Below are 70,112 nucleotides of genomic sequence, written 5' to 3'. Positions count from 1 at the left end.
TCACCCTCTGGTTGCTTTGGAACATTTTAGAGGTTAAAATCCCATCAGACTTTTTCACTGTGTGCAGCCACTGATACAGGCAGGAGGCTGGGAATTACCTGATGGGCTCTAGTTACAGACTACTGACACAGTAAAGGATTGATTTCATTTCATTTTGGCCATCAGAAAGTTTGGTGTCTGGTTTAAGTCATTCATCTAGACTCCAATTATAATCATATGGAGAACAGCGCATTTAGGAGAACTCATCTCAATAAACCTGAATGAAATCATAGAATCATAGGATCACAGGAGGGCTTGGGTTGGAAGAAAACATCAAGATCATTCAGTTCTAAACACCCTGCCATGGGCTGGCTGCACACTAACCAGCTCAGGCTGCCCATCACCCATCCAACCTCGCCTTCAACACCAAGGACAGGCACCCACAGCTTCTCTGGGCAGCCTGAAATGGAAGCAATGAGCCACATGTTGAAGATACTCAAACATTCATGACTGTAGAGAGAGCCAAATACTCCATACATATTGCCTGCCTGGTAAATGGCATTAAAATGCCAACAACAGACTCATCCAGCTCATTGAAAATGGTGTGAACATGGCGTACAGGATTCTTCCAGCAGCTAGTTAGATCTGCGAAGTGTAAAAACATGAAATCTCAATGCGATACCATTTTCCCTCATAACATAAACAGACACATAACTGCTTTGGGGTGCACTGTTACCAGCCTGTCAGTTGCTGTTGGTCAGTGCTAGATGCCAAAGGTCCCACTAACACAGCATGAAGCCGAAAGCTAGACGCTGGAATCAGATCTCCTGACCTTACCATCAGAAATCGAGATGTCATATTTTGCTCAGAGGTGCCTGCTTGTAGGAGGGACAGCTTCCGAGCTTTTTCTGCTCCAGGAACCAGCTCCAGCTTCAGAATTTAAACAGTAGTCAGAAATTAAACTGAGCTTTGTCACCTCCATCAAATAGAAGGAGTGGTTGGGTGGTACAGCTTTCCAAATAACTTAGAAACTGGCACAACAATCAGATGCCTACCTTTTCTTTTTGAACTTGTTAATACATAGAGCTTAATAGCATCAGAATGCCCCAAGCACTTCAGACAACAGGACAGCTGTAAACCCTTCTTTAAGGATTCCTTTGTTTAACCACTGAGTAACTGTAATTCAGTGGTGCTGGTGGGAGAAGGGAAGTCCTAATCTTCCCAGATGGTGAATAGAGTTGATGTTCACATGCAGACTGGTGCTGCAGCACAGCCAGAAACCACTCATCTGGGAAACACAGAACCAAGAAAACAATGGGAATAGCTTCATAAAATCAGGCAGCTTCACCCAAATTTCATGTCAGGTCCATTATTCTTCCTATTTTCAGGAAGAAATGTTTTCCCTTATTCTTGTAGTTTTATTTTCTTTTCCTTTCCAGCAAGCAGCTTTGTAGCTTACAAATTGTTTTCTAATCACCTCCTGGTGTGGACAAATCACACAGGTCTGACTCCATGTTTTACATAGTTAGCATTTTATATTTGTTCCACTATGGAACTGTACAGTCATAGAATGGCCTGGGTTGAAAAGGATCCCAAAGATCATCCAGTTCCAACCCCCTGCTATGTGCAGGGATGCCAACCACCAGACCAGGCTGCCCAGAGCCACATCCAGCCTGGCCTTGAATGCCTGCAGGGATGGGGCATCCACAGCCTCCTTGGGCAACCTGTTCCAGTGCGTCACCACCCTCTGAGCGAAAAACATCTTCCTAAGATCCAACCTAAACCTCCCCTGTCTCAGTTTAAAACCATTCCCCCTTGTTCTATCACTGTCCACCCTCATAAACAGCCATTCCCCCTCCTGTTTATACGCTCCAATCAAGTACTCAAAGGCCACAATGAGGTCTCCCCACAGCCTTCCATTCTCCAGGCTAAACAAGCCCAGATCCCTCCGCCTTTCCTCATAGGAGAGCTGCTCCAGCCCTCTGATCATCACAGTGGCCCTCCTCTGGACCTCCCCCAACAGCTCCACATCCTTCCCAGGCCTGGACACAGTGCTGCAAATATGGCCTCACAGGAGCTGAGCAGGAGGGGACAATCACCTCCCTCTCCTGCTGGCCACCCCTTTTTCAGTGCAGCCCAGAACACACATGGATCTATCTTTTCCATACGGATATTGCCATCTGTGTACATATATATACCACACCTACACCCCCACAATCTGCTACAACTCCATAGAATTATCAAGGTTGGAAAAGACCTGGATGATCTTATGATCTTATGATCTCAGATCTTATGATCTGGATGATCTTATAATCATCCAGTCCAACCATCACCAATACTTCCCAGTTAAATCACATCCCTCAACACAACACCCAAACTTTTTGTGAACTTCCCAGGGTCGGTGACTCTACATGAGAGAAAAGGGCACTCAGATAAGGGATTCTGCATTTGCTATTAGCAGAGGTGGGATGAGACCGAGCACTGCCCCAGCTCCTGGGATAACGCAGAAGGGCTGAGACCTTCCAGCTGCTTCCACCCAGGGTCACACAGCAAAGCCGACCCTACAGGAGTCTGCGTCATTCTTTGCATGGCATTGCTAAGAGGAAGATCCCCCCCCTACCCTTGGCTCTACACTCCAGCTGCTGTCTGCCATCTGTAAAGCCACCACAGCTCTCCTACTGGAGTTCCCATCTGCACAGTGACAGCTTGGTTTCTTCTTACTGTCAAAGCAGCCACAGCCTCAGTGCTTCTCAAATCTCCCCTTTTCAGCTGATTTCCTCTTTCTAGTGGCTGGGCAATTCCTCCCTCTCACAGTCATCCCTCTGCCCCACTCTGTGCCCACAGACCCACAGAGGGCACACAGAGCCAGCCCTGTCCCAGCTGCTGCTGCTTCACATCTGACAGTCTCAGGAGCTGAGATCCAGGCCGAGACAGCACTGCCCAGACATGGTTTGTAGGACGTTTGTGAGAGGAAATAGGGAGGTTTGTGATTAAACCTGCCCCCTAAGGAGGAAGGCAATGCTGCCTGCAGCCCCAGCAGGCATTACAAAACATCCCCATTTACAGGAGGGTTTTAAATAGCACAATTCAGGAACTACAACTGCACAAATTCCCGCATGCCCTGGAATAAGTTTGGGAATGGACAAGGTTCTACCACCTGTGCAATGCCATAGAAAGAACAACCATCCACCTGTAAACCTCCATCCTCTCCCCTGCTGCACAAAGGGAAGCTCAACAGCAGTGCACAAATGTCCCAGCAATGTCTGAGCACTGCTCTGTGCATCCCAACCTGCTCATCCCATCCACTCCTGGCTGGGCAGCAGGATTGGGGTGGCACACTGCAATGGGCACAGAGGAACATGGAAGCCCCACACATGTGAGGAAGGGGCTGGCTGTGCTCCACACTCACGTTATCAGACGTGATTTGCCCTTCTGTGGGGAGCCTCTGCTCTTTCCCAGCTCATCCTCCAGCGTCTGGGACTCCAGGATCTCATTCAGGCTGTTGTTGGCTGCGGGGCAGCTCCATGAAGAGCCGCCCCTCCACCGACCGGCACACAACAGCCGCTCCCGCGCACTGCGGCTCAGCCAATCGGAGCCGGCGGAGCTGCCGCTGCCCGATGGGACCCCCCCCCCCACATATTGACCCCCCAGACGAGGAAGAGGAGGAGGAGAGCGACGAGGAGCTGCCGCAGGAGCTGACGTTGGGGCGGGGGGGCAACGCGGGGGGGGGGTCGGCAGTGGGGGGTGGGGGAGGGGGTGGGGCAGCATTACCCCCGGACCCCGTGGACCCCGCCCCCAGCCAAAGTGCTGCTCTCCGACCCCCGCGGGCTCTTTGTGCAGCCGCTGCCCTCCAGTTATAGGACCCCCCCCCCCATATTGCGCTTTGCTCACCCCCACCTCCGGAACCCCCCCCCCACTCACCACATCGCCCCCTCCCCCCCCGAGTGGGGTTATGGGGATGGGGGTGGGGTCGACGATGTGCTGTAAGCCGTGCCGGGGTCGTGTGACAACCCCCCCCCCCCATCAAGATGAATGGGGAGCTGTCGGGGGGGGGCTCAGCCGTGGGGATAAAGCGGGGGGGTTAATGACGGGGGGGGGGCAGCTATAGGGAACGCAACGCAACTAATCTAAGCCCCCCCCCCCCACATTAACACCCCATTGTGTGTGGGGGTGGTGGGGGTGGGGCACACAATAACCCCCCCAAAGGCCAAACAGCCCCAACCCCCCCCTCAAAGCCGCTGCCTTACGCTGTGCCCCCCCTGCATTAAGGGGCCCCCCCCATCGATACAGCCCCCCCCAATCCCATCTATAGTTGAGAGCTATGCTTTTTGTAACCCCCTCCTTTTAAAGCCCCCCCCCCCAAAGTTGTGCACGTTGTGCTGCCCCCCATGAGCCCCCGACCCCCCCCCTTAAAAGATGGGGTGTGGGGGGGTGGTCTCGGACCCCCCCTCCTTTAAACGATGGGGGGGGGGGAGATTGTCACTGCCCCCCCCCCACCAAAATGGACAACCCCTTTTAAGGGATGGGGGGGGAGTGAAGGTGGTCTCGCCCCCCCCCCCATTAAAACGGACCCCCCACCCCTTTAAAGAATGGGTGGGGGTCAGTTACGGGCCCCCCCCGGTGCTGTGTGTGTATGTGGCCCCCTCCCCGTTATGCCCCCCCCCGTGTCGGAGTGTTCTGGGAAAGGATCTCTGTGTGGAGATTGCTTCCACTAGAGGTAGTTCTATAAGAGTGTTATATAGAGCTGTGCAGGGGCTGTAAATCTGTCTGCAGAGGCTGATGATCAGTTCCAAGTGTCTGCAGTCAATGCGCATGGACAGAGCCCGTCTCTGGAATTCCCAGGGAGCGTGCACCTTGGTAAGCACAAAAACCCCATTCAGTTCCCCATTCATCTTGATGGGGGGGGGGGGTTGTCACACGACCCCGGCACGGCTTACAGCACATCGTCGACCCCACCCCCACCCCCCATAACCCCACCCGGGGGGGAGGGGGCGATGTGGTGAGTGGGGGGGGGGTTCCGGAGTTGGGGGATGGGGGTGAGCAAAGCGCAATATAGGGGGGGGGGGGGTCCTATAACTGGAGGGCAGCGGCTGCACAAAGAGCCCGCGGGGGTCGGAGAGCAGCACTTTGGCTGGGGGCGGGGTCCACGGGGTCCGGGGGTAATGCTGCCCCACCCCCTCCCCCACCCCCCACTGCCGACCCCCCCCCGCGTTGCCCCCCCGCCCCAACGTCAGCTCCTGCGGCAGCTCCTCGTCGCTCTCCTCCTCCTCTTCCTCGTCTGGGGGGTCAATATGTGGGGGGGGGGGTCCCATCGGGCAGCGGCAGCTCCGCCGGCTCCGATTGGCTGAGCCGCAGTGCGCGGGAGCGGCTGTTGTGTGCCGGTCGGTGGAGGGGCGGCTCTTCATGGAGCTGCCCCGCAGCCAACAACAGCCTGAATGAGATCCTGGAGTCCCAGACGCTGGAGGATGAGCTGGGAAAGAGCAGAGGCTCCCCACAGAAGGGCAAATCACGTCTGATAACGTGAGTGTGGAGCACAGCCAGCCCCTTCCTCACATGTGTGGGGCTTCCATGTTCCTCTGTGCCCATTGCAGTGTGCCACCCCAATCCTGCTGCCCAGCCAGGAGTGGATGGGATGAGCAGGTTGGGATGCACAGAGCAGTGCTCAGACATTGCTGGGACATTTGTGCACTGCGGTTGAGCTTCCCTTTGTGCAGCAGGGGAGAGGATGGAGGTTTACAGGTGGATGGTTGTTATTTCGATGGCATTGCACAGGTGGTAGAACCTTGTCCATTCCCAAAGTTATTGCAGGGCATGCGGGAATTTGTGCAGTTGTAGTTCCTGAATTGTGCTATTTAAAACCCTCCTGTAAATGGGGATGTTTTGTAATGCCTGCTGGGGCTGCAGGCAGCATTGCCTTCCTCCTTAGGGGGCAGGTTTAATCACAAACCTCCCTATTTCCTCTCACAAACGTCCTACAAACCATGTCTGGGCAGTGCTGTCTCAGCCTGGATCTCAGCTCCTGAGACTGTCAGATGTGAAGCGGCAGCAGCTGGGACAGGGCTGGCTCTGTGTGCCCTCTGTGGGTCTGTGGGCACAGAGTGGGGCAGAGGGATGACTGTGAGAGGGAGGAATTGCCCAGCCACTAGAAAGAGGAAATCAGCTGAAAAGGGGAGATTTGAGAAGCACTGAGGCTGTGGCTGCTTTGACAGTAAGAAGAAACCAAGCTGTCACTGTGCAGATGGGAACTCCAGTAGGAGAGCTGTGGTGGCTTTACAGATGGCAGACAGCAGCTGGAGTGTAGAGCCAAGGGTAGCGGGGGGATCTTCCTCTTAGCAATGCCATGCAAAGAATGACGCAGACTCCTGTAGGGTCGGCTTTGCTGTGTGACCCTGGGTGGAAGCAGCTGGAAGGTCTCAGCCCTTCTGCGTTATCCCAGGAGCTGGGGCAGTGCTCGGTCTCATCCCACCTCTGCTAATAGCAAATGCAGAATCCCTTATCTGAGTGCCCTTTTCTCTCATGTAGAGTCACCGACCCTGGGAAGTTCACAAAAAGTTTGGGTGTTGTGTTGAGGGATGTGATTTAACTGGGAAGTATTGGTGATGGTTGGACTGGATGATTATAAGATCATCCAGATCATAAGATCTGAGATCATAAGATCATAAGATCATCCAGGTCTTTTCCAACCTTGATAATTCTATGGAGTTGTAGCAGATTGTGGGGGTGTAGGTGTGGTATATATATGTACACAGATGGCAATATCCGTATGGAAAAGATAGATCCATGTGTGTTCTGGGCTGCACTGAAAAAGGGGTGGCCAGCAGGAGAGGGAGGTGATTGTCCCCTCCTGCTCAGCTCCTGTGAGGCCATATTTGCAGCACTGTGTCCAGGCCTGGGAAGGATGTGGAGCTGTTGGGGGAGGTCCAGAGGAGGGCCACTGTGATGATCAGAGGGCTGGAGCAGCTCTCCTATGAGGAAAGGTGGAGGGATCTGGGCTTGTTTAGCCTGGAGAATGGAAGGCTGTGGGGAGACCTCATTGTGGCCTTTGAGTACTTGATTGGAGCGTATAAACAGGAGGGGGAATGGCTGTTTATGAGGGTGGACAGTGATAGAACAAGGGGGAATGGTTTTAAACTGAGACAGGGGAGGTTTAGGTTGGATCTTAGGAAGATGTTTTTCGCTCAGAGGGTGGTGACGCACTGGAACAGGTTGCCCAAGGAGGCTGTGGATGCCCCATCCCTGCAGGCATTCAAGGCCAGGCTGGATGTGGCTCTGGGCAGCCTGGTCTGGTGGTTGGCATCCCTGCACATAGCAGGGGGTTGGAACTGGATGATCTTTGGGATCCTTTTCAACCCAGGCCATTCTATGACTGTACAGTTCCATAGTGGAACAAATATAAAATGCTAACTATGTAAAACATGGAGTCAGACCTGTGTGATTTGTCCACACCAGGAGGTGATTAGAAAACAATTTGTAAGCTACAAAGCTGCTTGCTGGAAAGGAAAAGAAAATAAAACTACAAGAATAAGGGAAAACATTTCTTCCTGAAAATAGGAAGAATAATGGACCTGACATGAAATTTGGGTGAAGCTGCCTGATTTTATGAAGCTATTCCCATTGTTTTCTTGGTTCTGTGTTTCCCAGATGAGTGGTTTCTGGCTGTGCTGCAGCACCAGTCTGCATGTGAACATCAACTCTATTCACCATCTGGGAAGATTAGGACTTCCCTTCTCCCACCAGCACCACTGAATTACAGTTACTCAGTGGTTAAACAAAGGAATCCTTAAAGAAGGGTTTACAGCTGTCCTGTTGTCTGAAGTGCTTGGGGCATTCTGATGCTATTAAGCTCTATGTATTAACAAGTTCAAAAAGAAAAGGTAGGTATCTGATTGTTGTGCCAGTTTCTAAGTTATTTGGAAAGCTGTACCACCCAACCACTCCTTCTATTTGATGGAGGTGACAAAGCTCAGTTTAATTTCTGACTACTGTTTAAATTCTGAAGCTGGAGCTGGTTCCTGGAGCAGAAAAAGCTCGGAAGCTGTCCCTCCTACAAGCAGGCACCTCTGAGCAAAATATGACATCTCGATTTCTGATGGTAAGGTCAGGAGATCTGATTCCAGCGTCTAGCTTTCGGCTTCATGCTGTGTTAGTGGGACCTTTGGCATCTAGCACTGACCAACAGCAACTGACAGGCTGGTAACAGTGCACCCCAAAGCAGTTATGTGTCTGTTTATGTTATGAGGGAAAATGGTATCGCATTGAGATTTCATGTTTTTACACTTCGCAGATCTAACTAGCTGCTGGAAGAATCCTGTACGCCATGTTCACACCATTTTCAATGAGCTGGATGAGTCTGTTGTTGGCATTTTAATGCCATTTACCAGGCAGGCAATATGTATGGAGTATTTGGCTCTCTCTACAGTCATGAATGTTTGAGTATCTTCAACATGTGGCTCATTGCTTCCATTTCAGGCTGCCCAGAGAAGCTGTGGGTGCCTGTCCTTGGTGTTGAAGGCGAGGTTGGATGGGTGATGGGCAGCCTGAGCTGGTTAGTGTGCAGCCAGCCCATGACAGGGTGTTTAGAACTGAATGATCTTGATGTTTTCTTCCAACCCAAGCCCTCCTGTGATCCTATGATTCTATGATTTCATTCAGGTTTATTGAGATGAGTTCTCCTAAATGCGCTGTTCTCCATATGATTATAATTGGAGTCTAGATGAATGACTTAAACCAGACACCAAACTTTCTGATGGCCAAAATGAAATGAAATCAATCCTTTACTGTGTCAGTAGTCTGTAACTAGAGCCCATCAGGTAATTCCCAGCCTCCTGCCTGTATCAGTGGCTGCACACAGTGAAAAAGTCTGATGGGATTTTAACCTCTAAAATGTTCCAAAGCAACCAGAGGGTGAATATATTCACTATGTAAATACCTGCAGGAATAAGCTTGTCATGTATGTCCTCAGGTACCACAGTAGTTAATGGTGGGACTCAGTAGGTCATGCTGCAAGTTGAGTCTGCTGATCTTGAAGGTCTTTTCCAGCCTAAATGACCTTATGCTAATATTCCTGTATTTATTTCTGTTCAGCTCCCAGAAAACCTCCCACCCAGCCCCCAACTGACCCCGTGATGAAAAATAAAACAGAAAGCTCAGTGACGCTGGCATGGTCCCCTCCGAAGATGCACCGCCCCATTCCAATCCATGGCTACATTGTGGAATGCAAGAAACTAACTGGCTTCACGTGGGTGAGGTGCCACGAGTCTCATGTCCCCGTCCCAGAGTTCACGGTGAGCAATCTGTCTGAAGAGGCTGATGATCAGTTCCGAGTGTCTGCAGTCAATGCGCATGGACAGAGCCCGTCTCTGGAATTCCCAGGGAGCGTGCACCTTGGTAAGCACAAAAACCCCAATGGAAATGGGTCAGTGTGTGCTGAGCAGCTGTTGGTTCCCTAAAGATGCTTCCTTTGACTTTAAGGACAGTAGTGCATTAACACACCAAAGGATTTCCTTTATTCCCAGTTCTCCTATCTCCTATCAACCTCCAGATACCACTAAAGTGATACGAGTTATGTTTCTGTGACAGAGAGATGAATATCCTTATCTTTTGATATGTCACATGTGCAAGAGGCAGAACTTTCTGTAGCAGATCTTAAGCATAGAAGTGCTTCTTCCAGCACTCATGCAAAGGGAGAAGTAGAAATGTACCTATGATTTAATCTTCCATCTCTAAATGAGATACCAGACTTGCATCTAAAGAGCATTAAGACATTCATGTTGTTCTTCCTCAGACCCAGTCCTGGCTGTGAAATCCCCCCTAACAACTGGTGAAGCTGTACCTGGAGGGGATGCCATGTTTACTATTGACCTTACAACAACGTGTTGTGGCACTTGATGCCTCAATGGTAAAGTCTTACAGGAAAGCGAGACCTGCATCATCAAGAGAACCCAAACTACTCACAGCCTAATCATAAAGTAGGTCACCAAGAACGATGATGGAGCAGAAGTGAAATTTGTTGCCAAAAATGTTGATGTCAGCACCAAGATGAGAGTGAGAGGTATTTGCTTTGATCCTTCTCCTTTCCTCTTACAGTCAAGGCATAGTTACTGTGATCTGATGATTAGAAGTGGGGCTGCAGGCATTCACTGACTGTACCAAATACCTGAAATTGCATCCCATGGACTGACGTGAGTCCTGGTAGTGACCTAAACATGATAGCACTGAGTGTAGGGTAAGCCAATCTACCCAGCTGCTTGGTATCTGAACCAGATTGCTTCATGCCAGCTGATGAATGTCTGCAGTTCACAGCTACTGGCCAGTGCATTCAGTCACCATGTTTACCACTGCATCACCATAGAGCAGTATTTTCACCTCCAGGTTCAGACAGCCTTTCTGATTGCACTGGAATAGTTTAGAAGTAGGGGAGCAATCATTCCAATAATATCTCTATCAATCAGCTTTGCATGACAAAATATTACAAATAAACATTCGTTATGGGAGGACTTGTTTGTCATTGGGTGGAAACCTCTGCAGAAGCATGTTTAGAGCATTCTTAATCAGTAGAAGGAGATGTTTGGTTGATTTTTACTTAGTAAATCTGGCAAGAAGACCAAATGAAATATCTTGAATTGCTCAGCACTGACACAATGATGAGTGCAGGAACAGAAGGTGATACTTTTTCAGAGATGTTGCAGCAAACATTGACCACGTTAGCCTGATATCAATTGAAATAACGAGGCCTTTGCTCCTGACAGGTGCTGCAGTGAGATTTACCAAGAAGAGCAAAGATGTAGAAAAGATCTGCGCTCGGCTGCGTGAGGAAGCCAAACTGCAGGCTGAGCTTTCAGACACAGGTGCTACTGTGGAGTGGATGAAGGATGGGAAGGAGCTCAAGGCCAGTGGAAAATATGAGCTGCACATTGTGGGGAAGAAACACACCCTGAAAATTCACAGCGTCTCAATGGATGCTGCTGGAAGTTGTCAGTGCATCTGTGAGGGGGATAAAATGCTCTATCAGCTTTCAGTGAAAGGTATGTGACAGTCTGGGCTGTCCTCTTCCTGCCCAGGGCCAGCAGACTGCATTCACCTGACTCCCCGACAGTCCAGCTGTTGTCAGACAGCATCTGGGGTGTTTTCAGTGGCTGTTTTGACTTGAACTGGCCAATCTGCTTTGTAGAGCCATTTGATTTCTGTGTTCTGTCCTGTGATTCGTCCCTAAGATATAGAGGAAATCAAGGGAAAGATAGGAAAAAGAGCATCCCAGCCTTCCTGCTCTTCTGTCAGGGTGGCCACAAGAGATGATGTCAAGAGCTCTTTTTGTAGCAGTGATCCAAAATGTAGAAGAGACCTGTGAAGAGTCACAGGAACTAAATTGATGGAGAGCAGAGCTTCCTGCCAAGGCTTGTCAGCTAGTCTTAATTTTGCTTTTCTTCTCTCTCTTTGTCATGTTAGCATGATATTTCATACTGGCAGGTCTGTCCACAGAATTAACTGGCACAGGCTGCCCAGGGAGGTGGTGGGATCCCTGGAGGTGTTCAGGAGCTGTCGAGATGTGGCCCTGATGGATGTTATCAGGGGACATGGTGGGGTGGGTTGGGGTTGGAATCAAAGGAGGACCCCCATGTATTTCATCAGGAAGCACTACTGGTAATAAGACCTTTGGAGCAAATCCTGGTAGGGCCACGCTCAGCTGGTCCAGTCCGGAGGCTGTTTCTCCTTACTGGAGTATCTGCAGTGAAAACCAGCAGCTGCTTTTGTGTGGTTGGGCTCACATCCAGCAGTGGTGAGGGGACTACAATGATAAGAGACAGTTCCTGAAAAAATGAATGAAATTTGACTGTATGATAGGATGGAGTTAAATGTATTGACAGGATCTCAGTCATCCCAGTGTCCATCAGCTGGCTCTCGAGCTCCTAAATACAGGCATTCTGTAGAACGTTGTTGAATTTGTATTATACATGCGTGTTCTTGGAACTGCAGAACAAATGCATGCATAATCCAGACTTTGATTTTAGCAGCTCTGACTGCGCTGTCTCAACAGACCCAACTCAGTTGTGTGCGCTGTTTTGAAATGATATGTTAACAAGAAGTTGGAAAACAAGCTCAATTACCCTCAGTAAAATAGGACCGTGGACTTAGGCTTAAACTTTTGGCTAAGACAGTGGTGAGATTTTGAATCTTTGAAGTCAATTATTCCACTGTGTGTTAATAGGGGCCAGTTTTATCATCTAACTTTTGCACTCCAATTAATTTCCATAAAGGAATTCTGTTTTTCTTTTCAGTCCTAAGTGACATCTCCATCTTTTAGGCTCGATTTGTTTGCCAGGGGGTTACAGTGCAGTAATAGATACCCCCTCCATTGATTTCCTTCTAGTTTGCTTGTTCCAATTCTTTCCTCAGTTTTCCTATTTTAGACATTTTCTTGAAGCCTTGGGCTTCTTCCTTTGGCTCTGTCCCCTGTACAGTGTATGTCCTTCAACTTGTGGAGATAAGGTAATCTGGTACGTGGTTTATAAAAGCTGCCAATTTGCCAGCTTCTGAATTAGAATCTAGCAATTAGAACTAGGATTAAACGTGCACGTTTGATCTTATGATAAATGAATGCCTCATGGTCACCAATGTCTCTGCAGTTCTTTACCATCATATGTATTTTGAGTGTCCATATTTTGTTTCAGCACTGGCAGACTTCATAATCAAAGAGACAACTGGAGGAGTTATCAGGGCAGTTGCTGGAAAACAAGCTGAATTTGTTTCTGAGACCTCTGAAGCCAATGTCATGGTGAAGTGGTACAAAAATGGCAAAGAAATCACGACCAGTAAGAAATTCACAATGGAAGATAAAGGGAAACTGCATAAGCTTGTGGCTTCAGCTGTAACGAAAGACGACGAGGGAACATCTGCAAAATTGGAGATGACACTCTGATTTTTGATTGGAAAGTCTCAGGTAAGTTTGTGAGGCAAACATGGGATCACAATCCATGTAAAGCACTTCAGACTTAATTCATTTTATTTGTCCAGCCCTGTGGGTTTCCAGTATTTAGGACAAAGATTGCATAGCTCTATTGAAGCAATTCTGATCTTACTGTTGTCCCTATGCAAATCCACAGGATGAGCAAATAATGTAACTGTGTTGTGATGAATTCAAGACAGCCTTAGCTCCAACTGACGCTGGAGTCACGACTTGAGCCCTCACATCTGGGCTTCATTCTTCCAGTTCATGAATTGCCTCAGCGCTTACATCATCTTTAAACCTCTGACTGAAATGGTCCTAAGTTCTTAACATTGGAAACCTGTCTCCTCTTTAGACAAATTAAACTCCATATTTGGAGAGTTCAGTGTCTCCTGCTGTACCCGAACGATGCTGTGATCTCTGAGGTGTCTCCCTGAGGTGCTGTAAGCACAGCCATTAGCTCATAGTACAAGTAAAGCACTGTCAGGTCAAGCCTGGAGGAGTAATGCTTGTCACTGACATGTTCCTGTTCAGGGTGGAGCTGGAGGGTAAAATAACACAAGAAATTGTCATTGAAATTCAATATCTGTGAAATTCAGCTGGCTGCATTCACAGAACCTGGCATTGAGATCTGTTTTCTGGTTTATATCTTGAGCCAATTTTCCATAACCCAGTCCTCATTTATGAACTGAAGCTCTACTGAAAGCCTTTCGCTGTGTATGCTCATGCTGCAGCGCAGCGCTTGTGACCTTTAACAGCACATTCACGTTCCTCTGATCACAGGATCCTTAAGGTTGATTAAGACCCTCTAGTCTGACTGCTCACCCATCACCACCATGATGCTCACCATCAGCTAGCTAAAAACTCAGCAGAGATGATAGATCAAGCACAACACTGGATTTGGGATGGCTAGAGATTCCTAAGATATTGAAGGATTGCTTGCAGGTGGTGTTGGCTCAGGTATTCATCCTGCATCCCACCTCCTGTTCTGTTTGGTTGAGAATCATGCATTCTGCAATTTCACTTTGTAATTCAAAGACTCTGGCTTTATCTGTTGAAAAACTGATCTAAAACAAGCCAAGAAGACTCCGTTGGAACTGGTTGATGCAGAACAAAGGCATTCCCAAAGGACAAGTTGCACTGTTTGATGAACATTATTGGATGAGAGCTAAGCTAAGATTTAAAAAGTTCTGGGGCTGTCTCTGAGCATCAAATACAGAGGAAGCCTGCATGATTCCCTGAGAATGGATACCTCCTACTTTGGTGTTGGGTTAAGGGAACACTGGCAGTAACTCCTATCACAAAATGTCACATGGCTCAGACAAAAAAGCCATCAAGAGTGCTTAATTAGGAGCACCAAATGGTCGCAAGATGGTCTTAGGGCAGGGAAGTAATCTATCTATGTGACATTGATTGGTGCTATTAGTTCTTCACAGCTTGACTCTAGAGGGACTGTTCTTCTTTGGTCACCTAGTTTTAAAACAATAGATGTCTCCTGTCTATTACAATTTTTAACGAATTATTTGTTCACTGATGCCATAAATGTGCCTGGCATAGCAATTGGCCTTGTTATATTCAGTGACTGAAAGCAACAGTTGTTGCTCTAAGAAATGCAATACTAAGCTAGGTCTGCCTGTAGCTGACAGCCATCAGCTTGCTCCTCAGGCAGGTTCTGTCTGGATGGAATGAAGGGCATGAAATACTGATGTGCTCATCAAACGCTGCTTGTTAGCTTAGAGACAAGGTGTTGAATAGGTTTGTTCATGTATTGCAAACACGTTACTTAGCTGCCTTCATTTTAGCTTCAGAAGAACATGTGCAGAATACAGAATTGATTAAAAGAAATAAGAACTGTCTGCATAGAACTTACTCTTTCCTTACACAGGAGAATCAAGCACACGTTTGTATGTGAGTACCTCCAGAGGTGAAACTCAATCACCCAAATGTAACGAGCAGAGACATTACAATCAGTTCTAACTGTATCTTCATGCTGTGCTGAATAAGCCTGAGTCAGGATGTAAACCACTTTCTCTTTTTTTCTTCAGATGAAGCCATTAATTCTGTCAACAAGCCCAAAACGACTCCAGAAATATCAGTCAGTCCTTCTGAAGACCTGGAGCTGGTGTGTGAGGTGTCAGCTGCAAGCGGAGCTGTCGTATGGAAGAAAGATCAAACAGAGGTGAAGCAGGACCAGAGGACAACCATCATCTCCCAGGGGACGCACCGCAAGCTCATGGTCAAATATGTGACCCTGAAAGACCAAGGGAGCTACAGCTGTGAAACAAAAGATGACAAAGCAACATTCCAAGTGAAAGTCAGAGGTGAGAAAATGCTTGAAATCCCAGAGATAAAGGAACGCTTCATTTGGTGTGTCTTGCATTTGGAGGATCAACTGACAGCCTCTCTGGTGCAAAACATTTTGGCTATAGGACTTTCTTTGTCATCTAGTGTCATAGCAACACTTTTCTACATGTGCTTTTCCATCCAGGAATGAATTACTGCAACAAACAATAGGCAAGGAGGGTAACTTGTGCAGCTCTTGTAGTCAGCTGGTGTCTGCAGGGTTACAGTGCAAGAGCACACCAGGCATGCAAGGAGTGAGAAAAGGGGAGGTGTTTGAAGAGATCTGTTTACAAAATTTGAGTGACACAATTAGGTGGAAAATGCCACTAATCAGACTCATAAATGGCCTGGGTTGCAAAGCCCCACAGTGCTCATCCAGTTCCAACCCCCTTCTTCCTATGTGCAGGGTTGCCAAGCAGCAGCCCAGGCTGCCCAGAACCACATCCAGCCTGGCCTTGAATGCCTGCAGGGATGGAGCATCCACAGTCTCCTTGGGCAGCCTGTTCTAGAGGGCCGTTCCCTTCTGATTTTCTGGAAATGTAGAGAGACATCAGAAGAAAAAAAGATAAGGGAGGAGGTTCAGCAGTGCATGCAGGTGTTCTAAATCTCATGTCCAAATCTGCTATCAGACTGAGAAATGTTTAGCTTTGTGATATGATGTGATATGATATGATATGAAATGATATGCTTATCATTTCCCAAGGCAAAATAGAGGGGAAAGTATTTTCCTGTCTTAATGAGGCATCACGATGCTCTCTGTGAAGGGCAAGTATAGTGAAAACGGGGAACTGGAGTTAGCTCTGCAGCAGACTACAGCAAAACGGTGTGACTGTTGTGATGTCCCTGCAGAGAAAGAAGACGTGTTTACAAACAAGGACAAGGTACAATAGGAGGTGAAGGCTGTACTGACTCAAAATGCCACGCTGAGCTGCGAGGTGGCCCAGGAGAAGACAGAGGTGAAGTGGTACAAGGAGGGGAAACTGATCACCTCGAGCAAGAAGTTCAAGGTGGAGTCAGAGGGCAAACAGCGTCGGCTGGTGGTGAGCCAGGTGGAGAAGAAAGATGCAGGGGAGTACAGCTGCGAGGCTGCTGGCCAGAAACTCACCCTCAAGATTCATGTCACAGGTAGGAAACACATTTTGGTTGATATTCTTTGATTATTCCCTAGTCTGGCTGTGGAAACGTCTGTGTGAATGTGTCCTCTTGATTCTGCCATGAAACTGTTTTGGGGAGGATGAAAAGAAATGCTTACAAACGTGCAGCTAAAATGATTATTTGTTTTTAACAGTGTTTCATCCAGCTCTTCCCCTAGGACTACTTTTATAATGAGCTGTCCATGGATGTCCAACTGTGATTTGTACAATGTGCAACACTGCTCTACCAGTTGATATTTCAACAGTAGTAGTTACAGATCTCTACTGTGGCTGCACTGAGAAGGTTTGGTTGTTGGTGTCCTAAGAACTTTTAGTCAGAGGCATTGCACTTGCCTTTGTCTTGTTGAATCCCATGTTGACGACCATTCGTTCCATGTTCTGTAAATGTAATGACCAGTCATGAATCCATTGATACCTTTCTAATTGTACGTTTCTCATTAGTCTGAGAGTTTAGCACGGAGGCAGATCTCTCACTCCAGCTGCAGTAGAGATTGCTCTGGTGTCAGTATATTTTGCACAAGATCTGGTAAATTTTAACTTAGACTCCAGATAGCCATGGGCACATCAGCTGCATTCTGAGTGACCATTAGTGAGCTGGCTGATGACGAGGGTTTGTCTTCTGTTTTATTTGTAGCTGCACTCTGCTGGTTTTTGCTCGTAAGTCAGCTTGTTCTCTGTTAACTTTACAGTTCTTGTCTTGTATTCTGAGCTGATCAGGACAGGGAATCTGTTTTCTCCTCTTCTTTCTTATGGCAGTGAACACATTGGAGCTTAATCCTGGTCAAGGTTTGGCATTTGGTCAGCTATGTGGAGGAGCAACTGTACTGGGAGTCTACTGCCTTTCTGCTCACACAGACCTGGTGTCCTTGCAGGGCATAGCTTGCGTTCTGTTCCCTTGTAAAGGTTGCAGTCTTTGCTCTCTCCATCTTGGGGCATTCTGCTCCTTCAGTCCCTGGTGTGCAATATATCTCTGCTCCTGTAGTAGACAGTTTTGCTGCTGCCTGTGATGTAGACTCTAAACCATCAGCTCTTACTATTCCCACACCACGTGGATGTGATTCTGGGGCCTTTGGATCTGTTCCGTGAGTTGTGTCGCTCATGCTTTTGGCTCAGGAAACTGGCAGTTTCAGCAAAGAGTGGATTACAGACAGGGTAGATTTGGGAGGTATCTGTCAGAGAAAATGAAATATGAACAATGACAGAAAGACTATGGCAACAGCTGGAATCAACCAAGTTAATCCTCAGCAGCCAAAGCCAGCCCACATCTTATTGCAGAGGTGTAGGGAGAAAACACAGCAATGTAGTGCTTTTACACTTGAATTTTGCTAGCTGAGGGCTATTATTAGCTGTTTGCCTCAGAAACCAAAGGTTTTCTGTTCTCTTTCAGACCGGATGAGCTCATGGCTGCACAGGGTAATGTAATACCTCCTCCTCTGCCATACGTGGAGAGTGCTTGCCTAGCTACTGTTGCTGTATTTCTCATGTGTACCACTGTAACATGACGTGCAAGTCCAGCCCTCACTGCAAAATGATGTGGTGTGAAAGTCAGGAGGGATTATGAGTACTCTTGGAGTGGTTGGCTCTTTCACTACAGAAATCCTCATCTTACTAGCTTCTCCCAAAGTGCAATGGCTTCCTGAGTCTTAATTTCTCCTCTTACCATTGCACTCAGAAAGCTTTTCAGGGTTCCTCTACCCCAGGGTTCCACTGGTAGCACAGAACAATCCCATTTTAAGGACATGTTGAATGTTAGGTGCTGAGTGTTGAGCATTATGGGATGCAGATTAGACCTTCTTGCTTAAAAGAAACAAGTGCTGCACACCTTGGAAACCTATAGAAAACTAGAGTAAAAAGGGCTGATTCTGCCATCTCATTATCTCAGTATTTGTGGTGCATGCTGAAATCCTTATTTGAAGTGGGCCAAAGCTCCATTGCATTTGTGAGAAGTTTTGCATCACCTGGTTGGTCTAGGCCATGTTTGTTGTCTTGCTAATAAGCAACCCTTCTGATCTTCATCAAATCATTGTGGTTGGAAAAGACCACAAAGATCCCCACATCCAGCCTCACCCCATCCCACCATGCACACTGCCCACGTCCCTCAGTGCCACATCTCCATGGTTACTGAACACTCCCAGGGATGGTGACCCCACCACCTCCCTGCAAAGCTGTGCCACCACATCACCATTCCTCTTCAGAAGAAGTTTTTCTTAACATCCAACTTGAACCTCCCCTGAAAATCATCAGTCAAAACAGGGGCTGTTGAAGATGGGCAGAGAGAATGATGCTTCTGCAGTCAGTACAAGCAGGGAGGTCAAATGTAGAGTGTATCAACTGCATTCTTGCATTGGCTTGCTGCCCTGCTCCCTCGCCTTCAGTGGACTGCAGTGCTGGTGGTAGAGCTGTGGTGTGAATCCTGGGATTGCACGTACTGCAACGGTCAGCAGCACAGCAACTTGAGCTGAACTTACCCTCCTGGGCAGCTGCTGCCACTCAGAATTCAGACAGCATGCAGAGGAGAAAGTCATGAAGGAAGGGAAAGGGATGGCAGCAGAAGGCTTCACAGAGTGACAGCGGGGAGGAAGGAGATAGGGGACAGGTCATGGAAGGGTTTGCCATGACTGCTGGGGAGCAGGAGCCTTCCCGGTCACCTGAGCTGGGTATGCCTGAATATGCTTGCATGAATGATCTGAATGAGTGGTCTTCCATGTCTCCACTGCAAATAAAAGGCAATGTCAATCCCCCTCACACCTGCTAGTCCTGCATTCATGCTTGGGGCCTCTGTCTTGGTATCAGCATCAGGACCCTGGGATCTTTCCTGGGACCCAAAAAAGCATAGGAAGCTTATTCAAAATTGCTCTGCTGTTACAAGCTGGCTAGCACTAGAGAAGTCCATGATGTAAGTGCGTCAGAAATATTCTGCACTTCTACAGCCTTTTGTAGGGCAAACTATGGAATAGAAATGGAAGCCCATTTATTTAGGGTTTATCTGTTCTCCCACGCCTCAAATAGGAACTAGCATGAATGCTCTCAGCAACCAGTTGTTGGTAAAAGGAGAATCAGATAAAACGGTGATTAAAGTAATCAATAAAAGATTCAATGTATCAATCGATCCCACTTAGCAAAGTGATTAACTGAATCCCCTTAACTGAAGTGTGTATGCCTAACTAATTACACTTGATATCTTTCTGATGCTAACTCCATTTGTTGACACAAAGGGTAAGGTGGGCTTTAAACACTTTCTTCTATATGTGTTAGGTATTAAGAGGAGATGACCTCAGCCAGTTCTCTGAAGAATCAGGGGTTGCTGAGAGTACAAAACCATGCTTTATGCATAAAACTGAGCTACAAAATCTAATGTAGGCCAAATATTCACCATATTAAGGGCTATATCATTACCAAAGGGTAGAGTCAAAAGATGGTTTTCTGCTCTTAAATTTCTATGGTTTCCTGATTTTGAGGTCTTCATAATTGAGCTGTACTTGGCTGATATCCAGTGCAGAGTGGAGCAATATCAAAAAGACAGAGAGATGAAGATCTGTCATTGTCTTCATTCGAAGAAATCTGAAAATTAGGAGTCCAAGCTGATAGTAAAGACTACCCAGAGGGATGGGATGACCATAGGGACTGTGCTGAGGATGCATTATAATGTGTGATAAACACTGTGAAGCAGAGTTGCTCCAGGAAATGGTCCAATACAACATAGAAGCAACTTTTAATGTCTTCCAGTCACAAGTTGCTCATATCTAATGTATATTTTACCCAATGTTTTCCAGTTCAATTCCAGAAGCAGAGGATGCCTTTATCAACAAGCAGAAGGTGCAGAAGGAGGTGAAGGCTGCACCAACAGAAAATGCCACGCTGAGCTGCGAGGTGACCCAGGAGAAGACAGAGGTGAAGTGGTACAAGGAGGGGAAACTGATCACCTCGAGCAAGAAGTTCAGGGTGGAGTCAGAGGGCAAACAGCGTCGGCTGGTGGTGAGCCAGGTGGAGAAGAAAGATGCAGGGGAGTACAGCTGCGAGGCTGCTGGCCAGAAACTCACCTTCAAGATTCATGTCACAGATGAGAGAAATTGTTTCGACTGTATTGAACCCCCCAACAAAGAAGGAGGGGAAAGTTAAGTGGCTTGACACATTTAACCCCAGCATTCAGTGATGTAGACGGTGCTTAAATTCTGTTTAATTTGTGTACATTCCTGTTTGCCTTCTGAAGCTATGAACACAGAGGACTTGGGTAGCCTCAGCTTAAGACAGGCTGGAAATAATTTGGGAATTTCCCTGGGGATCTCAAGTAGATGCAATGATAGCAAAATGAGAAGTCAATAATTTCAGGGGAAATTAAAGAATATTAAAGATATCTTCAGGGCACAAGCACACCCCTGCAAATGCTTCTTCCTAAATAGTCTCAGAGACAGCATTTGGTCACAATGCTAGACGGCGGCATTGGTGGTTTCTATTAAATTAAAGAAACCTGCAACTAAAAAGGTTTTCCAGTATTTTCTTTTGTTTTCTTCTCTATAGCAGGTACAAAAGAAATGCTTAAAAATAGAAAGGCTTCAAGCTGGTGCTTTTCATTCCAAAATGGAGGAAGACAGGCGTTCTATTTATTAGGAGAGTCTGATAAGAAAGTGGAAAAAGGCTTTTTACCAGGGTCTGTAGCAACATAAGAAGGGGCAATGGTTTCAAAAGTGAAGAGGGTAGACTCAGTTTAGACATGAGAAAAGTTCTTTATGATGAGGGTGGTGATACACTGGAACAGATTGTCCAGTGCAGGTTGTGGGTGACTCATCATTGGAGTGTCCAAGGGCAGGCTGGATGGGGACCCTGGGCAGCCTCATTTAGTGAATGATGTCCCTGACCACGGCAAGAGGTTGGACTGGATGATCTTTAAAGCTTCCTTCTATACCCAAACCGTTCTATGATTCCATAGGGGAAACCATTTTATTACTGCCTCTGAAAACTCAGGAGATATTAGAATTGTTTTCAGAAATAAGTAGGTGAGAAAAATACATTTCCTCACTATGACTTAATCACAAACAGAATTTAACCTTGACCCCTCACCTGGCTTTTGCTGGCAAAGCAACTTACAACTGTCAGCTTGTTTGGACAATTTAATGCCTGTCCCCTTGTATGAAACAGACTTTTCAATGACTGCGTATGCTGGTGTGCTGCTGGACAGTGGGGAAAGGGGTGTTTTTTCATTTTTGAAGGTTTTGGAACATGATACTGGTGGAAATGAAAACAAGTTTAGGGCTATCTAAGCTGTTTTGGTCTGGCAGGGAGGAAGTTCTTCACTGGCAATTGATATAGTTCAGATGTTGGCATTCAGTTCATAGCACTGTCAGGAAATGTGAGTGGGAAAGCTGTCCTCAACGGTACAGTCCAAAGACTAATTTGGGCATTTGGGGAAGGCTGTGTAGAAAAGATTCATGTCTTAAATGTGCCCATTTGCCTTCAATTCCAGAAGCAGAAGATGCTTTTATCAACAAGGAGAAGGTGCAGAAGGAGGTGAAGGCTGCACCAACAGAAAATGCCACGCTGAGCTGCGAGGTGGCCCAGGAGAAGACGGAGGTGAAGTGGTACAAGGAGGGGAAACTGATCACCTCGAGCAAGAAGTTCAAGGCTGAGTCAGAGGGCAAACAGCGTCGGCTGGTGGTGAGCCAGATGGAGAAGAAAGATGCAGGGGAGTACAGCTGCGAGGCTGCTGGCCAGAAACTCACCTTCAAGATTCGTGTCACAGGTAAGACAGGTGTTGTATGAAATACAGCAGAGAACAGTCAAGTAAAATCTAGTTTCTATTATACAGTGATCCAGTTGCAGTAGTCTGTGCTGAGGTTTTTCCCCTATACTTGATTGCCTGGGTTTGTAGCAAGTATTTGGATTTAGTATGGCACAAAGACCTGTTTCAGTCTGTCTGTAGAATAATAATTACTGATATATGTACAATGGAAGCAATATTCAAGATATTATTCAAATCTCTCCTGTGCCTGAGATCCCAAACTGTAATTCTTGTTCACCTAAACATTTGACTAAGATAAGTATGTGCAGTGAGGCTGGAGTGCATGTTCTACGTGCAGCCTTTCATGGCAGGAGAAGCAGGAACTTCTCCTAGTAGTACACTGCCTTTTTACTATGCCTTTATGTTGGAGGCTGCATCTGGATAGGTGAGTCTGCTACTCACAGTAAGAGACCTGGTAGAGCTGACTATTGCCAGAGCTCAAAGTAAGATAGATATCTGCAAATCACACACAAAGAAGAAAGGACTGCGTTGGTGAGCATATTTCCTTTGTGCCTTTGACAGTCACAGTTGTGGCAATGGTAGAGGCCATGAGGAGTCTGTTCAGGAAGCCAGGAGTACTGTTCTGGGTCATGAAAAGGCAGCCAGTGGTTTGACTATCACACGTTTATGTGTTTTGATGTTTCACAGTGGGTCTTAAGCAAAAGGAACTCAGGTTTTGGTTGCCTGAAGGTCAGATGTTCTTTTGGGTTCAATATGTTTGCATAGTGACTTGCAACCATGGGACTGGTGTTCAAGGACCCTCTTGGTTCCTTCAGTTCCTAGGTTCTTTCTTGCCTAGATTTGACACTTTGTTTCAACAGAAGAGCTGATATTCTCTATGAAGGCTATTAGTTTGGGCACAAGTGGTAACCTAAACCTGTTCCAACCTGTACATAAAAACCTGCAAGATGGTCTCATTTCAGTCCTTCTGTTTTTCTTTTCTTCCCTCAGAGCCAAAACCTGTGTTTATAAACCAGGAGCAGGTGCAGAAAGAGGTGAGTGCTGCCCTGGCAGCAAGTGCCTCCCTCAGCTGTGAAGTAGCACAGGATCCAACTGGAGTAAAATGGTTCAAGGATGGAAGACTGCTTGCCTCCTCCAGAAAGTTCAGAATGGAATCTGTGGGCAAAACACGGCGTCTGGTTGTGGAGCAGCTGGAGAAGAAAGATGCTGGAGAATACATCTGCGAGGCTGCTGGCCAGAAGATGACCTTCGAGCTGGAAACAACTGGTGAGCATTCAGAAATTCTCAGCCAGGATTTTGTAGCCTTGTTGTGAACTGGGTTTTAGGGTGAAATCTCAGTTTTCTTTGCACCTGACAGTGTGAGAATTTGCTCTGGCCCTTTGTGTACCTCCCCGGTGCTCAGCTGTTCCTTTCCTTACTTGAGGATAACGTCATTTATTCAAGGTGATGTCCAAACGGGCTTGTTAACAGTCCTCTGCAGTGCTTTAAGCTGTCATATGTCAGCCAGAATTTATGCATGTTCTATAGCCATTCCTACATGTTGAAAACACTGCACTGTGCTTAAGCTTCAGCATATGTGCCAGTAAGTACAGTTCCATTAATTCTAGGGAATTGGGTGAATTAAGCATAGATCTGAAGGCTGCCTTTGCCCAGTGCAGAGATGGAAGGACTAATGTAGATTTGACTTGATATTTTCCCTTCTAGGATGGGAAGGAGCTCTGTCAAAGTAAAAAAGTGGGCATTACTTCCCAGGGAAATAAGAGAAGTCTCATTATTCACAGGCGGTGAACTCTCATTTTCTCTCTCAGTCTGCAACCAGGCTGGGTTGCTGTTTCAGTACTGGCTGTTTTATGCAGGAACTCTGCTCCTGAGGTTAATCCAAGTTGTATCCAGGCCCTTCAGAAGGAAAGGGAAATAGCAGCACAGAAATATGGTCTGATTCTGACATAAATAAGTGCAGACCTAGAGAGTTAAAAGGGATTGTGTGATGTTCAAGGGACTTTGAAGCAAAGATGTCCCCTAGGTAAGATTTGTGGCTGACATTCCCCATACATTGTGGGCACACAAGCTAAGGAGAGACTAGTGATGAGAATGCAGAGAAGCCAATGGTTCAGACAGGTTTGTAGTGACACGACATTGTAGAGTTCTGTCTAGTTCTCCTTGGCATAGTTTGGAAAATAAAGATGAGGAGATTGGTGGTAACCAATATGGCTTCCTCAAGGTCAAGCCATGCCTGACAAACTTGGTGGCCTTTCATGATGGAGTAACAGCATCAGTGGATAATGGGAGAGCAACTGACATCATCTACATGGACCTGTGCAGAGCATTTGATCCCGTCCTGCATGACATCCTGGTCACCAAACTGGAGAAAAATGGTTTTGATGGATGGACCAGTTGCAGGATAGGGAACTGTCTGGATGGTCACACTCAGAGAGCTGCAGTCAATAGCTCAGTGTCCAGATGGAGGGTGGTGTTGGGACCAGTGTTATTTAACATTTTTGTAGGCAACATGGAGAGTGGAATCAAATGTAGCCTCAGCAAGTTTGCAGATGACACCAAGCTGAGCAGTGCTGTTGATGTGCTAGAGGGAAGGGATGCTACCCAGAGGGACCTGGACAGGCTGGAGAGGTGGGCCCTTGGCAGCCTCATGAACTTGAGTGTGGCCAAGTACAAGGCCCTGCACCTGGGTCAGGGCAATCCCAAGCACAGGCACAGGCTTAGAGGAGAATGATTTGAGAGAAGCCTTGACCCTGAGGAGAAGAGTTGGTCTGGAGGGAGGTGTCCCTGCCTATAGCAGGGGGACTGGAACTAAATGACCTTAAAGATTCAGTCAGTTCTATTGTTTTTCTACCCTTAATTTTGCTTGAAAGGTTTTAGAATAAATGAGATTCTGGTTTCCATGAAAACTGTTTGCAGGGAGCTCCATTGTAGCTAGTAAGTCTATCTTTAAGTTCAAGGGCAATAATGCATTGACTGTGTTCAAAAGGGAAATGACTCAGGAATGGATGATGGTTTAGAATAAAACATAATCCTACTTATTTTCTATGCAAATATGTGTAAGGAAAAGATGCTGCACTCAGTTCTGGAAATACCCTGACAAATATATCTCTACTGTTTCACAGCTGGAGATATCAAGATTGTTAAAGCACTGGAAGATGTGGAAGTGAATGAATATGGGAGTGCATCTTTTGTCTGTGAGATTTCACACGATGAGGTTCAGAGCCAGTGGTACAAAGATGACAAAAAGCTGAAGGCTGATGACAACATTAGAATGCAGCAAGATGGTAGGGTGTAAAGAGGGGGATCTTTCTCCTGAGTGGGGGGTGGGTTGGAGATCAAGCATATAAGACATCTGAAATGAAGTGAAGAGGGTTCAGAAGCGAGTTCCCCTTTTGTTTTGGGACTGAGGTTTAGGTGGAACAAGTGACATGGTGGGATGCTTAGTGTGGGAAGTGTGATGCTATCCCACCATCCCACACTGCTGGGAGCAGGTAGGAAATGAGTGCAGTTATTTCCAACGTGGGGGTGAACAGGGCAGTCAGTTCACCTCTCCAAAGAGGTTTTGTCTGACAGTGAGTGTGATCCTTCTGTATCAGGTACTTTGAAGGTGACGGCGGCCACATTTGGTCAGTCCTTGTAGAAGCCATGTTTAGATTACACTTTGGTGGGGATGTGGACGTGGGGGAATGGGTGGTTTCATTGACATGAGAGAACAGGCAGTGATGCTGTGAAGCCAGATGGATGATGCTCAGCCTGGCCATGTGCCTCAGAGCTCTTTGCTCAAGGAAGCCAAGTGTAGTTGTGGGTTTGCTCTCAAGAGCACAGTTTGGTAGGGATGAGTTGGCGGTTGGACTAGATGACCTTAGTGGTCTTTTCCAGCCTTAGTGACTCTGTGGTTCTCTGCTTCAGGAAAGACCTACTCGGTGACTTACACACTTGTCCAAGTCAAGGATGCAGCAGAAATAAAATCTGTAGCAGAAAAGGCAGAATCTCGTGCCCATCTTACAGTTAAAGGTAATTATGCTTCTGATGACGATTTTGATTAAATTATCTTATGTTATAAACGAGCTAACATCCTTTGCTTTAATGTCAAGGAAGTTAAACACCACCAGGGCCTTTCACAGAAATAAAAACTCCTACCTACCTACCTTTCTGCCCACAAAATATCCAGCTTCTCTTTTGGAATTTACTTTTGCAAAGTAAGACGGATTATTTTCTTAGGAGGTTGATTTTCTACGTTTAGACTTCAGATTTGTGTTTGAACGTTGAGGGATAAAAAACATAGCTTGACCTTTTCTTCATTTTCTCTTGCTGTTTGAAAAGAACACAGGGTTTTTTTGTTTTTTTAATATATACAATGTTAGGGTATATATATGATGTTAAGTGTGATAAAGAAAAGGGAGGCATTTGAGTTAGCACACTACTCAAGAGTTCAGTCCCCAGCTTTGCCACTGTTAAAATTATAAGGGCAAGAACTTCCTGGAAAATGAATTTCTCCTAAGTAGAGTCATTACATTTGAGCTACAGAGACCTTTACTAGGTGAAAACTTGTTGTTCAGAGCTAAGTTGCTGTATTTAACCAAAGTAATTATCAATGTCCGTGTTTCAATGAACCTCTTTTCCATTTCGTAATGCGAGGAGTTTGATATTGGGATGGGAAGGTCATGGTTTGATTTGGATGTTGGACTGGGAATCAGAAGATCTGGGCTCTTTTCAGATTGTCAGTCTTATTGTCTGACTTCTTAACAACATTCTTTTCTTTCTATTATTTTTTAATGATGTTTCAAGGCATTCTGAGCTGATAGGTGTAGTGTTCATGTGCAGTAATGCTGACGTGAGTAAGTGGGGTGATAATGTAAGGGTTTTTTACATTCCTTCTAAATCTCTGCTTTCTCTAGTTCCATACTTCTTAAAGAGCAATCCATTAATCTAGTAAAGGAGCTGTGTGATGACTATGTGACTGAGCCTGAAAAAGCCAAATTTGAATGCGAGATATCCATTCCTTCTGTGAAACCTCCCAAGTGGTATTCCTACGTGGGGAAGTGTTACAGGCTGGCAGAAACTTGATTATGCAGCAAGAAGGCACCATCCACCAGCTGACCATACCGAAAACCACCACTGATATGACAAGCACCATTCAGTTCTCAATTGGCAAATCCAAATCCACAGCCAGTCTGCTTGTCAGAGGTAACATATCCAGGCTTTGAAAACACTGCACTGTGCAAAGATCTGTTTGAATAGCTGTGATGTGCTTACTATTCAGATCTACAGAGCTGAGGTTTTGTCCTTGGCTATAGCAAAGAAGTCAAATCAGGTGAAATTAATTGTATTTCTGAACTAGACAAGGTTAAGTTTGGTAGCACCTAAATTTTATGCAGTTTGTCATTGATTTCATCTGAAAGAAACTTGCAGGCTTTTTATCTGCTGTTGTCCCCAGCATAAGAGTCTCCATTCACACCCTAAAGTACTTGTTATATTTTCAACTCACTCTTATTTGAATAAAAGCCTCAACAATTGGGAGCAATTTAATAAGCACAGAACAAGAGCTGGACCTTGCATTTGGTAGATAATATACAGTATTACTTTATAGAAATGTAGTCAATGGCATTCCCTATAGACAATCGTTTGTTTTATCTTTAGAGTCGTTCAAAGAACCATTGTGAACTTGACATTAATTGGAATGGAATACACACAAGAGACTTTCCTCTTCTTCCAATTGTCCTCATCCTTTCTTCTCTTCCACCCCTGCTTTGCAGATTACCATATAGAAATCACCAGGAAGTTGGAGGACAAGACAGCTTTGGAATGTCATTCTGTCATCCTGTCCTGTGACTTCAGGCCTTCTCCAAAGGTTGTGAAATGGTTCAAAGGCCACACACTCATCAAGCCCTCTGAGAAGTACAAGATCAAGAGGGATAAGCATTCAGCAGAGCTCAAGATTCTGAAGCTGAAGCCCGATGATGCTGGTGTGTACAAGTGCAAGGCAGGAATTGCAGAGACCGAGGCCACGCTGACAGCTGAAGGTATGAGCAGGGAGGGTGGCCTCTTCCATGTCCTATTTCACCTCAGATTTCTCTTCTTGAGGTTGATTTCTGCCGTTCTCTCCTGCTAACTTTATAAATGTATAATCTTCACTGAGAAGATTACACAAAGATCATCTAGTCCAACCATTCTACCACATCCCAGTATGATTTATAGTAACAGTGGTAACAGTTCACCTTGTTTCCCCACAGCCCGCAATGTAGAAGTAACGAAGCACCTGCAGGATGTGGAAATTGAAGAAGAGAGCTCTGCTGTCTTCTCCTGCGAGCTGTCCCATGATGACGAGGACGTGGAATGGTTCCTGAATGGCAACCTCCTTTACACCAACAATTACAATGACATCAAGAACGTTGGCAATTGCTGCACACTGACAATGAAGCAGGTTAAGCCTGAGGATGCTGGCACAGTGACAGTGAAGTCAGACAAGGTGTCAGAAAGCGAACCTGTAGGTGATAGGTGGGTCTGATCACACCCCTCCTGGATGTAAGAGATGCTAAGGAGCTCCAGTTCATTCTATTGTGCAGCAGTCCTGCTTCTAAAGCTGACCTCTCTGGGGTGACAAGTCATCAGAGGCTTTCTTCCAGTGGAAGGTTCCATTGCAGCAGATATCAACGAAGGAGGATGGTTTTGGTGTCCTGCCAAAGCATTCCATTGCTTTTTATCATCATTTTATTTAGCACAAGGAGAGTTACAAGAGCAGTTTCTTTTACTGCTTCAGTAACATGCAGTGTCAATGCTGTTGTCTCCAAGGATTTATGACTGCAGGGAGAGATCATTCAGTGTGTGTTTTGCCTCTGGGATGACTAATGACCAGGCTGTGAGCAACCTGATCTAGCTGTGAATGTCCCTTTTTATTGCAGGGGAGCTGGGCTAGATGGCCTTTAAGGGTCTCTTCCAATTCTAAGGATACTGTGATTCTAATCTGATCTCCCCAGCAATTAAGCTCTTTTACTCTATGCACTCCAGAGTTTGAAGGATTTCCTCTTTCTCCTTTCTTTTGCATTTGGTGGAAGTTTTTTCCCCAGTATAAACATCTGATGTGTGAAATAGAAGATAGATAAAAGGAGTCAATAAAACAGGAAAATCAAAAGTGTTCAGCAGCTTATCCTCTTAATCCTGTGGCCTGCTGTATGAGCTCTGCTCCATGTGAGGGCAATGCCAGCTCTCCAGCTTTAGAAGAGCTGCATCCCAATTACTTCATATGATATCAGTCCCACCCAAGGCAATGCAGGCTGTCCCTCCTGTTCCCTGTATTCTCCTACTGATTAGTTCAGAATTCCATAAAGTGCATTCAGTCAACACACATGAAACCGCTTTAGGTTCTATATTGGTGTCGTCAGTGCTGGTAACGATTTATTTATCCCTCTTTAAAAATCTGAAAGCAACTGGAAATGTCTCAACTTCTGTATCATGTTGTTCTGTTTTGCCCTTTTAATTGCAGAGAAGCCTGCTGTCTTCATGAAGTCCTTGGATGATGTTTTTGGTGAGGAGCGGGGTGTGATTAAATTGGAATGCGAAGTCTCTAAAGAGAAGGTCAAACCAGTGTGGAAGAAGGACGGTGTTGTGCTCACTTCTGGCAACAAGTATGAGCTGGTACAGTCTGGGAAGACCCTATATCCCCTTATCCATGACCTCGAGATGTCAGATGCAGGTTTCTATACCTGTGATATTGGCACTGATGTTGCCAAATCAAAGGTCGGCATTCAGGGTAAGTACTGTGGAAAGTAAAGGAGTGCTGAAAGCACATTCAGTGTGGTCACTATGTCTTACACCTATTCCCCCACGAGCCTTAATAGTTTCTACAATAGAAGTGTATTACTGCAATTTAGCACAGTGATGTCTGGAAAATTCCCATTGCTTTTGATGTAAATGTATCTCATTTTGCCATGAAAATCACCAAACACATCAAGAATGTCCTGGAAATATTTCCTTTCTAAACATCCCTAAAATGGAGAAATGGTTTGAACACCAGTAGGGGTAGGATGGTAACAAATTAGCTAATAGAAACATTTAATTTCTTGTCATAGGCAAAACCCTTTTTCTCACGCAGCATCCTAGAGTTGTCCTCTCTGTTAGGTTGTTCCCTCTGTAGCTCATTGAATCTTCATTCTGCTCCATGGACTGAGCTGCTCTAATTGTAGTTCTTCCAGAGCAAAGACAAGAGATTCACGTCTCTTTTTTTTATAGCTTTCTGGTAATTCTGAGTGGATAATGTCTTAGAGAATACATCAGTAAGGAACGCAGCCATGTTCTGCAAATCCTGAGTTAAAACACCAGTACAGCTACTCATGTCAGTCACAAATGCCTTTTCTCCATATAAACCTCATACTAACCTATCTCTTACCTTCCAGAGCTGAATAGTGGCATTACCAAACGGCTGAAAACCACTGAAATCCAGGAGGGAGAAGATTGTACTTTTGAATGCATTCTGTCCCATGAAAGCATTGATGAGTTCAACTGGACACTGAATGGAAGCAGAGTGGAAAGTGGTGGGCGATTTAAAGCTTCTAACGTGAGTCGGAAATATACTCTCCTTATCAAAAGTGTGACTCCTACTGACGCTGGGGAAGTTGTTTTTACTGCCCGTGGTCTAACCTCCAAAGCCTCTCTGTCTGTGAAAGGTAATGAGATGGGAGAGATTCTGGGGCCTGATTCCTTCAACTGTCTTCTGATAAGATTGCCGTGAGAGCTAACTCATAATATGGTTAAAGTGAATAGCAACCTTCTACTTGAACCTCGAAGCACTGAGAATTTCTCTTAAAAATAAGTAAAAGGAGGAACCATTTGACACAAATGTGAGAACTACCCAAAGCACTGGGGTAGTGTTGGAAATGGGCATCTCACTCCAGCTTGTTCCATTACCAGTAAATCAGGAATGATCTGTTGAGGGAACTGTGGGACCAAATATCCTCTAAGTATAAGCTGAAGGGATGGCCTTCACATCATCTAGCTGTACAACAAATTCCTATCTAGAGCATGTGCATCTGAGAGCATCATCCGAGGCTCCCAGTGTGATGAGTGGAGAGAAGAGAGAGGCAGTTTTCAGACATGGTTCATCATCCTCAATTGGGTAGATTTAAGAGAGAATAAATGCTGCCTGGAATTCTATTGTCTGTACTTTGCAGATTACTGCTGGCTGTAGGATGGCGTCTGTTGCAAGTGCCTCTCTAACTTATCTCCAGCATGTAGATGCATGTATTTTGAGAGAGGCATCCTACCCTAAGTGTATGTTACTCAAAAAGCAATGTTTTCTTCCAGGAAAACCTACTGAGGTTTCAAAACAGCTGGAGGATAAGACAGCAGCAGCAGGGCAGGACATCAGCCTGAGCTGTGAGCTGTCAAAACCGGATTTGAACATCAGGTGGTACAAGGATGGCAAAGCAATCAGTAAAAGCCAGAAGTACGACTTGCAGCAGGAGGGAACTGGGGCCATTCTGATCATCCATGACTCTACTGCCAAGGACAGTGGGGAGTACCCCTGTGAGACAGAGGACTCCATAACAAAAGCCAGGGTCACTGTGCAAGGTGAGTTGAAAAGCACACTGGGGATGGCATGTAGAGAAGTCGAGGTAAATATCTGCAGCCTGTGGGTGATGTTTTTCTCTTCTGTTTCCTTGAGCAGGATCAATTCTTAGTTTTCAGAAAATACGATGGATTAAACTCTTTTCCTTAAAATAATCTGGAAACTGAATGATTCTCCAGTGTGATGTGGATCTGGGCAGCCTGGTCTGGTGGTTGGTGGCCCCTTGACAGGGGGTTTAAAACTAGATACTCTTTGAGGTCCTTTCCTACTCAGGCCACTCTATGATTCTGTGATCATTCTATGGTTCTATGATCTTGGTTGTTAGTGAGCCAAGAAAAGATGGCAATCTGAATTAGTCTATATTGAATATGTGTAATCAAAACTATATGCAGTTTATCAGATGAGATCCTACCAGCGCATGTATAATGGTATTGAACTTTCCAAGCCAACCAGCCAAATAAACAACAACAGACCCCAAAAGCCCAACAACCAGAAAACAAGAAATGTTCATATCCCAGTGTTTTTGTTAAGTTCTGTGCTCAAGCAAGCAGGAGGGAAGAGCTCCTTCCCCTCTACTCCACACTGGTGAGGCCGTATCTGAAGTAGTCTGCTTATGTCTTCTACTCCCCAGTACAAGAGAGACACAGAGCTGCTGCAGAGTCCACTGCAGGGCCACCAAGAAGATACAGAAGTTAGAGCAACTCTGCTATCAGGAGAGGCTGAGGGAGATAGGGGTGTCCAGCTGGAGAAGGGGAGGAAAGTTCAGATTTTGGAAACCACCACATCAGCTTTAACGGAGTGAACCAGTTCCAAAAGCTGTGTTCCAAAAGCACTGCTAAATAGCCCCTGTGACTCCTCGAGCTTACTACAATAAAAGAACAACACATGGGGTTGTTTAAACGTTGAGGCCAATGCATCCCATTCCTATGGGAGGTAGTGATATGTGGAGGAACTCGGTACAACAGGGTACCTTTGGAAAAGCATGTATAAAACATTAATTGCATCAATCAACAAAATGTATAAGTGAATAACTGTTCAAATCCATTTAGTGCATTTCTTACTTCTATCACGTTTTTAATTCTCATTATAATACCAATAGAAAAGAAGAAAAGCACTTTTTCAGCAGTCAGTTTACTACAAAAAGAAAATACTTCATTTAAAGCTTTTGCAGCTCCATCTTATCTGTTTCTTTCTCAAGGATTTGATCATGAATTATACATTCCAGCACAACATGAAATATTTAACTGATGCTCTTCAATTCCTTTTCAGCTTCCCAAACAAAGAAATGAGTTTGAGCACAGGAAAATTTGGGTATACAGCTGTGAATCCACTAACGTCCACAGTAGCTTTCCCCTGTTTAGTGTCCAGATCAATGGGACAGGAGCCTCAAAAGACTTCAGGTTGTCAGCACTGCTCTTTGTGCTGTAATTACAGGAGAAATGTGGATGGATTTTGCAAGTATGAATTTAGGCTTGATGCTCTGAAAATATTCCTGTAGATTTCTAAAGGCTAGGAGGAAAATATATGAGGAAAAAGGAGTGTAATGACTATTACTAATGCAGTGAAGCTATTCTCTTGTTCCAGAATTTCTTCATGCTGTCAGGAAGGTCACAGCACTGTAGTGGGACACCAAGCAGTCAGGGAGGCTACACTCTCAATGTCCTGGACTCCTTGCCCATACTGTGCTTCTACAATGCTAGTTAATCCCTAGTGCTGTGCTGAAGAGGTCTGACGTGAAGCAGAGATAATTCAGGTCAGGAGTTGTAAGTGATTGCATTCAATTTAATTTTAATAAGTGCGCATAAGATTATAACTGGATAGAAATAGAAGGTTGATACTATGTAGCTATATACAATATCATTAGCTCTGGCTGTCCAAAGTGTGGAACAGTTATTGATCAGCTGGTATTGCCTTTGAGGAAAAGGACAGAGATCTCTCCTAGATTTCATTTAAGGGCTGACCACTAAGGCAGCATCTCTTTCTGGAGATCGCTCCTTTGTGGCAAGACTCAACCTTTTCCATCTTGTCTGAAGGCCTCAGTGTTGATGAGTTTTTCCCATAGATAACATCTGATTATTTATTTACAACTGTTCTTGTGTTATTCCAACTGTACATTACTGTTCTTGTATTATTCTAACCATACATAACTATTCTTGCCTTATTCCAACTGTACATCTGACTGCACAGGGTTCAGTGTAAGTAATGCCCAGAAACCTGAACTTGAGGTACACTTGGGAATTCTCACTGAAATCCCAGCTGATTATTTTTTCCTCTGCAAGATTTCTTGGTATGTTCTTCTTCTTTTCATTCAGAGCCAGGAAGACTGAAGGAGCAAGCTCTTACCTTAGCTTTTGTTGACTTCCACATTTCTCCTCAGGTGGACCAGATTACAGTTAATGAAGAAAGTGACATTAAAACTTCCTCATAGCTTTCTCTGAACTAAATCCAAAGTGTATCTTGTGCAACAGTTGGCTTTACTTGACCTCTTTCTTCCTAACTATAGATATATTAAGAATGTGTCTGTTTGCATCTGCTTTCCAGCACATTTGTTTGTCTGGCTGTCAATACATTGCAGTTTAGATGGCTTGGAAGACATAAATTACATATTTTGCCAGAAATAACAAGAAAGAAAATAGAGTAGATGTTGGATTTCTAGAGTACTAGCAATAACATTTCAGGCAACATCTATCTGACACCTGAAAAATGGGGATGTACTAATAATTTGTGAAAGGCCATTAATCTGCTGTGCTTGCAGGCAGTGGATTTTTGTGGGTGCAGTGCAGCACATCCTCTATGTACCATCTGTTCCTCAGAACAGGTTCACTATAAAGTGAGATGAAGTTGTTCTGGCATGGTGTTTCAAATACAGATGCTCTCAGAGGCAGCTGGGTAAAGGAGGAGGTTCCTATCAGCAATTAATTGGTTACATTAATCTTAGAAGGTATTCTGTCTTTTATGTGTGGAAGGGGGGTGGGGGATCATGGACTACAGTCTATGAATATACTACTGAAGCAGTGCGTTTCTATATGAACTTGGAGGACATCAAGTCAGGCCTTGTTTTGAGTTATACTTGGATGAGGTGATTGGGATAGTGCCTGATGTTATGAGTGTGTCATTCTCTGCAAATCTGTGGGTTCATTTCCAGGGGAAAGCTGAAAATCAAATGTAGCACCTCCTGATTGTGTACAGTGTAATGCTGACTTGTGCTGCATCTGTGTTTTCAGTAAGATAAATGCAATAGTTTTGCTGTTTGCTAGCTAGCATTTTAAAGATAATTCTGGATTTGGATACACCTTTTTTCAGATGTTCCATACAGAAATGCGCTAACAAATTTATTGAGCCATATCCAGTATAATTTGTTCAAATCTACTGACATGAGCGTAGCCATTCTCTTTCACTATTTTACTTACCTTCTACAGCAATTCTTCTTCTGTTAAAGAAAACGTATTCTTGTTGTTCTGGCTGTCTGTATGTATGGCAATTGCACTTCCTTCTGTTTTGGTTTGTTTGTTTGTTTTGCCCGAATGCCGCACATCTGAGAGCCTAATTGCAACAGTAAATCCTCTAACTAATGTGTTGTTTTTGTAATAACTCGTAGGCTTTCTGGTTGTAAATCTTTCCATTCCAAGGCAGTAATATTCCACAATACTCTTGGAAGTCTGTGAAACAGAGACTACCAAAACAGGTTTTAGTTTCTTGGCATAACTAAAGCGATGAGATACTTTTCTAGGTTTCCTCTAGCAATTGATTTCTTCTGCAGACAAAGGGTGGGGGCAGTAGAGAGTTGGTTTAAATTAAACTGGATGTGATTTCAGTGATTTGACAGTTACCTTTTGAATAACAGAATTACAGCCGGATGGCAAAATGCCTCTTGGTGGCATCGCAGCTGTGATTATCCAGCTAACATAGCTGTCTATCCGAGGGAGTTCACAACAATTTGCCCTTGAGCCGAGCCGGGGCCGCCCGGGCAATGCGCAGCAGTGCCAGCAGATGGCACTCGTGGAGCGCAGCAGCTCCGGAGCTTCTTGCAAAGGAGAAGAAAATTCCGTCGCTCTGTGCCGGGCTCAGGGCTGGGCTCGGTTCACCGCTGGGAGAGAGCCGGGGTTCCCAGACGGTGCCAATGGCGTTAGGCCGTGTATTTTAATATAGATCGTCTGGTTCTGGGCAGATCGTCTGCCTGGGCAATGCCTTATCAGGCCTTTCTGAGAGTTCATAACATAGTGTGAGCAACTGAACAGGCTGGTAGCCCTTCCAACCAGTGGTTTTATGGTTCTCTTTACTACCTTAAGGAAATAAGGAGAGAACTGTTAGACTTTCATAGGCTATAACTACAAATGCTTGGCTTTGTGTACTCTCTGCTTTGATCTCATTTTCTTAAAATTTGCTTAATTAATACAAGATTTGTAGAATTTAAGTTATGAAATATAATAGTATATGAAGTTTAAGAATATGATTTACCTACAATTTATTTTTTATTATGAGAATTTCTGTTCTTTTCTTCCTAGAATAAACTTCAGGAAAAAAAACATTTATATTAAATGTAGATTCATTACTAAGTAGAATGTTTACAAGCATTTAAGGTTCATGGAGGATACTGATGTGATGATCCACAATTTAAAACCTATGCACACAATGACACAGAAGCCAGTTATTCCTATAGATACGAAAATAAGGCATGTTCTCTGTATAATTCTGGCTCTGCTAAAATATGCACAGTGTTCCTGAGAATTTTCTATAAGTAATGCCTATGAGAGACAATTGATAATCCTCCAGAAACAGGCTTTAGCTGAAAATTACAGGACCATTAGGAGTGTAGAATCCTGTGTTGAAAGTAGACACATCGGTCTTGCTCTTTGTAGATTAGCATAGTGCCTTTTAAGTCAACCATTAATACCTTATTAAAATATTTACTACTGTTTTGCACACATACTTGAGAGCATTTGTGTCTTTCCAATAACCAGCATTGTTTCTTTATGGATTTCTGTGCACAACAGCATAGGTCTGTTTTAATCCTGTTTTATGGATACAGGAGTTCAAGCTCAGATAAATGGGGAAAACCACTTGGCAGAAATGGGGACTGTGGGTGGCCTGTCTGAACACCAGCTCAGTACCAGGTGCAGTGTAAGTGACCAAAGGCCAGTGAGCTTTAATCCAACAGTGCTATCATCAACCAAGCCACCTCTTTGCTGTGGGAGAACAACCATAAGGATGCAGTGTGACAGACACTCCCAAGCCTTTTGCAGGGGCTCTGGGAGTTAAAAGGGTCCTTTGAGCCCAGGAGATACTGTGCTATTCCCACTGTGCCCTTTCATAGACTTATAGAATCACAAGCTTGGAAAGGACCTACAAAATGATCTTTCCAGTGGGAAAAGCTGTCAAGTTGAAGGTTTAACTGGAGAGCTCTGTCTGTCTTGTAGTTACTGTCTCCAAGGAATGTTTCTTACACATCTCCAAGACAGCAAGGTGCTGGGGCAGCAAGGCAAGCAGGGAAGAGAATGATTAGCAACACTGTGGTAGTAGAAAGGTCTGAGTATACGGTGTGGGAGAACAGCTTGTCCACTCCAGCATGGTGAAATGCAATGTCCAGTTGTTCCCTGTCTGTGAATACAGAGTTGTAGTTGACTACATAAAGTCATTTAATTTCATGTCCCCGTCCCAGGGATCTAGCTGTTCTGTCTGTACAAAATGTCCTTAGGTATCAAGATGTATTTGTGTCCCCCAGCTTCTGTTTAAGTTCAGAGCTCATTCCCTTTTGGTAATTTGATGTTGTCAACTGTGCTTTTATTTGTGAATAGCATGATTTTTGAGAACACCAAAGGTATTAAAGAACAAAGTTCATGTGGTTATTATATTATGCTCATTTTTAGGCTATGGCTATGTTGCAGAAAAAGTCACCCCCTTCCATAGACTTCAAAGCTGAGCACATGTTCTACAGTGAAGATGCAGGTGCCCAAGTAAAAACCATCTTGGAGGGATGGAAGGCTACCCTCAGGTGGGAGCCTGATGGCAGTGTGGATGTCTGCTGCCCAGGTCCTGACCTGCTTGTGCCAGTTGTTGCCCAGGGCAGAGCTGAGGGCAAGTGCAGTGCTGGTTGCCTGTGAAATACCACTGTTACTGGCAAATTTGCTGTAAGGTCACTCTTTCAAAGTACCCTTTTTTTCTTCCAAACATAAGCTCATGGATTATCAAGATATTTTGTTTAAGTATTCCTCTCTCTTTCTGTTTCTCCCTCAAAAAAACAAACAACAACAACAACAAAAAAACAGCCTTCCTAGAACCAAATTCAAAACAATCAAATGGAATTGTTGAGTAGAAGTATCTCTTCCTGATGCATTTTGATGATGTATTTGTAAGGGTTCAGATTTGTTAGCAACTTTCAGTGGTATCTTAAAACTCATTTCCTTCAAAATCATTGCTTCTCAGTTAGACATGGTCATTTGTGTTGGTTGATATTTTAATTATTTTTATTTTTTTGTTTGTTTGTTTAATCTTTCTCACAGATGCATGAGGCTAATACTAAATCTTGTAGAACAGAATATAGTAACAGCCATGGTATAGAGCAATGCAGATGGAGTCCTGTCTCATGTTGCTGAAAATTAATCATTTATGGCTACTACTACTTGAGACTTGCATGAGATTGCTGTGAGACAGGCCAAGAACATTGGTTCAGCAGCTTCTCTTGGCCTGTTAACCAGTGATAAGCATGACAGGCACACCAGAGGCAGCAGGTTTGGTTGCAGCCTGGAGCAGCTGGTGATCCGGCCGGTAGGAGCCCAGCTGTGCCAGGCAGGGGCTGGGTGGCATGGCCTGGGGCTGACTCCTCCTGACCTGTGCTGGGGTGGGAACAGGGACGGGAATAGTTCAAGGGAGAATTTTAATCTGCATAAAATAGGGACTATTTTAAGAATAAGAACCTGTGTTCATAATTTCATTCCCATGAGTGCCTCTTTGCTCATAAATATCTCCTATTTGCATGGAATTGTTTATTGTAATAGCTCTGGTGTTTAAAAGGTACAAATAACATTTCCACTGGGAATAAAGAAGTGTCTTCTCTGACATCTCTAATATCTGCCTTGTCTACTTTTGAACTAAGGAGAAGTATTTTGAGAGTAATTTTTAAATAGTTTTCAACAGCTAATGGGAATTCAGGCTTTGATGTATGAGGGATCATCTCAGTGGTCCATTTGCAATATCAGCTTAGAAAAGATGATTCCCAGCACAGCACCCAGCTCTGCTGTGGTGCAGCCCAGTCCCTTCCTCACACTTCTGGGGGCTGTGGCCTCTCCACTGGACCACTGGACTGTACGTGCTCTGTGCCCCCAGTGAGGGATAACTGTACTGAAAGGGGGAGGACAGAAACTCTGAGCCTTTGCTCAGCTGAATGGAGACTGCAGCAGCCTGTGCACAAAGAAGGCAGTGTGCAGGAGTTGTATTTGTGTGCTGTGAGGTGGACCAGAAGTGTTGCTGGGCACTGTTCAGGGTTGATTTGCATCATGATACCAGCTATTTGGCAGTTAGCTTCAATGAACCATTTCTCTGCTGTTGTCTGTTGGTTTAAACTGCAATACTGAATGAAGAAATTGTCTAGTAAATTTATTTATTAGGCCTTTCAAAGCCTAATAACAAAATATGTCAGGCATTAATTTACCTGGAAAGATAATCAGAGACCTTTCATCTGGAGCAGGCAGTCTGGACAGTGTAAAGTTAATGGGTTATGAAACGAGAAGCTAAGAGGCTGCACAGCTTCAGTCTCTCTAAGGTCCTCTTTGCTGTGAGCAGCACAAGTGTGGGCTGTGTGCCTCTAGAAACACTGCCCAGCCTTCCCCCCTCCTCCACCCCCCACAGCCAATGACAACTTCGGTGGCAGCAGAACTTTTGCTGGCCTGTACAAAGCGAGGGAATTTCCTGAGGTGCCTTTTAATCCACATGGCTCTGACATTTCTTGTCCAGTTTCTGAGCTGTGGGTCCCAGCTGGAGGAACACAGTGCAGTGTGAAGAAGAATTCAGGAGCTGGAGAGATGGGGGCATGGGGTGGCTACTAGGAGGTCAGGGTTCTTACTTCAGACGGGTGGGTGCAGTGTCCATGCAGCCCCAAGCACATAGTGCCCATTGCACTGCATAGCCATGGGGTTCACTGACAGAGCACCAAGGAGCATAGCTGCTGAGATGCATGAAGGCATGCAGTCTCCTCACAGCAAGGTTAAGTGGCACTATGTTGTAACTTCTTAACTTTACAGTCAGATTAGTGGCTCAGAGGCCCTTAGTGTTTGCTAGACGGAAGCAGAGATTTTTCAGGGCTGCTGTGTACCACACTGTATCCCTTAATGAGCAAAAGCTGCCTGAATCGTTTTGTATATGGGTCCTATCAGTTTAAATGCCACAAGAGTATCTCTGATGTCAGGATCATTGGATCCAGGACTTCTCCCTACAGCAACCCCAACTGCTCCAGCAGTGATATGCACTGTGTAGCCCCTGTTCTCCTGCCACCCCTATGTGTGGTGTCAGCCCCATCCCTGATAGCACCTCATGAGCCCAGATTGGCCATCACCTCCTGCCTCATCTGGGGCCTGTCCTCAGGGGAAGTGCTCTCACCCAGTGCCTTGCTAGGGATGCTCAGTGGTGCCATGACAATGGCTCTGGGCTTCAGTGCCAGCCTATTTAAGGAATGTATTATCTACTTTGGTAATTGGAAGTGTAATGTATTCACTCCCTGCACAGCACAGCTGATGGCTTCATTTGTCACATTCCTTTCTGTGGTCTACGCGGCTGTCACAGTGCAAATAAACCGATTACATTTCTTCAACATTGCTTTCACAAGGCTAGGCTGTGTGATGTGTAAATCAGTAAACAGAGGATGTCTGACTGCTCTCTTATCTTCTGTGGAGCCTCTTTTGATTAGTCTGGATACAGGAGCTAAAACAGGTGTGGAGGCTGTGAGTTGGGTGTGCTTTCTCTTGGAGGAAAAATAGCTGTGTAATGCTGTGGGTGTGCAGCATATGGGAAGAAGTGAAATATGTTGTGTTAAATGAGCCCTACTTCAGCTAGAGGAGATAGCCCAGTTCCAGCTGCTTCTTATGCCAAATCTAAAGGACACAAACATGACATTTTAAAATATGGAATATCTTAAAGAAACAGGAGCAAGATAATATAAAGTGAGGTAAAATAACATATAGATCAGGAACAACAATCCACAGGCCAGATGCAGCCCATGGAACATAGTATAACTATGGAGTTAGAGAAAAATTTCTGCTTTGTTCTGTGTGCTTATACCTCAGGATTGAGAGAAACACTCTGCCCAAGTGTTTGTTAGAAGCAGTGTATGACTGTGATGGAGCCTTCCATTAAGAGTGTTTCTGAAAATGTATTACCATCAGACCATTCTCTGTATTAAATCAATATTTAAACATTCTTTCTCCCTTCTCCAGAGAGTTTTCTCTATTTAAAAAACAAACAAACAAACAAAAACAAACAAACAAAAAAAACAAAAAACACCAATGGGAAATTAGTTGATAGTGATCTTATTTTATATGTTCATTTTTCTGTATCTGCAGAACATCAGAGAGCATGTAATGGGCAGCTTTGCTTTCCATTAGCAGTCTGATGAACCGTGCTTGCCAGATGTGTTAGGTCTGGCCTGCAGGTGAGTCCTGCACCCAGTGGGACCAAGCAGTGAGTAGTGCATGGGCCAGGAGCTGTGCTTCTGTATGAAGTGTCTGCTCAGCCTTTCGCTTTGGAGTTACACTTTCTTTGTGGATGTTATTTCACCTTCACTGAAAGGTACACTGAAAGTAGTGATAGCTCTGCAGATATCATTGGAGTTAAAGCTTGAGACAGCTCTGCTGAGTTCAGTAAAAGCTGATCTATAATATTGAGAGGGGTATGTCACTTTCCTGCACTGCTCACAGTGCTTTTCTTTGATTACTGCTAAGACTCCTGGCTCCATTGTCCATTAGCTGACATGTTTGTTTCCTCCCATTTGTACTCTCACTTTGCTGAAGTCTGATCACTTTCTGCAAGCAGATGAACTTCTGAATACAGAGGTCTGATGAGATTTGAGCAGAATGATCTCAGAAACTGTTGCAATCAGAAATGTAAAAATTCTTTCTGCTCAATAAAATCTCATGGATATTGCCTAAAATCCTATAAAACCTGTGAGATTAAAAATGGGACTTCTCTGGCCTCTTCCCCTCTCTTGTAACCAGACTGGTCTGGGTGTGCCAGATCTGACTGCTGGTTCTCATGAGGATCTCAGATACCCCAACTCAGTCTCTTTTCACAGAATCACGGAATGACCCGGGTTGGAAGGGACCTCAAGGTTCATGAAGCTCCAACCCCCCTGCCTGGCAGGGCCACCAAACTTCCACATTTACTAGATCAGGTTGCCCAGGACCCCGTCCAAGCTGGCCTTGAACACCTCCAGGGACGGGGCATCAACAACCTCCCTGGGCAGCCTGTTCCAGGACCTCACCACTCTCCTAGTAAAGAACTTCCCCCTAACATCCAACCTGAATCTTCCCTCTTTTTCAACTTAAAACCATTTTCCCTTGTCCTGCTATTAGTGGTCCTTTCAAAGAGTTTACTCCCCTCCTGGTTACAGGTTCCCTTCAGGTATTGAAAGGCTGCAATGAGGTCACCCCGCAGCCTTCTCTTCTCCAGGCTGAACAAACCCAACTCCCTCAGCCTGTCCTCATAGGGGAGGTGCTCCAGCCCCCTGATCATCTTTGTGGCCCTCCTCTGGACCCTTTCCAAAATCTCCATGTCTTTTTTGTACTGAGGGCTCCACACCTGGACACAGTACTCCAGATGGGGCCTCACAAGAGCAGAGTAGAGAGGGACGATCACCTCCCTATCCCTGCTGACCACCCTTCTCCTGATGGAGCCCAGGATACCATTTGCTTTCCAAGCTGCCAGAGCGCACTGCTGGCTCATGTTGAGTCTCTTGTCCATCAGGACCCCCAGGTCCTTCTCTGCCGAGCTGCTCTCAAGGACCACTCCTCCCAGCCTGTACAGGTGCCTGGGGTTCTTCTGGCCCTAGTGCAAAACGTTGCAATTTGCTGTGTTGAACCTCATTAGGTTCACCTGGGCCCACCTTTCAAGTCTGTCAAGGTCCCTCCAAATGGCATCCCTTCCTTCCTCCATGTCAACCGTACCACTCAGCTTGGTGTCTTTTGTGCTAATCCTGTACAGTCCATCTTTTTCTACTTGACTACCTGCCTCTGCATCCTGCCTGCATAGAGCATTGCTCTTGAGCACACAGTTCACGCTATAGAAGAGAGCTAGGTTCAGCTTGTGGGATTTGATGAATGCAGTCTGGAGAGATGCTGCAGTGCTTTCACGTGGCTCCTTGTGACTCTCCTTCTCTTCTCCAGCTGCCAAGGAAGCAATGAGTGGAGAGAGGAGTCCTAGAGTGCCTTGGCCCCCTGCTGGGTGCGAATTCCAGAAGGTGGGGATTGTTCCTCTTCCTTGTGCTCTTTGGTTACTTGTACCTCAGCATTCAGAACTTGAAGTGCCCCTCCCAGCAGATGAGGGGCGGTGCTACTCTGGCTGTGGGACTGTCTGCAGGGTTAGCAGCCTCCAGTGAAGTGCTGGGGTGTGTGAAGTTCTCTCAGTGAAAAAAATCAGCCTTCTGCACTTTTGTGCTGAATATTAACCACGTTTCTGATCATCATAGTTCTGAATTCTACATCTTGTCTCAAAATAAGAAAGCAACAAGTTATTGTTTAAACCGAAGTAAGTAAATAAAATAGAAGCTCTTGCTATGGAAAGAACACTTTTGTTCATTCTCCATAATGCATCTTTTCCTGCTAAGATTAAAAGGGTTTTATGTATCTTCTTCACTTTTCCTTGTGAATTGCCTTTCTCAGGGTCACAAGCTATTTACATATGTATATATATGGGAGGAGGGAAGCACCACTTGTTCTCCAGACATTCACTCTCTTCTCTCATTCCAGGAAATCTCAGCCATTCTTTGCATTTTAGGAACAACACCAGATTTCCAGGAATACTGCAGTGAGTAAAGAGTTTCTTACCACCATAGACTTTGAGGGCACTGGGTTGCCTATGGTCCTGCTCAGCCAGTATCCCATGCACTGGGTTGTTTTCTGTGACTTGGTTCTCCTTTTTGGAATCATAGAATCCTTAGAGTTGGAAAGGATTTCTGAAGGCCATCTAGTTCAACCCCCCCCTGCAGTGAATGAGGAAATCCACAGCTAGATCAGTTTTCCCAGGGCTGTCTCCAGGGATGGGACATTTCCTATCCAGATCCTCTCATTTCCAGCCCTGAGGATTACTACTCTGAGGCTGCACATCCCACTCATCTACCCATGTGGTATTTCTTCTGGCACATCACTTCGGGTTTTCCCTGAACCTGTGTCCTAAGTATGGTTCTCCTACCCCATGGACTCTGGGCATTGCTCTGTGTGCTCACATCCCAAGTGCTGTGTCTGCACATGCCCCAGAGCCCCCACTGCTCCTGGGCTCCCCTCCAGTGACAGGACAGTGGGGACTTGACTTTGCCATGGATGTGACTGCATCTCACAGGAAGAAGTCCATTCATGCTCCTGTCATGTACAGTGCTAAATAAATTTGGGAGTTGCTCAATAGCTCAACAGAATGACAGCCTTTTTCCTTAAAGATAGATATTGCCTTTAATCAGGTGCTCACTTGCTTTGCTTGAGTAAGCCAAACTCATTCCAAGAACAAAAGGGCTGCCATTGCAATAGCCTGGCTTTTCAATTTCAAACTATCTGCAGATTACAGAATAAATGAAATATTCAGTATACACAAATACTATACAGAATGATATGATACAGACCATTTCATTTTCTTTCATCCTTTTCTAGCTTACTGGCTTTTATGTAATGGGTAGACCTACATCAAAAGCCACGCTCAAGTAAGAACAAACAAATACTTAAAGCACACATTACACATGGCATTCCTAAGCCTTCTGTAAATGATACAGAGTTATTCTTTGAAGAATAGAGAGGCAGTCTAATAAACTTCTCTATGAGACCAGACCATGACACGGTGACAGAGCGGCATTTTTGAGTGCTTGGCATATGTAAGATACCAGCTGCCCTTGGGGGAGCATGTGTATTTGACAACAGAAATAAGGGCAGTCTTTGCTGCTAGGACCCTAGGACACAGTGCAATGTGCATCTTCCAACTCTTTTTAACCGTATCTGTCTCTCCTTCAGTAAGGAGATGTGAGCTCCATCTCAGGCAGCACCGCACTGCCAACTTGTCAAGCAATCTCTCATGGTCCTCTTGTAGTATCCCTTACACCTGGGACATGTATTCAGTCTCTGAGGGACTACTTCATTGACTGTCTGTCTCTGCCTGAACATCTTTTCTGCCTGTCAGGGTGCTGGCAGGCTGGGGTATTTCCTGCTGTGACCATGAGATCCTGCTCATCTCCAGGTGGGGGCATATCACTGCAGTCTGACTGCGATCCACTTGCTCTGTGGGTCAGGAGCCAGACATGTATTTAGAGCAGTGTTTGGGAAGGACAGAAGCTCTGGTCAGAAGTGCTATGGGGGACAATACCAGGCCGACTCTCTGAGTATGGGATATACCCTGCAGCTGGAAAACTGACATTCATCCAGAAGGAAAACATCTGAGCAGTTTGCCCAGCCTGTGACACCGGAGGAATGTACACTGCTCAGTGCCTTTGGGACTCAAATGTGATCCATACTGAGTCTGACCAGTGGCTCATCGTGTTGACGCAGAAGCTCTTCTGTTCATATCTTCTGGCTCATTAAGTCCAGACAGTCACTGACTGCAGCCGTAACCCTTCTCTACTTTCATTCCTGTGGGAATCTCTTAGTCAAACATAAAATTTCAGCATTATACAACCAAACTTCATTGTTAGTAAGGCCTGTACAGTAATGCTTATGTTTTCTTAAAATATATGTATGAGTTCTCCCTTATATACACTCATTCCAGTCATTCATAGTTACTATTAATGATTCAGCATTTTTCTGTGGTTTCAGGCTTTCCATGCCACCCATGCTATTTGCCAAACTAAAGTCACTGCTACTTTTTGCACCAGAGACTATGCTACATATCCTGTGGCCAGCCCGCACTGCCATTTAGACCACCTGCTCCCAGTCTGTTCTAGAAGTTTCCCACAATGTCACAATTGCCAATATGAGAAGGATCTCTCTTACAGCACAGCAAAAACTTCAGAGTTTTTATTACAATATTTCAAATGTGAAACAAATCTCTCCAAGTGGGAAGTGACCTCATCCCCTGATCTGAGTCCCCTCTCCCTTGGCACATGGTGGTTCCCTGGGGCATGTCCTTGCCACCAAAGTTCAGCCGATCTTTCTGTATCTTCAGAGACTGTCCCAAAACTACTCATTGCACATTAGTATCAGCTCTCCTTCCAGCATCAAAGTGCAGATGAATCAGCCGGGCTGTTCCTAGGAACTCCCATCTCTCTTCTCACTTCTTAACCAAGTTGAATTTTAGTTCTGATCATGCTTCAGTGTCCACAAAAACGTGATGAAATATCGTTAAGCTGTCTGAAATTGAGTTTTAGTTTGCTTTCAGAGGGTACTTTGGAAAATTTTTCTTTATCTTTGTCAGCCTTTGTAAGTAGTTGAATGACAGCTTTACCTGTCTCCTGTGATGCCTTGCAATGTGACATGCTCCCTGTGAAGTGCTTTTCTCAGAACTATTATCCTGTATGGTACAAATCACACACTTTATGCCCAGCACCTCCTCCTACTCATGCCATTTTCTCTTAATGCTAGCAGGTCAGACTGTGTCCTGGATGTTATACCTTGTCTGTTGTGTTCCTTCCACCCAAGATATCTGTTCTCATCTCTGATTCCAGGACCTCAGGTCCATTCTCCCTTGTTCCTGATCATCTGTCCAAAGCACAGCCATTTCTGTGTTTCTTACAGCCTGCATCCCCTCTTTAAATGTTGGGCAACAATATCCATCATCCATTCAGCTGATGTCCTCAGGAAATAATCATACATCTGTGGCCACTTCACATCATTTACCTTCTAACTTTCTAGATATCATTGCTAAATTCTCACTAATTCATTTCTTCTACCTTTGTGTAAAAGTGAACATACATATTACGGCATCTCCCTGCTCTTTCCCTTCCTTTCCCCACCATTAATTTCATTTCCCTCAAGCCCAGAGGGAAATGCTGGAAGGATGCACCTTCCTGTGAATGTGCCCATGACTCTCCTAAAGCTTGCCTTGTACCAGTCTCAAGTCCTTCATTTCTTTCCTTTTCTCATTGCATCCTTACATTACTCCCTTAAGAGGGTCCTGGTCACCCAAGTCTCCACATTATGTCTTCACATTTCATCAGTCTTCTTTGATCTGTGCTAGCTGGCATCTAGCATTGTCAGTCCTTTCTGGTTTACTTCTTGTAGTCAGTCCTCCTCTTTTTTGGCTATGACATCTAATGGGTCACCCAGTCTGCTCTGATTTATGGTATCTCTCTCCATAAGAGGTTGTGGAAGTGGCACATAACTCCATAAGTAATCCCATTCATCAGAGCAGAGTCAGAATAATCACCTATTTATCTCCTATTCAATAGACTTGCTACAGCACTCATTATGAATTCATTTAAACTGATGCACAGTGTCCCATTATGCACTAATGGTGATGAGAAACATGACAAAACAAATGCCATTTTAAAATTGGGAAATGAATCTGTTCAGCAAGATGTATAACTATGGCTACTCATGAATTCTTACTCTTGCAGTCTTCTGCAGCACACACCTTGTTGTCTCCTCATACCTGAGCTGTACCCTGCTATGATGCTTCTGGCAGAATCAATTCCCCCCCTGCCATGGCTACCAACACATGTTGAGGCTGCATGACTCCTGCATTCCTACAGCCCACCCCTCAGCGCAGCCCCTGTGCAGAGCTCCCACTGTTGCAGTGCTTCTCTCATGACTCTGTAGCACCAGCACAGCCTGAGTCCTTGGTGCTGGGGCTGGGAATTGCCCAATGACTGTGGCCATGCTGAGCACCCTGACTGTGCTGCACTGCACCATGCAGTCCTGGTATGGCTCTGAATGTTCTTCAGGTCTCTCCCCTGTTCTTATCTTCAGGAGGATGGACTTTGTAGGGCTGTTAAATCTTCCTCTGGCACACCTTTGAAGCCATTACTTCTCATCCTATCACTAGTTAGCTGCTTCTGCTGAATAGTTTTCCTAAGGCAGTGGTTCGGCTCTGTAATGTAGTGCTGCAACCTTCTTTAGAAACAGCCCAAAGGATCCCAGCCATGTGTATGACTGCCCAAGAAGCTGATGTCTGGAGCGGTAGGATGAGTCCAGGAGCTTGTGGAAATCCTTGCCTTGCCATGGAGCCATATGTTTGAAGACTTTGATCACAGCTTTGCGGGGAAAAAAAAAGCACACTGGGAGATGATGGCGAAAAGATTTCTTCAGAAAAAGAAGCATGTGTAGAACAACCCCTCCTCTCGTTATGTTGCTGATGCTCTGGGTGCCCCTGTTCATGCCGAATTGTTCTGGAGGTCAGCCCTGGATAGGAGTGTGTCAGAGGCTAGCAGACCCAGCACTGCTCAGGGGATTCAAGCCTCTGCCAACCTGGTACAGATAGTGGGGCTGCTAGAATGGGGCATGTGTGATCCCCCTTTCCCCACCCTTCTCTCCCCCCCCCCCCAGCCATGTCTAGGCCGTAGGAACAGCAGTGGAGTTGTTGTTGTACCTGTAATGATAGTTCTGACCCTGGATGTCCCACTGCTCACTGGCTGCAGCATCTCCTCTTCAAACTTCTGACTTCTAAGGGCTTTGGTTCATGTGGAAACTTCTCTCAGAGGTCTTGATGAGGAGCAAGTTGGATGCAGTCCCAGAATAGCACCACTAACAAAAGCTCTCACAAACAGCCAACCAAAATGCATCCTGAAGTGAGATCACAGAAATGATGCAAAGCAATCAGATGAGAGACATGGCCATAAAGAGCTGTTAGATTTTTAGAACAGAGCTTCCCTTTGCCTCAGAATAGCAAGAGGATTGCTTTACATGTGCATGTGGCCTTGTAAAATTCCAGTATCTGGGAGTTGTGTGTGTTTAAAACTGCACGAGCAATGCAAGGCGCAGTGCCAGCTTTCAGCTGCATTAAATCAACAGGTGGGTGTGCAGTGCAGGGCCTCCCCAACTGGAACCACCTCCTTAGAGCCTGTCCTGAGCTGCTGTGTCTCCACCTGGAGCCCAGGGCAGGATCCTGTGCTCAGCCCTGCTCAGGAGGACTGTCCCCTTTGTTCACAGTACTTTGTCACAAAGCCCAGTGACCCATCCAAGCCCTCGTCCTCCAGCCCAGCACACTGTCTGTGTGATACAGACGTGCTCCTCGTGGCCATTCACAGAGGTTTGCTCCAAGTCCTCAGCTCCAAATGCAAATAAACAATTATAAGTCATCAATATGTCTGATATCATGGAATTCTTGGCTGGCAACAGCTATCCTGTGTTGTATAATTGAAAGAAATGCAATGGAGTGTTATTTAATAGGTAATCAATCAGTGCTGTACTTGTACACCTGAGCTAATCAATTACTGCAGGAATGCCAGTGCTGGCCACCTGCTGGGAAACCACCTGTGTACATCAGGGCACCAAAATGCTCCCCTGCTTGTTGTGGGTTCATTAACAAAATTTCATGAAGAAATCTTATGTTCATAGATGCCAGTCATCTAATAAATGTTGTAGAGTTGTTTCTCAATCTAAGCTTTTTAATTTTTATTATTCCATAGAAAGTCTGAAAATGTAATAAAAACAGTTTAATAATTCTAAACAAACAAATGAACAAACAAACAAACAAACAAAAAACCTAAAATGGTAATTCAATGTTCCTGACTTGCTTTAAAAAGATCCCAGATTTAAGAAGTAATTAAAAAGTGCAGGAGAAAAAAATACATCCTAGAAAGCCCATCTGTGCTTTGCAAAGTGGCCTCGTTGGTTCTGGGCTGTGTCCTTCAGCCCTGTGCTTTGGGTGCTGGGTGCCTGCCCAGAAGGTGTTCTACAGTCCACTACCTGCATCTCATCATGTGCATCCCACCTGAGCACTGGGATTCTACAGCCCTCTGTATTGCTATTTTATTTATAAAATGTTACCAATAAAGCCAGAGGCTTCAAACAGATTAGATTCATTCATCCAGCCTTCACACAACGTTGAATTACTCACACAAACCAGGCTGTCTGAGGCAACGACAACAGTGTTTTCACAAATTGTTTAATTAGACAACTTCTGGGCAATTTCTTCCAATGGTTTCACTTCCCCTGCCCACAGATATTCTGGTGCTCACCACATCTGTCATAACAACCCTTCCTGGATGCTGGAGTTTTGGGGCCAAGCCCAAATTTTTTATTTATTTTTATTTTTATTTTTTGCTTTGAAGGACAAAAAGAAGCATAAACAGCAAAGAACCTTCTTTATTTTTTCCTTTTTTTCCCCCCCTTTTTCTTTTTCTTTTCCTTTTCTTTTTTTTCTTTTCCTTTTTTTTCTTTTTCTTTTTTTCCTTTTTTCTTTTTTTCCTTTTTTCTTTTTCTTTTTCTTTTTCTTTTTCTTTTTCTTTTTCTTTTTCTTTTTCTTTTTCTTTTTCTTTTTCTTTCTCTTCTTCTTTTTCTTTTTCTTTTTCCTTTTCTTTTTCCTTTTCTTTTTCCTTTTCTTTTTCCTTTTCTTTTTCTTTTTCTTTTTCTTTTTCTTTTTCTTTTTCTTTTTCTTTTTCTTTTTCTTTTTCTTTTTCTTTTTCTTTTTCTTTTTCTTTTTCTTTTTCTTTTTCTTTTTCTTTCTCTTCTTCTTTTTCTTTTTCTTTTTCTTTTTCTTTTTCCTTTTTTTTTCTTTTCCTTTTTTTTTTCTTTTCCTTTTTTTCCTTTTCTTTTTCTTTTCTTCTTCTTTTTTTAAGGAACAAATTATCATCATTTTGTTTGCTTAGCTGAGAACTCAACCAAGGTCTGGCGGGCAGCTCTGAGGGCACTGCAGGGGACTCCAGGCTCAGCTTCATCACCCCAGGCTCAACCAGAAATCCAAGGTCCCTCCTGCAGCCACAGCCATGAGTGACTGATGTCTTATGCAAGAAAATTCCTCTTCCCATTTTAAACTATGGATGAGAATTTCATCAGAGGGAAGCAGCTTCGGAACAGACGTTCTCACAAACTCATTCTTTGGCTCTATCTGTTTCCAATGAGGCTTTACAATCTGCCCTTCCAATAGTATTCCCATCTTGTGTGGTGGCTTTTATCCAAGTTGGTTAATAATTTCTGTTATCGTCCTTCGAGCCTGAACAATTTTAGCTCCTCCAAATCCCTTGTTGTTCCTTATTAAGACACTAGCTACTACTGGAGAAAGATGACTGATTGCAATAGCTGTAGGCAGAACTCATGCTGATTAACAAATCACTTGAAAATAATATGCTTTTTAGCCATTAGAGTTATTAATAGTATGTTTGCTCCCTTTCTTGGGGCATTTAATGCTCAAGGAATTAGCCAATCTGGAGAGTAAATATTTTAGTTCATAGTGGACACCAAACTCAATCTGTCTAGCTGGAATGGGACTATACACTCATTTTCTTTTCAAGACTCCACAGAATTTGACATTTTAGTAGAAACTTAATAGCTTGCAGTAATTTTTTTTACTACCTGCAGCAAGATTAGCTGCTAAGATAAGGAGCTGATGGAGCTGGTGAGTGACAGGGCACGTTCACCTCATTTAAAATATGCATAGGGGAAGGGAAACACTTTGGTACAGAAGTGCTGCTGCTGCTTCCCAGGCATCCAACGACCCTCAAAAGACACTGCCGTCACACTGAACCTTGCCTATGGGAGCCTAGTCAGAGAGACAGCAGGTGTTTCTAAATGAAATCTCCATGCTGCCTGATTTTAATGGGTCCTTTACTTTGTAAAACCAAGAATTATTAATTAATATTTATACTTTGTTTACGAGTTAATGGGTAACTGGCTTGGGTAAGATCCCTGGATGATCTATCAGTTCACACTGGGAGTAACTGTCATGCAGAACAAGCAATGCTATTAATCAACACAAAGCAGAAGATCACATGGAGGATATTCTTTCTTGCTCTCTTTTTCAGTTTTTTGTCTCCCTCTTTGTTCTCTCCCTCTGTGCACTGTATCATAGAGTGATGGGTAAGACTGTATTTCAGCCTCTCTTGAGGAATGGTTTTGTGGTAAGGAGCCCAACAGCCTCTGGTGTCAATGCTGCTCAACAACCAAAGTTAGTTAATGTGTAGGAAGAAAACAAGTACCTCTGGCATAGGTGTGGTCTCGCAGTGCAGAGCAATGTTCACAATAAAATGGCTGTCTGGGATAGAATGGGACTGTTCCCATATGATGAAACAAATATAGGTCTAACCTGGCATAAAAGTCTACAGCAATTAAACAAGTGGCTGTTCATTTTGGTCTTTTAAAGAATTTCATCGTATCCTGACGCTGTAAGCCTTACCAGGAAACTCAGTATGTGAAAACGGAGGAGTAATGCTTGATTTGATTTGATTTGACTTGATTTGATTTTTTTTTTATACTGATTACTGTGAATATCACTATGCATTTGAAATACCTATATTTGAATTGCATTAATCTGCAGAGTGTTTCTGAATCTTTTTAAAAATCTAGCAGTAAAATAATGTCTGCTTGGCATTTAATAATGGCAGATACAACAATAAATATTCACTTAGGATGACTGTTTTTTGCACTGTTCTGTCCATCAAAATATGAACAGAAAATGTGTCCCATTAGTGCAGAAAATGTCTGGAAAAGATACTCCCTGATTAAGGCAGATGTGTCTGCTGATGGTTTGATTTGGAACATGGATTGCTACAAATGAGTCACATTCCTGGGAAGGGGATTTAACGCTCAACAGGTTCAGGCTCCAGGCTTTCCTCTGGCTCAGTCTCACTGCTCTCTTTCTGCTTCACACTTCTTTCGTACACAACAATTCAGTTGTCCCTTATTAAGAGTGCTCCCTCTGTCAGTTCTTCCTCAAGTGCATAACCTTGCTACGCCCAATCATATTAAAGAGTGACTGAAATGGCTTTGCTTTCCATCACAAAAACAGCTGCTACATCAGTTGTAAAATCCTGTCATTTATCTTTTCCCATTTCTATCATCTTATTCAATGCATGAGACAGACACAAATGCTCTGTATTATAGATATTAATAAACCTCCAAATTCTGTGCTATTTCCATGCTGGTTAAACATGGAGTAATCCTTAAATGGAAAAATAAAGCAAGATAAATGCAACCAAAACTCAGAAAGCCAAGGTATACAGCTTTTGTCTATGTACAAGCAAATCTTCATCCAAATGGCTTAAAGGAAATAATGGTGATATGCACATTCCATGCAATTATCATAAAAAGGAAACTGTACAACAGAGCATTTGTCAGAAATCACTGTGAGTAAATGACGACTTTCAGGAAAATCAGAAACATTCTTTGCTATAGTCACTGTCTAAAACTGAGGAATAGAATGAGATGAAATGAAGCAAACCAAGAGATCTCCAATGGAAGTTTTAAAACATTACAGCTAAAAGCAGAAGCTGAAATAATAAAATGAAACTGGTCAAACCCTAGAATTAGAGATTATGTGATAGAAACACATTTTGTTAGATTGTGGGTGACATGCAAGCCTGATTTCTTTTAGTTCTATTATAAGAAACATCACTGGATTCAAAATATCTTGGTGTGGTTTTCAATCATACTTCCATTTTACAGATAGATTTTCAGTTCAATACTCATGGTGTCCTTTGAGAAACGAGCAACTACATAGCTGATGTATACATATTTAGTATGCACATGGCAATCAATTCTGGAGGGGCTGGAATTACATGATCTTGAAAGGTCCCTCCAGACAACTGTTCTGTGATTCTATGATATATTCTAAGTATAGAAATACACAATAATTAAATGTTTATATAACATGTGTAATATATATGTATATTTAAGAACAGCAAATCACACACAAAAAAAATGTTAGACAAATTTTGGAAGAATGCAATTCCAGTCCTCTGCTCGGATGTGGCCAGCCTGGAGGTTTGCTTCCACTGCAGACCTGGGCCAGTCCAGCTCCGACTCTGACTGGGGATGGAGAACCCACAGCTTCCTTGGTCTCCAGCAGAGTGCCTGGCCATCCTCTCGCCAATAGCGTCATCTTGTGCCTGCTCAAAATGTACCTCACTTCAGCTGTGCCCTCTGTCTCTTCTATGTCCTTCCATGTCCATCTGCCAAGGGCCTGGCATCCCAGAGGGCAACTGGATAGAGGAATAAAATACCCATTCTACACCTCTCACCCAGCTGCCAATACTCATTCACGCAGCATTGCTTCACTCCACCCATTGCCCATCATGCCTTGGTCTCTAAGTGCTACAAATTAGGAGGTTTTTGAAAATGCACAAGGGCATAGATGTTGAAAATATGTACCATCGCTTGGCTAGCAGAGCTCCAGTTAAGCCTTTTGTGTGTTTCTGTAATACACAGATTTTGTAAGGTAAAGGACGATTTGCACTTTCCCTAATAGCTTACTGGTAGTTTGTGTTCATGGCTAACACACACCACAAAGATCTCTCCAGCTGCTTGTCATATCTTTGCAGGCATTGTTTAAAGGATGAACTGTACTGAATAAGTTTCATTCTGCATACATTATTCATCAAAAAAATATTACTTCCATGAACTGCGATTAGTACAGTTGCTGTCCATAGACTTCAGTGTATTTTGCCATGAATTTTTCTATAGCTTTTCAAAGAATACACAGTTCCAGGGTTCTTTTTCTCTGTGCCTTTTTTAAACTTCCTTCAACAATCACTTGTAGCTGGTGATATGTTTCCATTGAAAACCATATTGTGATACAAAGCAGTGTGACAGCTGCAATTTTACACAACATGAAATATCAGCTGAGGAAATTACAAAGAGCATTTCCCTGAAACCACGATTTCAAGAACAAATCAATTACCCCAGTGAAGCTGCTGCTCAGAAATTAAACAACCCTGATTATCCTCAAGTAAAGTTCAGATCTGAGGAACTCACGCTGAGGCCCACTTGGAGTTAGCAGAAAATCGTTATTCTAGGGTAATTGCAAGGAAGGAAGGTTGCGATCCCACACATGTTGATAAGGAAAACCATTATTTATTACAGCTGTTTGTCTTGCTCCAATTCATAGGAAGGAGAGGAGGTTCTTTGATATATGTATACCTGACATGAGATTAAGAAACAAAGAGTTCAAATGGTGGTCCAACCAGCTTATTACAAATCTTAATCAGGGAGATGGGGAAGGGGAGGACTGGCAACTATTATGAATTAGGGTGATGGGGAAGGGAAAGTGGGCAATAGGAAATATAGGAAAGAAGCAAAAATTGCATAAAGCAGGGATAGTCACCACCAAGACCTAGCAGTGTTCTGTTGCATGCCATTGCAATGCCCCAAGGCAAAAGTGCAGGGAAGAGCAGCAGCAGAGTGGCCGGCCTTAGGCAGCAAGCAGGTAGAGACAGAGCAGGCCCAAGAGGAAGGGGCAAGTTTCAGGTAGCAGGCCCAGGAGAGTCTATCAGCATGCAGGAATCATGTTGTGAAGCACCTGATGTCATGTTTATTGGTCCCTTTTTTATCCCTCTTCTGCCAATGTGGCATTCCTGGGTACTTGGGTAAGAGCCATGTGCAGAACCCCCGAGATGGCATCTCCCTTGAGAAAAGACTGCTTCCCAGCCACTAAGCTGTGGCTTATCTCTTTCTCTATCGTTGCCCTTGGACTGCAAATCTTCAGACAAAATATTTCATCAACTCTGACTGTGATTTGCCTGGACTTGTCCATATGTGTCCCTAGGTTGGATATTAGGAAACATTTCTTTACAGAAAGGTTGTTAAATACTGGAATAGGCTCCCCAGGGAGGTGGTTGAATCGCCATCCCTGGATGTGTTTAAGAGCCATTTGGATGTGGTGCTCAGGGATATGATTTAGCAAAGGGTTGTTAGTGTTAGGGTGCTATTGTTAGGCTGCTGTTGGACTTGATCTTCAAGATCTTTTCCAACCTGGGTAATTCTATGATTCTATGATTTAGACAAAGGATTTCTCAACCCTTGACCAGGACTTGTCGATCTGTGTCCTCAGCAAACTTTGAGACAATGGTGTGAAAGAATAATCTCTTACACTGTTTTATAGAGGTCCTCAGATGAAACAATAACAGAAATGTATTAGTAGTCTTTGTGTTTAGTTATCCCTCAAGGCAGCCCTATGACTCCCTCATAGCAGCTCCTCATGTCAGAATGCAGCTCCATGGCAGCCTAAAGCTCCCCATGGCATCCCTACAGCTCCTCGTGGCACCCTACAGCTCCTCACAGGGAGTGGAGGGGTAGCACTGAGCTCTGCTCTCTGACAGCCACAGGGTCTGAGGGAACACATGGAGCTGTGTCAGGGGAGGGCAGGTGGGGGTGAGGGAAAGGCTGTGCCCCAGAGGGCGGTGGGCATGGCACAGCTTCCAGGGCAGCAGGCACAGCCCCGAGCTGCCGGAGCTCAGGGAGTGTTGGGACACCACTCTGACACCAGGTCTGGGTGGTGCTGTGTGATCCCTGTGGGTCCCTTCCAACTTGGAACCTTCTATGTCCTATGGTGACCCCACCACGCAGCTCCCCACGGTCCTGGCACAGTGGCTCTCTGTAGCACCTGCCCCTCAAAAAAGCTTTCCCAAATCTCTGATATTTTCATGGAAAGAAACCCACGCAGTTCTCAAGCACCTCTGTAACACGTTCCTCTTTATGCTGTTCTATCAGCCAGCTGCAGAAATCCCAGCTGCTGCGGATGCCTGTGCCAAACAGTGACCATGCCAGTGATTGTAATCTGGAGTTTGGGCTGTGTTCTAGTCTTGCTTATTTTGCACTGAATACATGAAGGTATAGTCTGCTTCTGTTTTAATTAACATCAGGAAATTTACACTGTTGCCTTTCCACAAAAGGAGAAAGAGAATCATTTTTACCTAAGGTAAATTAGCATGACTTCAGTGAAACTAATTAAGTTATCCCTAAATTATGTGCAGAAATCAAGGGAAGTGCTTTGTTCTCCCTAGAAGGCTGTCTGTAAAAACACACTGCTTTTTCTCTTTTCTTAGGCTTTCTGCAAAATTACTCCTGGGGAGCCCAAATGGCTCCAACTGCCAGGAGACAACCAGCACTGACAGCTCCTGCAGCACTGAAGGCAGCCATGCAGCCATGCAGAAATGCAGCCATGCAGAAATGCAGCCATGCAGAAATGCAGCACTGCTCCTTGGCCACTTTGTGTGAAGTGCTCAGGCACTGCCCCCGTCAAACACAGCTCTGTCTATGAGCTCAGCAGCCAGTGATGAAACTCTGGGAAGAGAAGCTGCCTAAGATCCCTTTTATATTCTTGGCAATCATATTTTGAATGTAAGAATTTTCACTCAGTCAAAAGCACCGATACACACTGCAGGTGTGTATCACAAACAGGTTGCTGTTTGTCTCCCAAACAGAAGGTTGTGTTGAGTTATGGAAGTAAAAAATACGTATATGGTACTGTATCCGGTTCTTGAGTACTGTATCCAGTTCTGGGCTGCCAGTACAAAACAGACAGGGATCGTCTGGAAAGAGTCCAGCTGAGGGCCACAAACATGATAAAGGGCCTGGAACATCTCTCCTATGAGGAAATGGGTGACATGGGTCTGTGCAGCCTTGAGAAAAGAAGACTCAGAGGGGATCTGATTAATGTTTATAAGCATTTAAGTGTGGGAGATAAAGGCACATGGCCACCATCTTTTCATTTGTCTGTGTGGACAGGACAAGGGGAAATGGCCACAAACAGGAGCATAGGAAGTTCCACACCAATATACAAAGGAACTTCTTCACAGTGAGGGTGATGGAGCACTGGAACAGGCTGCCCAGGGGAGTTGTGGAGTCTCATTCTCTGGAGATATTCAAGACCCATCTGGATGCCTACCTGTACAGCCTGCTGTAGAGTGCCTGCTTTGCAGGGGAGCTGGATTCGATGAGCTCTGCAGGTCCCTTCCAACCCCTACAATTCTGTCATTCTGTGACATCTGAAAATGGGGAAGGGGCTTACAAAAATGAAATAACGATTGCATCTTAGGGATGTAGTTGCTGGCTGATACAGCTAGAACACTTGTCATGATAATTCTACACACAATTCTACAAGTTAATTTTGTTCGTTGCTGTTCAGCGTAAGTCTGGGAAGCGACCCATTTAAAAAAGATTCTGTGCCAAATGAAATAACCCTCCTTGGAATTGCAGCTGCTCTTTGAGAGTGTGACGTGAGTGGCATGGTGAGGGCTGCAGCAGGGCCGGAGCTGCTCTTGCAGGACCTGGGGCTGCCCCTGGGGGGTGTTGGAACCCTGGGTCCATTCACCTTAATTACTCCATCCTAACCACAATACAGTAAGACACAAACCAATGGCAGACGGCTGTGTGTGATAGAGTTGTGCTGGATGATGTAGCACAACCAGTGACATCCCATAAATCCTAACAGTATTAAGCAGCCATGTATAATTTTGTACCTAAATTCTTTTTAAAATTTGGCTGTATGTTTGAACTAGGTAACTGTTCATCTTACTGATAAGACATGGGGATGCTGGGTGAGGGTGCTGCTTGCCTTCTGCACTTCTTATCTGAGCACTCACAGGAACAATACTAGGCCACAGACACTGTTCCATACCTTGTTTGTTCTGGGTACGTATAATGACAGGACAATACAAAGGGAAAGTCAGTTAAAAAATGAGGGAACAGAGTAAGAAGAAGTGGCACAGTGGCACAAGAAGTGACACTGCAATGGGAAGAAATCTTTACAATAAGCAGTTTAAAAGGACATGAAAATAAAAAAAAATGTCCCCATCAGCAGAGTATAAATCACAAGTCAACCACTTTAACTCCAGGAACTGCTTAAATTGAAGTATATGTTTGAAAAGAGTTGTGAATCCTTGAAAGAAATTAGTTTACTGAGAGTACATACATTAAATAGTTGGCAAGAGACTGCTTAATGTGTTACACTTATAACCATAATTGCACATAATTCTGTAATTAATTTCATTGCGCGTGTGACACTATACATGCCAAACATAAGTGCTTGTGTGCAGATGCACACTGCTTATAACGTGGTCATTAATTCCCCCACTGTTGACAATCAGCTCATGGAAATAAACTGCCAAATCCCAGTAGGACTCCAATGTGTCAGATGTGTTCCTTTCTTACTGCAGATCATATCCTGTGCTGAGTGCTGTGCTTCTGAGCAAGCAGAAAACAAAATTCTCATGAATTGAATGGTGTCACTTACTTCACAGCTAATTACACGTGGTTTTGTTCTGCTCTGGGTTAAGTGATCTGTTTGCAAAATTTATAATAGGAAGAAAAAAAGAAAGAAGAACATGGCTATTCCATAGAAGTCTGTAGTCCTGTGAACAGGATCCTGGCTCACCTAAGCCAGGGCTTGGTGACTTGTATTTACAAATGAGGGTGGTACCGCCTGTTGGTTTAGGACCCTTCACCAGTCTCTGGGTGTCTGTTGTTTCCTGCATTTGGCGGAGCCTTGCAGCCGGAGCTCCAGGCTGGTGCCTTCCAGTGCCAAGCAGTGCAACTACAATGGGGGGCAAGTGGGAAGCCAGTCATCATGGTAACACTGGAGCACTTCTGACATCCTCCTCTCCAGATCCTCCTCTCAGGCATGTTAAACTTGACTCTGTGCTTATCTCAGGTCACTGTGCTTAGCGAAGGCCTTTACCAAAACAGTGTTGGAAATGTCAGTGAAGCAGCTCCTCAAACTGTTTGTATCCTGTTCCCCTTCTGCAATCTGGTCAGCCTCCACATGTGAGGCTTTGCTGCTGCTGCTCAGAGAATCACCAATGTGGGTTCCTCTGTAGGCAAACCAGTCAAAGCCCTTTGCATTATGCATCTATCCAGTGCACCCTCAATAATTTTGCACATGACAGCAAGTTGTTAGGAAGTGCTGATCTGCCTTAGGGTAAACAGGCCCCACAGAGAGACCAGGACAGGCTGATCAATAGGCTGGGGCCAATGGGATGAGGTTCAACAAGAGCAAGTGCTGGGGTCACCACCCCTGAGTGAAAAATCTTACATGCTTGGAAGAGGCAGAACACAGCAAAGACCCATTCCATCTTTATTCTTGCAATCTGAGCTGTATTTTTCCTTATTGAAGAATCCACCTTTGCTGGATTAGGACTTTTCCTGAAGTCATTCTCTGAACTGCATAAAGGATGAGCCAATGTCTAAATCCATACTGCTAGCACAGGAAAAGCAGCAGTGCTAAATAAACACGGGAATATATTTCCACAGGTTGGAAATTCTGGGCAAAATCAGTGGATAGAAAACTAAAAAAGGTGAGACTAAAAAGGAAGGGAAATAAAAACATTCCATCCAAAAATGACATTTCACTGTCACCATTACTAGAGATATATTCTTGGGTGCTCTGCTTTATATATGAATCTTACTTTGATGTTAAAAGAATGTCATAAAGGCAAGTATGAGACTCGGCTACCAACTAAGAGATTTCTTTGGCATTCGCCCACCAGGATCCGGCTCTGTCTGCATTCAGAGGCTGCAAGGCAGAGAACATGCAATGGTCCAGCCAGGGAAATCCCCCCGAGCACAGTGCCTCATGGACAGCCTCCCGTTCCACTCCTGCACGCTCCAGGCCCTGCAGGCACCCCCCAGAGTAAATGAATGAGCTCAGGAAGCCAGTGTGATGGTGGCAAGGCTGGGTGGTTGGTTACAAGTGCAGGCAGAAACTGGCAGCACTGCCCACTGACTCTGTCAGTGTCTCTTTGCTAAGTCCTTTGTTGTCAGTTTCTCTCATCCGCTTGTGGATGGACTCCTGTTCTGGGATTAAGAGGTATGAAGCCAAGCGGCATGTTGCATTGCATTCTTAAGGAGCATTTGTTGGGGTGAAAGCAGCAGAAGCAGAGATCCAGGCACCCTCTGTGCAGCCAGAACTGAGCTCCAAACCTGTAGGGCCATCCCCAACCTTGGGACTCTGGAAGCACTCAGCTGGCCACTGTCTTCTCCCCTCCCCATCCACATTAATGACTCCAGCAAGAAGCTGCTCCTCCCTGATCTCGCTAAACATCAAGTCATGACTCGGGGAACAAAAGAACCACAAGGAACACTTCAAAACTTCGAACAAAAGATGAAAGCTCCAACAATGTCAACTCAACCAGGTGTTGCTGTTTACCATGATGGCCTCATAATCCTCCAGATGAAAGGGGCCCTTTGCCACCCTTCAGGCAGTGAGACAGGGAGAGCAGCCGACATGATAAAAATGCTGTGATACATCCCTTTCATCAGCACTCCAAACAGTAAGTACGCAAAAATTATGGTTTGCATACAGCAATTTCTCTTTGCTTACACCATGCATTTCACTTAACTACAACCTATCCCACCGGGCAAACACATACAGAAATCCAGGAGCGCATTCACTGACTCCCATTTAAAGCTTGATTCAAACCAAAGAATGATCATTTAAAAGAGAGATGAAGGTTTCCAGCAAATGAAACTCACCATAGCAAATAAGGGGCCAAATACTGTCGTGAACACAACACAAAATCATGGGTGCTCTGATCTATTATTTTGGTGTTTCCTTGCTTGAAACCCTATAGGCAATCAGCTCCGCATGGCAATGCTCCTATAACACAAAGCCTCTTCCTTTCATCTTTGCGGTGCCACCAGCGATGGAATTAGATGATCATTGTGGTACTGTTCAGCCCCAGCCATCCTATGAGTCTATGATGATGATTCTGTGATTCTCTAACTGCTCCTCAGTGATGCTACAGCAATGCAGCATCCCAAAGATCAGCATGGAAAGGAGCAGTGAGAGCACAGCAAAAAGCCTCCAGGTAACAGCAGGGACAGGAAATGCTGAATGGGACTCTCTCTTCTAAATGGTCCGAGACAATAGCTGTTAGAAGGCTTAGCACCAGGTCAGGTTTGATAGGAGGAACTGCAGCTCACTATCATATGAAATTTCTCCTCGTTCTGGTTGCAAATTGCTGGAAGGCAATTCATCTTATCTACCACCTGCTTTCAGCTATACCTTGGCAAGTCCCTGTCCATGCGGGATTGCTCTGTCCTTGCTACCTGCAGGCAGAACCCAGAGATATGTTCCATCTGCAAAGGTAATAATCAGGTGGCAGGAGATGTGCAAGCCTCATCCACCTTTAGCACAAGGATTTACAAATCCTTCAGGAGCCCATGGACACAGAAGGGCAGAAAGTGCCATTTTTAACAGCAAACCTGTGCCAACCTCCCACTGATCACAGAGTTCTGTAGTATGTTGGGGTGCTAAGTTGTCTTTGCGAGGATTTATGAGTGCATACAGTAGTTCTGAGTAGATGGAGTGTTCTAGAATAGCTGAGTTAGGCCTGTAGGTTAAGAGTTAGTGGGCTGCGGGTTTAGGTAGGTGTGTGTATAGGTTCTCTCGCGTGCATCGGGTTTTGCGTAGCGGGTGTACGTGTCTGCGCGGGATTTAGGATGGCATATAAGGTGTGTGACAGAGCAATATATTGAGAGAAGACATGATGGCATCCATGTTTGTGTCTCTCTCCCCGGGACAGTTGAAGTCCTGGGATAAGTCAGGTTAATTGGCGAATACGTCAGTAGTACCTCTCAGATTACTTTCAAGAAGCTGAATTTTTTACCTAATCCTCTCTCTAAAGTGGATTTTTCATCTCTCTTATTTACTGATAAACTTCCAGGGCTAAGCATCTACAGCACAAAACAGACCTGTGTAGTTCATCACCACGCTATATTTTTGGTCCAACATGATGAAAAAATGGAGCAGACATTTAGAAAGATGACAAGAAGATCCAGAGCAGAGCAGTTATAGTCATTGATGATTATATCAAAATATTGTTGAAGGAATATTAAAACCCCTGCTTCAGGGTATAAAATAATATATACATTTTTGTCAAACAGGTGGACAGAGTAATATATGTTTGTCCACTGTGCTGCATTTATATACCCTTCTGAAAGGTCTATCATTTTTATATATGTAAAGGTATATTATTTCTATATAATACTGCTATCGATGGACATGAGATCTGGTCCTAATGAACTATACAGGCGTTTATGCACCATTTGTATTCGTAAAGCATCTACCAGGATGCGACCCCAAACAGGACACCCAGGGCAACACCAGCAGTATTTGGTTAAGAGCACATGAAAAGAAGCATATTGCAACAATAATCAGACAGCGATTTATGTCACCCATCATACAATCATGAAATGGCCGGGGTTGCAAAGGTCCACAGTGCTCATCCAGTCCCAACCCCCTGCTGTGTGCAGGGTCACCAACCAGAAGCCCAGGCTGCCCAGAGCCACATCCAGCCTGGCCTTGAATGCCTGCAGGGATGGGGCATCCACAGCCTCCTTGGGCAACCCGTTCCAGTGCGTCACCAGCCTCTGAGTGAAAAACTTCCTCCTAAGATCCAACCTAAACTTTCCCTGTCTGAATTTAAAGCCATTCCCCCTTGTCCTATCACTGCCCACCCTCACAATGTCATGGTTTTGTACATTTTTCTATTGGTATTCCACATCATAACATCATATAGAGCACAGAGAACAAGTACATGTCCCAGAGGGTCTCACAGTCAGAGAGGGAAACACATCACGGAAGTGATGCTGTCTCTCTCTCAAACTGCCTGGTAGCGAGTCTGGGTGTGCTTCCAAGCCGTGGCACCTTCAGTTTCAAAGTAGGCTTCTCGGTCTTCGGAAAACCTCTCTCTCTCTTTCCCTTTTATTTTACTTGGCTTATTAGCCTCAATTTCCATTAGATTGTAATTAGTAAAATAATAAGTTTTCCTCCTTAGATCGTTGCCACTTCTCTGTTTGTTTCCTTGAGTCCAGCTCCCATCTCCCTACCCCTTTCTTATTTTCCCTTCCTATACGCTGGGAGCCAGGGGGAACAGGAGCCTACTGCCCCTCCCCGTCACAGACATAGATTGATCTAGATAACACCGTGACACAGCAATTCCTCCTCTGTATACGCTCCCTTCAAGTACTGCAAGGCCACAACGAGATCTCCCCAGAGCCTTCTCTAAGCTAAACAAGCCCAGTACCCTCAACCATTTCTCACAGGAGAGCTGCTCCAGCACCCTGACCATCTTAGTGGCCTCTATATTCTTTCAATATACGTACACACGACGGCGAGATTGAGACACAACAGGATATATAGTTTATAAGAGTTTATTAAAAGTTGTTGTTGTTTAGGGAAATGGGGAAGGGAAGTCGGGTGATAGAAAAGAGATAGGAAATAAAAGCAAAGAGTCTTTGTAGAAAGCAAGAGAGAATTAGTCACCACTGGGTTTCCAGCATGACTCGTAGTTCAGATGTTGATCTTCAGTAGAGATGGTCGTCAGAGGGAGCAGGGAAGCATCTGTTTGCATCTTGCCTTCACAAGATACAATGGTTCCATCCCCAGATCTCCCATACCAAGATGGAGTCATTTGGTCACAGGCCGGATCTTCCACTGGTAAGCTCTCTCCAACGTGACACTGACTGCCACAAGGAAACAGCCACCTCTGGCCTCCTAAATAGGTCTCAGAGTCTTATTGCTCACAGGATGTGAGCTTGCAGCCAAAACAAGAGAAGGGTTCGGACAAAGGTCTCTCTCAGCGTCCGAACAGCAGCAGTCTGATGTAGCGATCTCTCAGCTCCCTGAACTCACGCAGCGCTATGGAGTGGGCGTCCGGGTCCTCCTCCAGGTGCTGGAAGAGGTTGAGCGGCTTGGCGGATCGGAAGGACTGCGGCAGGACAATCGTGCTGTGCACCGACTTGCTGCCAAGGAAGAAGTGGTTCAGGCATTTCTCATCCAGGCAGAAGCGCAGGTACCGCAGGAGATTCTCCATCCGATTCAGGAAATACTTCCTGCGCCACTTCTTCAAAGGGATGATGACCAAAGTGTGGAGGACAAGAGTCTTGATGACATAGGTGGAAAAGCCCATGCCCACTAAGATGCTGGCAAGCAACGTCAGGCAGTGCAGGTGGGAGCTGTCCTGTCCGGTACTCCTGGCCGTGTGCTGGAAGAACTTCTTTTCTGCCACAGCACAGCTCTGTGGCCATGTTGTGCTGGGCGTAAAGCCGGCGTCTGTGTTCTGGCTGGTCAGGTAGATGTCCGAGTATTCTTGCTGCACCCCGAACAGCAGCTCGACGAGGACTTTTTCCCCGCTGTAGGCTTCTGTCAGCTGGAGCTTGCAGGAGCGTCTGGAAGGCAGCACCTTCAGGCTGTAGGCGTGCGCGTGGTGGGTGGTCTTCCAGATTGCTGCCACCTGTACGGTGAACCAGGTGACAGTTCTCTCCACATCCAGGTAGGAGTCAGTGCAGAGAGTCTGTAGCAGGCTGGGGTCCTGATTTTGGCTCAGCTCTTCCTCATGGTGGTGGAGGAAGCACAGCACATTCCCCAGCTGCTTCTCCCTTTGGCACATGCACTGAAGCTCCACGCGGACGCGGGAGTTCCTTGCCAGCCCGTGCCCTTCATCTCCCAGCTCCAGGAGGAAGGTGTGCCCGGGGGGAGGCTCTATGGGCACGAGCAGGCAGTACACATTGTCCCACTCCTGGGGACTCCAGCCTTCAAAGGCACTGCCCACCCCAATGGCAGGCTGCAGCACCGGGAAGAAGCTGTTGGACCAGATGAATCTGAAGGTCTGCACGAGCTCGTTCATCAGCTCCTCCACTATAGGGCACCTGGTGGCCCTTCCTTCCACCTTTTCCAGGGCACGCCTTGTGAGAAATTTTGTCAGTGCTGAATCTTTGAAGTCTTCTTCCTCGTCATCCTCCTCTTCTTCCTGTTCCTCCTTTTCCACCAATTCCACCTGCTCCTGCTGTTCTACCTGCTCCTGCTGTCCGCCCTGTTCCACCTGCTCCTCCTGCACCTGCTGTTCCTCCTGTTCCACCTGTTCCTCCTGCACCCGTTCCTGTTCCTCCTGCACCTGCTGTTCCTCCTGTTCCACCTGTTCCTCTTCCTCCTGCACCTGCTGTTCCACCTGTTCCTCCTGATGTTCCTCCTGTTCCTCCTTTTCCACCTCTTCCTCTTCCTCTTCCTTCACTCCCGATGCCTCCTCCTTGCCACTGGAGCTGTCATTTTCACTGCTGCTTTTATCACGCTTTTTCATTTTTAGGGACTGCACCATGTTCCAAAAGAGCAACAGAATCAGTCCCATACTGAAACAGATCTTCCAGTGCTGCAGCAGAGCAAAGAGCAGAGATGACATGTCCACCCAGCTCTGCTGCTCATTCCTCTGCTCAATCTCGTGCTGCGGAGGTATCATGTGCTTTTGCAGATCAACCTCGCGCCGCTGCACGTTCTCGAGCATGAGCACATCAGTATTGACACTGACACTTAGCGCCCGCACCAACAATGCGAGAACAAACACCAAAGCCATGATCTGCAAGAGATGGGAGAGAGGGGCTCAGTGGGGCTGGGAGGGAGCGGGGCCAGGAGCCGCATGGCCCTGTGCTCAGGTAGGAGCAGTGGGTACGAGGGAGCTGGGTGGCAGCAGGGACCGAGGCCAGCGCTGGCAGGGACAGTTCCAAGCACTGCCCGTGGTGCTCCCACAGGGGCCAGTGTTTGCACCACATCCCTCGTCCAGCCCGACCTTCCCCTGCTGCTGCACTCACCATTGGCCCAGGTCAAAAATGCAGCAGCGCTGCCTGCCTGTGGCCCTAAACCCATCCCCTGCATTGTGATGCAATGCATTCCTGCTGATGTCACAAATGGGCTGCCCGACTCCACCCTTCTCAGCTGCCCAGGGTGGGCACATGGCCACTGAGCCACGGCACTGCCTCAATTTGGAGGCATATCTCTGGACAGAGCTCCTGGGGACGCTCTTTACTAAGCAGGTGGGAGCTGCCCGGGCCTTTCTTTAAAATAAAATGGGGTGGTATTTCCCATGGATGCTGTGCTCCTCATGTGCCACCCCACAGGTTATGTTCCAAACACACTGTCCCTGGAAAATCATTTGGACAGAAATGGAAAATCAAAACTACTGCTCCTGAGGAAACATAAGAATTTGCAGCATATGCAGAAACTCATTTTAGTGCTGAAATGCCACAGAGGGAACAAAGCTGAAGATCAGTGCCGGTCATGTCAAAGTCTCAGCACCTGACATCACACAGCCCTTTGCTGATTGCTCCCTCAGCCACCGGTGGTCTGAACGTCCTCTGAGCAAAAGGCCAGATGGCTCGATCCAAGCAGCTCAAAGGGGCTCTAACAATGATGATTAGGATGCCCACATGTGCAGCAGCCTCTTCAGCTGCATGGGCTCTGGCTCCTTTGGGTGAGCTTATGCTGTAGAGAAAACAGCAGGAGCAACTGCTGTCTACCCCATGTTGCAAAATCACATGTGCACGAGGCAGGAATATTTCTCAAAGGCCAACAGAGAAAGGCTTGGCTGGGAGCCTGTGGGTGTTGAACCAAGGCAGCCCTGCAGGCACAGAGTGGTCTGGTAGGTAAGGAGACAGCCCTGTAGGACAGGAGCGTGATGGCAGCTGTCAGACCAGCTGTGCTTCACCTGCATACCTTGCTGCCTGCAGCACAAGGCTCCCAGCCATGGCTGTATTGACTTCTGGGAGGTAAGGCCAGAGTCACCTCCTGAAGCCAGGGGAGATCCCAGATCAACAGGGTTGGAAGTCATTTGAACCTCACGAGATCCCCTAGACCAAATCCCCTGCTACAGCAGGTTCCCTAGTGTAGGTTTCTCCACAGAAGATAATCGCTCTTCTTCTCTGTTTCCAGTAACAAGGATATCAATAAATATTATTAACCAACAGAAGCTGTGTAACCCAGTGAAACAGGACCTATTCTTTCCTGAATCTGAATTCAGCATTCAGATTTCTGTACTTCACCAGTCTCTGGGTGTCTGTTGTTTCCTGCATTTGGCGGAGCCTTGCAGCCGGAGCTCCAGGCTGGTGCCTTCCAGTGCCAAGCAGTGCAACTACAATGGGGGGCAAGTGGGAAGCCAGTCATCATGGTAACACTGGAGCACTTCTGACATCCTCCTCTCCAGATCCTCCTCTCAGGCATGTTAAACTTGACTCTGTGCTTATCTCAGGTCACTGTGCTTAGCGAAGGCCTTTACCAAAACAGTGTTGGAAATGTCAGTGAAGCAGCTCCTCAAACTGTTTGTATCCTGTTCCCCTTCTGCAATCTGGTCAGCCTCCACATGTGAGGCTTTGCTGCTGCTGCTCAGAGAATCACCAATGTGGGTTCCTCTGTAGGCAAACCAGTCAAAGCCCCTTGCATTATGCATCTATCCAGTGCACCCTCAATAATTTTGCACATGACAATAAACTTCCAATCTCTACTTTTTGCATTTCAGGTAAACAACTAAACTGAATACTCATTAACAACCAAGAAATAAATCCGGACAAGCACTTGAACTGCACACTCACAGGTGAGCACTCACCACAGTGTGAATGCAGACTGTGTGCACAACTGAGACAAATGTAGTTTGCAGCCCTGGAAGGAGGATGCTCTCCACTGGTTCCCATCATTTATTGCTCAATTTCCCTCAAGTGAGACAACGGAGAGAAAATCAGCTCTGTATGCAGAAACCAGGAGCTGTCTATTAATGTGCTTGATTTTCACTAACCTGAAAATCATGCTTATCTTGTTCAAGTTTTTATGCAGGTCTTACTTCATATTTTTGAAAGAAATCTTTCTATGAAGTCACAAAAAACCTGTGATTTTTTGTCAGAAGTACTTTTCTAAACAAAACAGTGATGACGTATTTCCAGTTCTTCTCCAGTCAGTTCACACATGGCCTAGTGCATCCCCTCCAGTGGTGCACTCCCCATGTGAGACAGAAATGCGATGAGAAATGTCATTAAGTGTCATTGTGTTGTTATAAACTGTGAGGTCTGGAGGCTGCCACGTGGAAGCACCTCTGATTGGGAGTGAGACACTGAAGGAAGCTCTCATTTTGAAGGGCTTTTATCCAGTTACAGTGGGCTCATAGTTTCTCTGATGATGAAAATATAATTGAGGAAGGTGCTCCTGTCAGCAAGACTGATGCTAAAGTGCTCCCAAGCTTGGAAAGTGTTTTATTGTTTTTCTGTTGTTATTGTAGCTTTAAAAGACAAGAACGGGAGAGATGGCCAGCAATTCTTTTTGTTGAGTTTGAACTTGTTCTTGGTTGTGGCTGAGGCTCCTTCTTAACAGTTCGGGTTTAGTTCTAACAATGAAACTTTTAAATAATAGACATTTTTCAAACCATTCACAGTGCAGGCTGAGTTCAACTCCCTGGGAAGCCATCTGTGCAAAATCATGTGTGAAGGAATACTAAAAGTAAGTTTGCTTTTCCAGGCAGAATGTACTGCATAAAGCAGTCTTTAAAGCAGCCCATGCCTATGAGATCACACAAGTCATCTCAGCCTCATGCAGAAAGCACACAGTGAGGGCACGGGGCAGTCTGACCTCTACGCCTTTGGAAATTGAAAGGATTCACTGAACTTCTCCTCCAGAGAAAAGAGAGCTGTTGTTCCTTTTAAAGACCTATTTTATTTCTGAACCACAACACATCAGACCACGACCCAGCATCTGCCTTAAGATATCAAAAATAGTTTTCTTTTCAATGCTGTGTGAAATTTCAGGTTTTCCTTTTCTCATTCTAAGTGTGTAAATGCAGCACTGGCTGCTGACTGCCCGTGCTATGCTAACTTGTTTCAGAGATAATAGAGGTTTCTTCCATGAACACTGAATCTTATTTGCTGACTATTTCCAGTGGAGCACTCAGGAATATTTCTTTTAGTTTTCTTAAAAAGATAATCAAGAATATACAGATGTGCTCACAGTCTAAGTTGAGTTTGTCTCTATACTGACATCTTAATGCCCTTTTTTCCTGAAATCATGTTTCTTTTGACACCTGTCTGAGAACTGATCAGGGATGAGGGGAAGTCAGAGTTGCACCATGGTGATGCCACAGTTTTCCCTCACATTAACGCTGCACGGGAGAGTTGGTGGAGACAACTGCGGGGTGCTGAGCTGGGAGGAGGAGGAGGGGGAAACGGCACCTGCTGAGCCTTCTGTGCGCCGGCTGTGCTGTGCTGGGGCTGCATGGACTGCAGGCACTGGCTGCTGCCTGCCTGCACGGGCTGCTGGGGGAGCATGGAGCTGAGCCCAGGCAGTGCCCCATCAGAGCAGCCAGCCCATCCCTGTGGGATCGGATGAACCTTTACTGCTTTGCAGTCTCTATGGGCTGAAAACAATCCTGATATAAATAATTTATATGAGAATGTTGTGGAGACAGATTTTCAGTTGTTTTCATTCATTCTCAAAACATGAAATGGTAAATGAGATAGATTTGCTCATCTACACAACACTGCTCTCCTTCACTCTCAAGCCCAGACCAGAGAGGCAGGATGACCTTCTAAGAATCACTGT

At 45.2% G+C, this 70,112-nt stretch overlaps 5 protein-coding genes and 2 long non-coding RNA genes across 7 annotated transcripts; 6 read left to right on the top strand and 1 right to left on the bottom strand.

Moving 5' to 3' along the window:
- The first annotated feature begins 3,955 nt into the window (after positions 1-3,955).
- LOC146759212 (myosin-binding protein C, cardiac-type-like) lies at positions 3,956-13,003 on the top strand. The gene is made up of 3 exons (XM_085510321.1): positions 3,956-3,962; positions 10,728-11,003; positions 12,648-13,003. Exons 1-3 carry the CDS (start codon positions 3,956-3,958, stop codon positions 12,893-12,895), a joined length of 531 nt encoding a protein of 176 aa, XP_085366447.1. The 3' UTR covers positions 12,896-13,003.
- A 7,011-nt stretch (positions 13,004-20,014) lies between these two features.
- LOC146759211 (myosin-binding protein C, slow-type-like) lies at positions 20,015-21,636 on the top strand. The gene has a single exon (XM_085510168.1). It carries the CDS (start codon positions 20,182-20,184, stop codon positions 20,536-20,538), a length of 357 nt encoding a protein of 118 aa, XP_085366294.1. The 5' UTR covers positions 20,015-20,181; the 3' UTR covers positions 20,539-21,636.
- A 3,648-nt stretch (positions 21,637-25,284) lies between these two features.
- LOC146759210 (uncharacterized) lies at positions 25,285-28,045 on the top strand. The gene is made up of 4 exons (XR_014932277.1): positions 25,285-25,440; positions 26,066-26,170; positions 27,055-27,343; positions 27,913-28,045. It is a non-coding gene; the product is annotated as an uncharacterized LOC146759210 (long non-coding RNA).
- A 1,563-nt stretch (positions 28,046-29,608) lies between these two features.
- LOC146759209 (obscurin-like) lies at positions 29,609-31,054 on the top strand. The gene is made up of 2 exons (XM_085510320.1): positions 29,609-29,906; positions 30,550-31,054. The coding sequence occupies exons 1-2, from the start codon at positions 29,609-29,611 to the stop codon at positions 30,882-30,884; spliced, it is 633 nt and encodes a 210-aa protein (XP_085366446.1). The 3' UTR covers positions 30,885-31,054.
- A 371-nt stretch (positions 31,055-31,425) lies between these two features.
- LOC146759208 (myosin-binding protein C, slow-type-like) lies at positions 31,426-58,887 on the top strand. Its single transcript, XM_085510319.1, has 2 exons — positions 31,426-31,723; positions 56,812-58,887. The coding sequence occupies exons 1-2, from the start codon at positions 31,426-31,428 to the stop codon at positions 57,024-57,026; spliced, it is 513 nt and encodes a 170-aa protein (XP_085366445.1). The 3' UTR covers positions 57,027-58,887.
- A 5,439-nt stretch (positions 58,888-64,326) lies between these two features.
- On the bottom strand, positions 64,327-66,007 carry LOC146759207 (inositol 1,4,5-trisphosphate receptor-interacting protein-like 1). The gene has a single exon (XM_085510266.1). The coding sequence runs from the start codon at positions 65,998-66,000 to the stop codon at positions 64,345-64,347; it is 1,656 nt and encodes a 551-aa protein (XP_085366392.1). The 5' UTR covers positions 66,001-66,007; the 3' UTR covers positions 64,327-64,344.
- A 498-nt stretch (positions 66,008-66,505) lies between these two features.
- LOC146759206 (uncharacterized) lies at positions 66,506-69,304 on the top strand. The gene is made up of 3 exons (XR_014932276.1): positions 66,506-66,571; positions 68,050-68,124; positions 69,036-69,304. It is a non-coding gene; the product is annotated as an uncharacterized LOC146759206 (long non-coding RNA).
- Positions 69,305-70,112: the final 808 nt, after the last annotated feature.

The sequence above is a fragment of the Coturnix japonica genome, chromosome 10 (assembly GCF_054131305.1).
Source record: "Coturnix japonica strain WE chromosome 10, WE-NBRP24, whole genome shotgun sequence".
Classification (NCBI taxonomy): Eukaryota; Metazoa; Chordata; class Aves; order Galliformes; family Phasianidae; genus Coturnix; species Coturnix japonica.
This window is presented reverse-complemented; position numbering and strand designations above follow the sequence as displayed.

Bases quoted from the DNA above. Each gene is read 5' to 3' on its own strand.
- LOC146759208 (XM_085510319.1), top strand. From the start codon at position 31,426: ATGTTACTCAAAAAGCAATGTTTTCTTCCAGGAAAACCTACTGAGGTT. The intron at 31,724-56,811 runs GTGAGTTGAAAA...CTCTTTTCTTAG, and splicing joins AGCCAGGGTCACTGTGCAAG to GCTTTCTGCAAAATTACTCC.
- LOC146759211 (XM_085510168.1), top strand. From the start codon at position 20,182: ATGTTTTCCAGTTCAATTCCAGAAGCAGAGGATGCCTTTATCAACAAG.
- LOC146759207 (XM_085510266.1), bottom strand. From the start codon at position 66,000: ATGATACCTCCGCAGCACGAGATTGAGCAGAGGAATGAGCAGCAGAGC.
- LOC146759212 (XM_085510321.1), top strand. The intron at 11,004-12,647 runs GTATGTGACAGT...ATTTTGTTTCAG, and splicing joins CTATCAGCTTTCAGTGAAAG to CACTGGCAGACTTCATAATC.
- LOC146759209 (XM_085510320.1), top strand. From the start codon at position 29,609: ATGTTGTTCTGTTTTGCCCTTTTAATTGCAGAGAAGCCTGCTGTCTTC. The intron at 29,907-30,549 runs GTAAGTACTGTG...CTTACCTTCCAG, and splicing joins ATCAAAGGTCGGCATTCAGG to AGCTGAATAGTGGCATTACC.